The sequence below is a fragment of the Sarcophilus harrisii genome, chromosome 2 (genome assembly GCF_902635505.1).
Source record: "Sarcophilus harrisii chromosome 2, mSarHar1.11, whole genome shotgun sequence".
Classification (NCBI taxonomy): Eukaryota; Metazoa; Chordata; class Mammalia; order Dasyuromorphia; family Dasyuridae; genus Sarcophilus; species Sarcophilus harrisii.
In genome coordinates this window covers 466236240-466308328 of record NC_045427.1, presented here as the reverse complement: position 1 = coordinate 466308328, position 72089 = coordinate 466236240, and the positions used below count along the sequence as shown (strand labels likewise).

The following is a 72089-nucleotide window of genomic DNA, read 5'->3' as shown; positions in this document are numbered from 1 at the left end:
TCACAGCAATAATTTACTGCTGGAAAAACTGTAGCTTTGACTATATCTTTTGTTAGCAAGGTGATATCTCTGTTTTTTACTATGCTGTCCAGATTTGCCATAGCTTTCCTTCCAAGGAACAAGTATCTTTTAATTTCACGGCTGCAGTCATCATTTGCCCCCAAATTTTAAATCTGACACTGCTTCCATTTCTTCTATATTTGTTAGGAAATAATGGAATCAGTTGCCATGATTTTAGGGTTTTTTTTTGTTGTTGTTGTTGTTTTAATGTTAAGCTTTAAGCCAGTTTTTATACTTTCCTTTTTCATCCATATCAAAAGGCTTCTTAATTATTCTTCACTCTTTGCCATCAAAATGTTATCATGTACATTTCTGAGATTGTTGATTTTTCCCCAGCAATCTTAATTTCAAGCTTTTTATTTATTCATATTGACATTGCACATTATATACTCTGCATATAAATTAAATAAATAAGATAATTTCATCATACTCCTTTTCTAATCTTAAACTAATCAGTTGTTTCATGTTTGGTTCTAACTGTTATTTCTTGGTCCACATGCCAATTCCTTAGGAACCAAATAAGAATATCTAGTGCTCCCATCTCTTGGAACATGTGACACATTTTGTTATAATCCACAAAGGTTTTCAAGTAGTCAATGAAGCAGAAGTAGATGTTTTTCTGGAACTCCCCTGTTTTCTCCACAATCCATTGAATGTTGACAATTTGGTCTCTAGTTCCTCTCCTTTTTGAATGCCAACCTGCTCTTTTGGTAGTTCTGAATTTACATATTGCTGAAGCTTACCTTGCAGAATCATAAGCATAATCTTATTAGCACGTGAAATTGAATACAGTTTAGTAGTTTGAACATTCTTTGTATTTTTTTAGGATTTGGATATAAAATGATCTTTTCCAATTTAGTAGCTGCTTTTAAGTTTTCCAAATCTTGCAGTAAGAAAGTTGTGCCTTGACCCAGTCAGCTTCAGGTCTTATTTTAACTGACTGTATAGAGCTTCTCTATCTTTGGCTGCAAACTATATAACCAATCTGATTTCTATATTGACTATCTGGCGATGTCCAGTCACCTTTTGGGTTGTTGAAAAAGTGTTTGCTATAAGCAGAAAGTTATCCTGATAAAATTCTATTAGTCTCTGCCCCCCTTCATTTTATACTCCAAAGCCAAACATGCCTGTTATTCCAATTATCTTTTGATTTCCTGTTTTAGCATTCCAGTTCCCTATAAGGTGTTATCTCTAGAATATATTAAAGAACTGCTCAACTTTAGCCTCTTCAGTATCAGTGGTTGGAATCTAGATGTGTATTACTGTGATGCTGAATGGCCTTGTAATCAAACTAATATCATTCTGTCAGCTTTGAGATTATGCCTCAATACTGCTTTTCTTAACATTTTATTGACTATATGGGTTACTCCCTTTCTTCTAAGGTATTCTTACACCCAGTAAAATATGTAATGATTGTCTCAATTAAATTCATTCATTCTTATCCATTTAAATTCATTGACACCCAAAATTTTGGTATTTAATTTTTTTCACCTCCTGTTTGATGTTCATAGAGCTTATATTCTAGATTCCTGTGAAGTATTGACTTTTATAGCATTGGACTATTCTTTCATTACCAGACACATTCACAGCTGAGCTTCCTTTTGGTCCAACCTCTTCATTTTTTCTGGAGCTACTTGTAATTGTCCTTTGCTTTTCCCAGTAGTGTGTTAGGCACCTTCAGACCTGAGGGCTCATCTTCCAGTGTCATATCTTTTATCAATTTAATATGATTCATGGAGTTTTCTTGGCAAAGAACCTGGAATGGTTTGCCATTTCTTTCTCTGCTGGATCACCTTGCATCAGAACTCTCTACTATGACCTATCCATCTTGTGTTACAGTAACCCTGCATGACATAACTCACAATTTCATGAGTTACACAAGACCCTCTAGGCAAAGCAATGATCTAGAAGGGTTGTTTTGTACTTAGTTATTTGCATATTGTCTCCTCCATTGGACTAAAAGCACCTGAAAGCACAGACTGTTTTTTGTCTTTTTTTTTATAGTCCTAGTACTTAAAACAATGCCTGACACATGGTATTTATTTATTGACTGACCCTAAAATGGGGATTGTAACAACTATAATACATTATAGAATTATGAGAATCAGATGATATAATACACTCCTTTGTAATAATATAAAGCACGAATTAAATGTGAATTATTCTTGAAAATGTCTGAATTTTTTTACTAAATGACTTACTTTTCATTAATTATATAGACAGTTTGGGGTATTTTGATGTTCATTCTGAATTGAAAAAGACCAAATGGTCTTTTTCAATATATCATATCTGTGACTATCTCCCTTATTGCCCATTAGAATGAATATAAATTTCTTAGAGACATGAACCATAGCTAAATAAAACCTCCTAGTAACATTTTCTTGTTATATTCTTGAGGTTCTCAAGAATTAGTGCTGCTACTGCAGAATATAAAACTTGTCATTGATTAGGAAATAGCTAAACAAGCTGGGGTACATGAATATAATACAATATTACTCCACTCTAAGAAATAAAGGATAAATATAATGAATACAAAGGAATTTAGGAAAACACATGAACATATAGAAAAGTAAACAGAAACAGGAAAATAATATAGATAATTATAAGAATATAAATGCAAAGAAAAGAACAAAACAATCAAAAATGATTATTTTAAAATCATAATGAATAAGCTTGACCCTCTCTTCCCCACAAAAAAAGACACTTTACCCTGACTTATTACACAGGTGACTAAGATTGGGAAAACTGCAAATAATATGGGGACTTTTAAAATATCTCAATAATTTTGCTAAACTTTTACTATTTAAAAAATACTTTAATTTTTGTTATAAATTTTTTGTTACATAATGCTTCTTTAGAACAGGGAGTGGGAAAGGATACATTGAGAAACAAAGTCTTTCGGTAGAAATCTATTTTTTAAAGAAAAAAAAAGAAAATAGATACAAAATTTGTTGTAGATCAATGGATGCCCCTGTAGTCATCATTGATGTAGTTCTATTATTGATACAGACTCAAACTCACTACTGTGAAATATCCTTCAGATCAATTTCATAATAACTAAAAATTTTAGAAAATTTGATTTTAGTGGAAGTTAGGCACCCAGATTTTATTTTCATTACCATTATTTAGCCTTCAATTCCTTTTGCCAGATTACTATGAATTCACACCTACTGACCAAAAATGGGACACTATCAAAAACGACTTCAACTTACCTTCCTGTATCCATCTCTAGTCATTGCATCACATGAAGCATGGAAGAAGAAAAAGACAGTTGAATAAGAGCTACTCTGAAGCAGGATTCCCCATTCTCTTAAGATGTAATACCATTAATGTCAGTCTAACTAAGGGTCCAATAAGGATAGGAAAGAGATAAAGAATTATTCTTTGTTAGAATTCTCATCAGTCTGTACTTGCCAAAATACTCTGTCAGATGCAATTAGGTAGATGAACTTTAGGGGATTACTATTATTTGGTTGCCTTTTCAGATTCAAACATACTTTGACTGCTACTATGCCAAGGTACCATGGACTCTTGCTGAATTTGATGGCCTTTTGTCTACTGTCTACTATGATGGTCTCCCATCATATAGAGTGATGTCACAGTGACTTTCTGGATGGGGGTGACTTAATTCAGTGAATACACTATAACTTTCATGGATAAATGATAATGACTTTTATTTGACTTGAAAAAGTATTCAATTAAAGAAATATTTCTTAATAACCTATTATGTGCAAGGGATAGTATATTGAGGATTCAAAGATAAAAAAAAAAGGTCCCAAGGAATATGCAAATTAATGAAAAGGAAGATACAAAAAAATTACAATTTAATGAATACAAGGGTATACACATAAATAACTTATAAAAGGAAAAGTAGAGGAAGGTATAGAAGACATGACTACACATTTGCATGATGCAGAGTTATAAGAGAAAACTAATATGGTAGGTGCCAGGCTTGAAAAAAAGAATCTTTGCAAACTAGAACAATGGTCCAAATAAATATGATGCAATCCATCTGAAATAAACATTTGGTGACTTATACTTGGGCTCAAGAAATCAATTTCACAAGTAAAAGATGGAAAAAGAATAGTTGAACAGTAGTGTCATGTAAAAAAAGATTTGGGGATTTTAACAGACTACAAGCTCAATATGAGTCAATACTGCAACATAATAACCAAAAAAGCTAAAGTGATTTTATATTGCATTAAGAGAGGTAATGTGGCTGGCATTGGGGGAGGAGAGGAATGAAGAAAGAATATATTTCTGATAAATTAAAAAAATAAGAAACAGCAAGAAAGGAAAGAAGAGGAACAGAAAAACAGAAAGAAAGAAGGTGGAAGAGTGGAAGATAACAGGAAGTGTGTGTGTGTGTGTGTGTGTGTGTGTGTGTATGAGAGAGAGAGAGACAGAGACACAGAGCAGAGAGACAGACAGACAGACACATAGACAGAGGGACAGAGAGAGAGAAAGATTTAGTGTTCAAAAAGGAGGTAGTAGTCACACTGAGTCAGATGACATCTGAAGGACTATGTTCAAATCGAAAACTTGTATTTTAGAAAGACATTTATAAGCTGGAATACATCCAGAGGAAAGTGATCAGAAAGGTAAGAAGAAAAGAAACAATAAATATGAAGAGCTGTGTAGTATAGTGGAAAGAAAAAGTAAGAATTTCCCTAGTGCTTTTTATGTATCAGGCACTCTGAAATCCAAGGGTCATTCACTGCATCACCAATTGTCCTGATTTTTCTCTTGCCACTAGACTTTTAAAACTGTGCATACCCTTTGATCCAGCAGTGTTTCTACTGGCCTATATCCCAAAGAGATCTTAAAGAAGGGAGTGGGACCCACATGTGCAAAAATGCTTGTGGCAGCCCTTTTCATAGTAGCTAGAAACTGGAAATTGAGGGAATGTCCATCAGTTGAAAAATGGCTGAATAAAATATGGTATATGAATGTTAATGGAATATTATTGCTCTGTAAGAAATGATCAGCAGGATGATTTCAAAGAGGCCTGGAAAGACTTACATGAACTGATGCTAAATGAAATGAGCAGAACCAGGAGATCATTGTACACAGCAACAAGATTATGTGATGATTAATTCTGATGGATGTGGGCTCTTTTCAACAGTGAGGTGATGCAGGCCAGTTCCAATGATCTTATGATGAAGAGAGCCATCTATACCCACAGAGAGGACTGGGGAACTGAGTGTGGAATACAACATAGCCTTTTCACTCTTTTTGATGTTGTTTGCTTGCATTTTGTTTTCATTTTCTTTCCTTTTTGGTCTGATTTTTCTTGTGCAATAAGAGAATTATATAAATATATACATACTGGATTTAAAATATATTTTAACATGTTTAACATATATTGGATTGCTTGCTTTCTAGAGGAGGGGGTAGGGGAAAGGAAGGGAAAATATGAAACACAAGGCTATGCAAGAATCAATGTTGAAAAATTATCTGTGCATATATTTTGAAAATAAAAAGCTTTTTAAAATTTTAATTAATTAAAAATAATAAAACTGTGGGAGAGAGAATGAAGAGTTTGTACAGCTCTGACTCACTTAAATTCAATTCATACACAAGTTAAGACATCACCCATGATGTCATTGTCTTCTTCTAGAGCAAAGGGCCAGCAACAACATGATCTGGGATACAAAGGAACAGTCACTCAAGAAGTTTATAATTCCAAAGGGAGAGAAAACATACAAATAACCAGGTATATTTGATGGATGTTATTCCCAGAGAGGAAAGTGGTAGCATATTGGGGTTTCAGGAGAAGCTTCATGATAAAGAAGAGCTTTGAGATAAATTTTGAAGAAAGCCATGGAAGCTAAAAGGTCAAAGAAAGGAAGACTGTTCCACGCAGCCAATGTAAAGACATAGACAGAAGACAGTGTTAGATTCTAAGAATTGCAATTTGGCCATCAATGCAAAATAGCGAAGAGCTTGGAGGGGTGTTAAGTATAAAAAGATTTTTTAAAAGTAAGAAGAAGCTAAGTTATAGGAGATTTAAATACTTTTTATTTGATTCCAGGATAAAAAGTGACAAACTCATTGACAAGGTCAGTAACATTATAAGACCTATGCTGTAGACAGGTCATCTTGACAGCTAAGTACTGGATCTGCGTTCAGATTTTTCACTCTTCCAGTAACCAACTATGTGGCCTTGGATTAATCATAATTTTTTTGTTCCTCAGTTTCCTTACCTGTGAAATGAGAAGACTGAATTAGATAATCTTCATTAATTCTAAACCTATGCCATCATAATCTTAAAGTTTATTAAAGGAACTAGGATCTTTTCTCTGTAGAAGAGGAGACTTGGAGAGGAGGAAATGGGGGAAAGATTTCATGTTAGCTGATTTCAAATACTTAAAGGCCCATCTTGAGAAAGGAAAATCAAATTTGTTCTGTGGTTTCTGATGGCAGAAGTAGAAATAACGTGTGGAAGGTGCAAAAAGGCAACCTCTTTGAGGTAAGAAAACTACTTTAACAAAGAATTAAAAGTAAAGGAATAGACTGGGGGAATAGACTGGGGGAATGAGCAAATAACAGAAATAAAAATTCTGACCATAGAAAATCACTATGGTGACAAGGAAGATCAAAACAAAAACTGAGAAGATAATAAAATCAAAGCTCCTACATCCCAAGCCTCCAAGAAAAATATGAATTGTGTCTCAGGCTCAAAAAGAATTTTGAAAACCAAGTAAGAGAGGTAAAGGACAAATCTGGAATAGAAATTTGGAAGTTTTTCCATAAAACCAACTCAGTTTTATTTATTAGTTCGATAGTTTTCTTAGTTTCTATTTTTTAATCTCTCCTTTGAGTTTCAGAGTTTCTAATTTGGTATTTAATTGAGGGGTTTTAATTTGTTCTTTTTCTAGCTTTTTTAGTTGAATAACTAATTAATTTATCTCCTTTTTCTCTATTTTATTCATGTAGCTATTTAGAGATATAAAATTTCTCCTAAGAATTGCTTTGCCTACATCCCATAAGTTTTGGTATTGGATGGTCTTGGATGAAATTATGAATTATTTCGATGATTTGTTGTTTGACCCACTTATACTTTAGAATTAGATTATTTAATTTCCTATTGGTTTTTAGTCTATCTTTCCCTGACCCTTTATTGAATATAATTTTTTTCCCATTATGGTCTGAAAAAAAGGATTTATTATTTCTGCCTTTTTGCATTTGATTGTGAGACTTTTATGCCATAATACATGGTCAGTTTTGTGCAGGTGCCATGTACTGCTGAGAAAAAGGTGTATTCCTTTCTGTTGCTATTCAATTTTCTCCAGAGGGCTATCATATCTAGGTTTTCTAGGATCCTATTAACTTTCCTAGTTTCTTTCTTGTTTATTTTGTAGCTAGATTTGTCTGATTTGAGAGGAGAAGGTTGAAGTCTCCCACTGGAATAATGTTGCTATGTATTCCTTCCTGTAACTGGCTTAAAATCTTCTCTAGGAATTTGCTTGCTCTACTACTTGGTGCATATACATTTAGTAAGTATCATTACTACTTCATTATTTACAGTACCTTTTATCAAGATGTACTTTCCCTCTTTAGTTCTTTTAATAAAATCTATTTTTACTTTTGCTTTATCTGAGATCAGAATTGCTACCCCTGCTTTTTTTTACTTCAGCTGAAGTCTAATAAAATCTGTTCCAGCCTTTTACCTAAACTTTATATATATCTGTGTCAAATGTATTTGTTGTAAACAATGTATTGTGGGATTCTGTTTTTTAATCCACCCTGCTATTTGCTTCCATTTTATGGGAGAGTTCATACCATTCCCATTCCCAGTTATGATTACCAGCTCTGTATTTTCCTCCATCCTATTTTCTCCCCTGTATTTCTTCTGTTCTCTCTTTCCATCCTGTCCTTAAACTTGTGTTTTTTTTTTTTTACCCATCTTATACACTGCTTTATCTTCTATCATTCCTTCTGCTCTTCTCTTACCTTTTCCCTTAGTGTTTCTGCCCTCCCTTCTATCCTGTTCCTCCCTTTTCTTTTCTCTTTTTCCTCCTACTTCTTTATAGGGTTGGATAAATTTATATACCCAATTGAATGATTAAGTTATTCACTCTTAGAGCCAAAGCTGATGAGATCAAGCTTCAGACAATGCTCAATCCCCTTCCTTATGTCCTACCTCCATTGTAATAATAAGTCTTTTGCACCTCTTCATTATACCTCCCCTTTCTTCTTTTTCCAGTGCAGACTTTTCCCTCCCCTTAATGTCTTTTTCTTTGATGTAATCACATCAGCGTCCATTCAAACCACACCCTCAATTCATGTGATGCCCTCTTCTGTCTGCCCCAGTGACTGATACAGTTCTCAAGAGTTAGAGATATCATTTTCCCATCTAGGGATGTAAATAGTTTAACCTTTTAAACATATATTTTCCCCCTGTTTACCTTTCTATGGTTCTCTTGAGTCCTGTGTTTGTAAATTAAATTTTCTGTTTGGTTTTAATTTTTTTTCAATAGAAATCATTGAAAGTCTCTTCAATGAAGCTTCTTTTCCTCACCTGAAAGATGATGCTGAGTCTCACTGAGTAGTTAATTCTTGTAACTAGATTCTTTGCCTTCTGGAATATTGTATTTCAAGCCCTTCAATCCTTTATTGTAGAAGCTGCCAAGTGCTGGGTAATCCTGACTGTTGCTCCTTGATATTTGAATTGTTTCCATCTAGCAGCTTACAGTATTTTTTCCTTGAGATTTTAGTTTTGAAGTTTTACAACAATGTTCCTTGGATTTTTCTTTGTGGGATCTCTTTTCCAGAGGTGATAAATGGATTCTTTCAATGAATATTTCCCTCTCTGTTTCTATAATATTGGGGCAGTTTTCCTTAATGATCTCTTGTAGAATGCTATTCAGGCTCTTTTTTTGGTCATGGCCTTCATGTAGGCCAATAATTTTTAAATGATCTCTTCTGGATCTATTTTCCAAGTAGACTGTTTTTCCAATGAGGTATTTCTCATTTTCTTCCTTTTTTTTCATTTTTAGTTTGTTTGATAGATTCTTGTCTCATAAAGTCATTAGCTTCCATTTGCCCTGTCCTAGTTTTTAACGTGTGATTTTCTTCAGTTATCTTTTGTATCTTTTTCCATTTGGTTAATTCTACTGTTTAAAGAATTGTTTTCTGCTATTTTTTTCATTCCTTTTCCAAACTGTAGACTCTCTCACTCATCTCTCATTTCCTTTCTCATTTTTCCTTCTACTTTTCTTATTTGAAGTCTTTTATGAACATTTCCAAGAAGCCTCTTTGGGCTTGAGACGAATTCATATTTTTGAGATTTCTTCTGTGGATATTCTGTCCTCATCTGAATTTGTGTCTTGGTCTGCCCTGTCACCACTGTAGTTTTCTATGGTTCAAAGTTCTTTTCTGTTTCTTGTTCTTTTTCTTTCCTTTTCTTTTGGTATTTCCATTTTTTAAAATTGTTATGGTTGAGTTCTGCTCCTAGGGTAAAAGGAATGTTGTCCCAAGCTTCCTGTGCAACTGTGAGCCTTGGCTTTGAGCACAGGGGCTCCTTGTGTTTGCAGGGGATAACTTTGCCTGCTCTTTTTAGGAAACAACTTTGTTTCACAGAGTTTGCCTTTTTAGACATTGAGAAGAGTGATGCAAGAAAATCATGAAATATGAGTCAATAGCTTGGTAAAGGAGACACAAAAAATGCTGAAGAAAATAACACCTTAAAAAAAAAACTAGGCCAAATGGTAAAAGAAAAACAAAACAAACAAAGCAAACAAACAAATAACAACAACAACAACAAAAAACAACAACAACAATGAGAAGAGTGCCTTAAAATCAGAATTGGCCAAATGGAAAAAGAGGCACAAAAATTGACTAAGAAAAAACTCCTTTTTAAAAAGTAGAATTGGCTGAATGAAAAAGGAGTACAAAATCTCCTTGAAAAAAAAATGAAGTCCAGGTGCAGCTAGGTGGCACAGTGGCTAGAGCACCTGAGGGCTCTGAAAAGGACCTGAGTTCAAATTTGACTTCAGACACTTAACACTTCCTAGCTGTGTGACCCTGGGCAAGTCACTAAACCCCAATTGCCTCAGCAATAATAATAATAATAATAATTCCTTAAAAATTAGAATTGAGCAAATGGAAGCTAATGACTTTATGAGAAATCAAGAAACAATAAAACAAAACTAAAAGAATAAAAAAATAGAAGACAATGTGAAATCTCTCAATGGAAAAACAACTGACCTAGAAAATAGTTCTAGGAAAGATAATTTTAAAATTATTGAGCTACCTGAAAACCTGAAAACCAATATTTTAAAAAGAGGGCTTATACATTATCTTTCAAAAAATTATCAAGGAAATCTGCCCTGATATTCTAGAACCAGACTCTAAAATAGACATTGAAAGAATCCATAAATCACCTCTTCAGAGAGGTCCCCAAATGAAAACTGAAAGGTATATTATATTCAAATTCCGGAATTCCCAGGTTAAGGACAAAATCCTACAAGTAGCCAGAAAGAAACAATTCAAATATTATGGAACCAACATTAGGATAGCACAAGATTTAGCATCTTTTACATTAAAGGACTAGATGTCTTGGAATAAGGTATTCCAGAGGGAAAAGGAAGTAGGATTACAACCAAGAGTTACTTACCCGCAAAACTGACTATAATCCTTCAGAGGGAAAAGTGGATATTCAATGAAATAAAGAACTTTCTAGCCTTCTTGATGAAAAGACCAGTGTTAAATAAAAAATTTAATTTTCAAAGAAAAGGCTCAAGAAAAGCATAAAAGAGTAACCAGGAAAGGGAAATCATAAAGGACTTAATAAAGTTAAACTGTTGACCTTCCTACATGGAAAGATGATACTTGTAACTCAAAAGAAATTTCTCATTATTATGACAGCTAAAAGGAGTATATAGGAGTATATATAGACTGAGGGCAAAGGTATTAGTTGAAGGGATGATATCTTAAAAAATGCAGAAGTGAGAGAAGAATGTATTGGAAAAAAAAAAGGAAAAGATAGAATGGGGTATAATATCATAAAAGAGGTAATAAAAAGTTTTTTACAATGGCAGGCAAGAAAGAGGAGATAAGAAGGTAAGCAAGTGAACTTTACTTTCATCAGAATTGGCTTAGAGATGAAATAACTTACACACTCAAATGGATGCAGAAATCTCTTATCCCACAGAAGAATAGGAGAGGAAGGCAATGGGGGATGGTGATTGAAGGGAGGGCAGATTGGGGGAGGGTGTAGTCAGAAGCAAAACACTTTTGAGGAGGGACAAGATGAAAGGAGAGAGGGATTAGAATAAATGAGGAGGCATAATAAAGTTAGCAAGAGTAATTGTGGAGGGAAAAAACTTGAAGCATAGTTCTCTATTAAAGGCCTCATTTTTCAAACATACAGAGAACCAAGTCAAATTTATAAAATAAGACATATTACCAATTGATGAATGATCAAAAGATGTAAACAGTAAAATGTTCTAGCTCACTATTAATTGGAACAAATACAATTTTTTATAGTAAATTTTTTTATTATTATAGCTTTTTATTTACAAAACATATGCATGGGTAATTTTTCCAACACTGACCCTTGCAAAACCTTCTGTTCCAATTTTTCTCCTCCTTCCCCACACCCCCTCCCCTAGATGGCAGGTAGTCTAAAACATGTTAAATATGTTAAAGTATATGTTAAAAAATAATATATGTATACGTATTTATACAGTTATCTTGTTGCACAAAAAAAATCATATCTAGAAAGAAGGTTAAAAAAAAAAAAGGAAAACAAAAACGCAAGCAAACAATAACAGAGAAAGTGAGAATGCTATGTGTAGTCCACACTCATTTTCCATAGTTCTCTCTCTGGGTATAGATGGCTCTCTTCACTGAACAAGTGGAACTGGTTTGAATCATCTCGTTGTTGAAGAGAGCCTAGTCCATCATGATCATCATATAATATTGTTATTGAAGTATATAATGATCTCCTGGTTCTGCTCATTTCATTTAGCTTCAGTTCATGTAAGTCTTTCCAGGCCTTTCTGAAATCATCCTGTTGATCATTTCTTACAAAACAATAATATTCCATAACATTTATATACCACAATTTATTCAGCCATTCTCCAACTGATGGGCATCCACTCAGTTTCCAGTTTCTGGCCACTACAAACAAGGCTGCCATAAACACTTTGGCACATACTTTCCCTTCTTTAAGATCTCTTTCGGATATAAGCCCAGTAGTAACACTGCTAGATCAAAGGGTAGGCACAGTTTGATAACTTTTTGAGCATAGTTCCAAATTGCTCTTCAGAATGGTTGGATCTGTTCACAATTCCACCAACAATGCATTCCTCCAATAATAAATATATTGAAGGCATCTACATTTGCTTATTCTGTGTAACTCTTGTCCACGTCCTTTCTCCTAAAATTGAACAGGAATATTTAAATTATTTCAATTTTCAGGAGGCCTCTCTCTCCTTCCTTCCTTCTTTCCTTCCCTGTCTCCTTCTCTCCCTCTCTCTGTCTCTGTCTCTGTCTTTCTTTTTCTCCTTTCCCCTTGATATCATGAGGATACTAATGAAACACTCTGGATGTCCATCTGTCATTCCTCCTCATCACAAGGTCAGACCATCTTTTCTTCCTACTATACAATTCCTCACTTCTAATCTTCAGAGTTTCTCTTGATTATCTTGTAACCAGTTCACATATACTAACTATACTTTGCTCCATGGCCCTCCCAGTGAGATTAATCTTTAATTCCCTGGAGACTACAATATTCCATGCTTTTTGTGATACGGCAATGCTGGATGTTGGTGTTGAAAAGATGGATCTTTGTTACAATGGGAATTCTAGGCTCATTTAAGAATCTTTGCAGTACATGGGCCCACACTTAACACCATATACCAAGATAAGATCAAAATGGGTCCGTGATTTAGGCATAAAGAACGAGATCATCCTTACAACAACCTTGGCAAACTGGATGAACAAAAAGGTGACTCTTAGTTCCAGTCCCTGGAGTGACTGCTGTCTGATCTGAGGTATTCAATTAAATGTCGCACATATTCAAGTAGGTAAGCCAGAAAACATTTTTATCTGTTCTAACAGAAACCTTAGTGATTCTTTAGGCTGGAGAGAGAGAGAGAGAGAGAGAGAGAGAGAGAGAGAGAGAGAGAGAGAAATTGAGAATACATCAGACAGAAGGTAGTTAGGGAGGACCTGTATCTTGCAGGAAGAAATCCATTAGGCAAAAGTGAGGATAGAGTGTCAGCCAAAGGTACAGAGGCTGGAAATGAATTGTCAAGTGGGAGGAACAAAGGATCTTTTTGGCTAAATGACTGTTTCTTGTTCAGGATCCAAATTTGAGTGACAAGAGCTTGGACCCTTAAAAACTACAATGCAACAAAAGAACTTTAAGATTAAGTTCTGGTTTCTAGCAATAGGTAAAAGATCCCTCCAAACCTTCAAAACCAAGAGTATCGCCAACTTATTCTTGCTGGAAACTTTGACTAATGTACTTTGGATGGTCCTTGCATGTAGATTCTACAGGATGTGCAGCCTAAAGAATCACTAAGGTTTCTGTTAGAACAGATAAAAATGTTTTCTGGCTTACCTACTTGAATATGTACGACATTTAGTTGAATGCCTCAGATCAGACAGCAGTCACTCCAGGGACTGGAACTAAGAGTCACCTTTTTGTTCATCCAGTTTCCCAAGGTTGTTGTAAATATAAAAAGACATATTTGTAAAACGCTTCGCAAACTTTAAAATAAAGGCCTATATAAACGTTAACTATCATTATCTTTCTGTATAAAAACTTCCACAAGGTTCCTGTCTCCTGCAATCAATCCTGAACAAAAGCACTTCTGATAAATTGCTGGTTCTGTGAAAGGGGGCTTCAGGACAGACATTTGTATTTATCCATACATTGTGTGTGTGTGTGTGTGTTTTGGCGACTTGGAAGTATTTGACTTTCCAGCACAGTCTCTGATTTTTCTAAACCACCTCCAATCTTGGTTCTTCAATGTTTCTCTTCAGACATAGCTAATATCTATCCCCCATAACTGCAGGATTCCAAGATGGACCTGGTGAAATGTAAATAAATAAGGACATTTCACTAGATCATCATTCCCTTGCCCATGCTCTGCCTCTACTTAAGGTTCTTTGAGCAGAACCCAGGAAAGAAAAACAGCTACTCAGGGAAACCTTTCCAGTGGAGAAAAATGAGTACCAAAATGTCCCCTTCTGTTCCAAATTTTCTCTTCCTTCTTCAAGCATCCCACACCTTCTCTTCTTGAGGACCATGACTTTTTTCATTTATTTAGTATTTTATTTTTCCCCACTTCCATTTAAAAACAATTTAACATTTGTTTTAAAAACTTGAGTTTCAAATTCTCTCCTTCTTCCCTTCCCAACCCCACCCCTATTTTGAATGCAAGCAATTTGATATAGGTTACACATGCAAAACATTTCCATAATAGTCATGCTGTAAAAGAAAACATAGATTCCCCCTAAATCTGAAGAAAAATAAAGTAAAAAAAAAAAAAAGTTTGCTTCAATATGTATTCAGACATTCAGTTATTTTCTCTGAGTATGAATAGCATTTTTCATAAATCTTTCAGAGTTGTCTTGAGTCACTGTAATGCTGAGAATAACAAAGTCATTCATAGCTAATCATCTAACAATATTACTATTACTTTGTACACAGTACATTTCACTTTGCATCAGCTTATGAAAATCTTTCCAGGTTTTTCTTACTTATTTCTTATAGCACAATAGTTTTCTATCATAATCATATACCACAATTTGTTCAGCTATTTCCGAAATGACAAGCATCCTCTCAATTTCCAATTCTTTGCCCCCAGGGAAAAAAAACTGCTATAAATATTTTTGTATAGATAAGGACTTTGATTCTTAATTGAGAAACTATGGTCATTTAAAATGAGTTCCTTCCTATCTCTTCTAGCTAAAGATCCTTCAATATAATTTCCCACTCTTTCCACCAGTCTTTGACAGAAGTGGCCAATCTCTTTACTTCTCCACTTGACTCTATTCCCTCCCCTCTTCTCCAGAAAACTGCAATTTCCTTCATCAAGCCTATCATTCATTCACGCTTACTTTCTATTAGTTCTTTCCCTAAGCTTTCAAGCATGCCCCCATCTCATTCTTAAAAGAAAAACAAAACAAAAAACACAAAACCCTTCATTTGATCCTACAATCTCTTCAGGCTAATATCCTACATCATTTCTCTTAATCTTCTAGAAAAAGCAGTTTTATGTTTGCTTCATCCATGTCTTCTCATTTTTCTATTAAATTTTTTGCAATCTGGTTTCTAAAATCATCACTTAATTGAAATAGCTTTCATCTAGATGCTTTTTCATAGGCTTTCTGTACCCCATAATTGGAATCCCTAGTTTTTTTCATAACAAGTATTTATTATCTTCTACATAAAGGCTTTCCTGTTCTTCCCAGCTTTCCTGTTCTCCCTAAATTTTAGTGCTTTCCTCTCTCAAATTAACTTGTATTTTATATATACTTATATTTAAATTCATCATCTCACTCAATAGAAAGCTCAAGAGCAGGACTGTCTCATTTTTGTTTTTATTTTCCTAATGCCTAACACGTGTTACACATGGTGGAAGATGTATTGATTTTGTAAATTGAATGTTCATAGTTCTGGGATTATCAGTATTTGGGGGAAGTATATTTGTCTCAGTATTATCATCTGTATGCTTTCCTTCTTTTAATTAAAAGAAATTTTTATTAATGCCTAATTTTTACCTTCTTTCCATTTCTTCTTTCCCTATTCAATGAGCCTTTCTCCCTCTTACCAAAGATTTAAAAGGGGAGGGAAAATAATTTTTTTAAAATTAACCAACACACCAATACTGTATGAGGAGGCATGTACATTTTGTCCACTCTTTTCCAGTCAAAATTTATCTTTTTAATTTTACACAAATAACATTTTAGAAATTTTTTCTATTTACATATTTGTCATTGTGCATATATTTTCTTGGTTTTGCTTCTCATGCTTTTCACTTTCAATTTATTATTTCTTATAGTGTTATAAAATTCCATTATAATCTTGTGCCATAATTTATTTAGTCCTTACCCAATTGAAAGGCATCTACTTTATTTCCCATTCTTCACTGTCATAAAACATAAAATTTGTTATTATGAATAATTTGGCATATGTGGGTCATTTTATCCTGTCTTTGCCTTCCTTTGGGATACATAGTAATATATAAATCTCTGGATCAAAGATCATGAACATTTTGCTTAAAAAAAAAAAAAGCCATCAAACCATAATTCCAACTTGCTTTTGAATAAATTCACAACTTCAACAGTATTTTGGAATGCCTTTATTCCTCCATTTTCCATGTACTCTCATAGGGACTGAGGTTAACTTTAATTTTCATGATTACTAGATTTTATTTTAAAAGTCAATCAAAAATGATATTCTTCTCTCTTCCTAGAGGTCAAGAGCCCCTCTAGCTTATACTTCAAACTTAATTCCAAGTCCAACTCTCTTTCAAAAACATCTCCAGATTAGTAAAATAGAATAAGGCAGTATACAAAATATGCACTTATTTGCATATGTATACATATGTGTATCCCTGACTGCTCAAAAAAGGAGCGAAAACACCATAAAAAGAAGGTGGTCACGCCCTCCCTGACATCTCAGGAAGGCAGATGAAAACATCAAAGGAAATAGAAAATCAAATCAGATTAGCAGGTTTCTAAAGGGGCTCACTCTTAAAACAGGTATACATAAATCCATCAATATGGGAGGCATTACACATAATTACATAAGTTACATAAACACATAGTAACATGACACAGGCTAGTAGTGATGTAATAAATAACATGAATCAACATGAGGACTTATACATGTCCATAAATCCTAGAAATAGTCCAAAAGGAATCCATTGTCCATTAGTTCATGTGCCAGGAATCCAATGATTCCTGTAAGCTTTGAAGTAAACAATTTTTCATAACATGAATCAACATATAGAATTTATACATGTCCATAAGTCCTAAAAATAGTCCAAAAGGAATCCATTTGTCCATTAGATCATGTCCCAAGAATCCAATAATTCCTGTAAGCTCTGAAGTACTGCAATAGTCTCATCAACAATTTTTCATCTCAGCGAATATATGTATATGTTTACACATATGTATACATATGCAAATAAGTGCACATTTTGTATCCTGCCTTATTCTGTACGATACACGAATTTCTTTACAACTTAAGCTCTGAAAAAACCAAGGTAATATCCACACACTCCACAGAACTTAACATACTTTATGTCTCTTGTAAAGTGTCTAATGGGTTTGGAACTATACATTTTCTTGCTCAGTCATTCAATATTTGCTGCCTAGTTGAGAAATGGTGAAGACAGAGCTGGTTTGAGCCAATTATCTGAAAACAAAATTAAATGAATTCAGACTCTGACCTACATTCTCTGCATTTCCAACTGCCTACAGGATAGCTCCATATGAATATCCTATCATCACCTCAAAGTCAACATGTTCAACACTTATCTTCTCTCTCCCTCTAAGCCCCTCTTCCTTCCAATCCATTTTGTGTTTTCTATTCAAAAGCTTGAAGTTATTTTTGCCATTTATCTCTGCCTCACAGTTATCAAGACCTATTAATTCTACTTCCATATTTCTCAGATCTGGTTTCTTCTTTTCTATTGCAACACAGGCTCCTGTTACTATTTGACTGTAATAGCATCTTTTCATCTCCCCTCCACCCCCTTCCACCCTCCAAACAACTCTCGATATGACTGTCAGCATAATAATTCTTACATACAGCTTTGGTCCCACTAACCTACTCCTCAAATCATGATTAGCTCTTTAAGGGCAACCAAGTAAGTGAAAATTCCTTTAGGTTGCAAATTGAGGCCCTCCACAATTTAGCACTGCCCTACTTTTCTGACCATATCTCATCACCTCCATTTTACTCCGTAATCTAGCCAAATTGGACTATTTTATTCTATCACATCTTTCACTTTTTTATCTACATGTCCATCTGTGCTTTTCCTTATGCATAGAATATCTTGCTTCCACCTGTGGAATTCCTATCTATTCAAAGCCACCAGTTCCAAGAACTAAATATTTACACTTAGTGCTTTAATCCTGACCCATCCCAAGAAGAGATATCAATCTCCCTCTCAAGACTCCACACTTTCTCATTTTCTGATACATGCATGGAATACTGTCCTAGTTCTTGGTGTCTTATGCATACACTAGGATGTAAAGTCCGAGATGGCAAAGACTATGTAACATTGTGTTTTCACCAGCACCTAAAACAGTGTCCTCTTCCAGTAATTACTCTTACCAATGATCATTGAGTTTTAAAACTAAATCATGTTAAACTATATTATTTTTCCTAACATTCTTTTTATCTCACCTGTAAATAGAGACCTGTTCTGTTTGCCTCATTATTGTGAGGATTGGATGAATATTATAGATATAAAAATATTTTTCAATCTGGAAGACTATGGATATCTAAGTATTCTTGAGTCTGTAAAACACCATACATATGTAGGTAGCATTTGCACTAAAAGCACAGCAGGATCATAGGGACAACAGAGTATTAGCACTGGAACAAACCTTAAACAACATGTCAGAATAGGAAAGAACTTTGAGAATTTAGTACAGTCCCTTACTAAATAGATGAGAACATAGGCCCAAAATGGAGAATCAACCTGTCCAGGCTTAAATAATGGCAGACTTTGAATGACTTAGAAATTAATATTTTTAAGAAGATTCTTCTTTCTCTTTTTTAAACCATACTTGTCCCATTTAGTTCACAATATTCTTATTGCCACTAATTTTTTTGAAAGCATTTTTAGTTACTTCACACATAATAGGTTTCAATAAATAGGAACTGATGAATTCATAAGCTATTCTAAATCTACTACTTAGTATAGATTTGTGAAGAAATTAAGAAATCCAGCTTGGCAGTGCTGATAAATATTTCCTGATCTAAGTCATAATAAAAGTATACTTGAAGTAATAATGATTCTATTATAGAACTCCTTTTGAAATAAATTCAACAAGTTGCTTTAATCAGTTCTAAGGATATATACCTGCTTAAAATAGCGTGTGAATTATGAAATACATCTTTTATCACCTTTTTAAAAAACTTGTTTCAAGCAATTAGAAAGCCTATCTTAAACAGTCGTTATTATTATTAGTGTTTAGATACCAGGAACTGCTCTAGTTCCTAGGGATGTAGAAATAAAAACAAAGCAGTCCCTGCTCTCAGGCTTAAATTCCCTTAAAAGAAACAATATGAACCCAGATAAATACATAGAGGACATAGTAATTTTCAGGAAGTCACAAGTAACTGTAGGCATTAGGATAAAGCTCATATAAGACTGGTACTGAGTCTTAAAAAGTTAAGTAATCCATTAAGTAGGGCAAAGGAGGGCATGTGTTTCAAACTGCAGGAGATATGAAGATGATTGATAAAATATCACATGGGGAACAGGAGTTTGGATGTTGATTTGGAAGGACTGTACATTGCAGAAAGAAAAGTAATGTGCAATATATCTAGAAAAAGATGGAGAAACATTATGAAGAGTTGTAAATGTCAAACAACAGCTTTTATTTATTTATCCCAAAGATTGTTGGGAGCCTCATGTTGGAGCTTCATGAGTAAGGGCACTGATACGGTTAGTTTTGTGCTTTTGGCACAAATATCAATTTGGCAGCTATGTGAAGGGTAGAAGGAAGGGAGTTTTTAGAAAGAACAATTAGGAGGCTAGAATGAGTCGAAATTCTGCTAAGAGATGGTGAGGGTCTTAGAGAAAGGCTTTGTGAAGATAGGAAACAGATAAGAAATGTTAGGGAGGTAAAATTTAGAAGACTCGGCAACCAACTGGATATAAAGAGTGAAAGAAATGAGAGAATGATGAGTTTTAAAATCTGGGTAAGGGGCAGCTAGGTGGCACAGGGGATAGATAAAGCACTGGCCTTGGAGTCAGCAAGATCTAAGTTGAAGTTGAAATCCAGCTTTTACAGATGAGGTACCTAAAGCATAGAGTTTTAAGCGACATGTTTAAGATCACCAGTAGTAGAGCTAGGATTAAAAATCCAGGTTTATGAGACTCCAAATCCAGTACATCAACCTGTCTTATAGATCGTTTAATTTAAAAATTCAGGTAAACTGAAAACAGTAGTCAAGAAATCCCCAAATTTTTATTTATGTTAGTTCAGCATTTATGAGATTTATGGAACAGCAAATAATGAATTTTAATTACAAAATATTTGCAGGAAATTGACAGAACCAGTATTTTCAATGATACATTGAAGTGTTCTTATTTAGCACCATGATTTTATGCTTACATTTCAAGAGTACATTAATATTGTTAAAGTATATAAGAAGAATTAAAGGAAGGGAGATAACTTTAATGAGACAGATATTGTGAAATAGCACTATAGTGCTCTCTGGAATTATGAAGTACACTGGACCTTGTATCAGAAAACCTAAGTTCAAAACCTGGCTTTTATGTGTGTGGACTTGATTTAGTCCTTGATTCTATAACAATTTGTCTGCTATTAAAAAAAAAAAAAAAGGCTGAAATGGAAAATTAGGTAAATTTAGCAAATCTGTACTTTTTGAAAACAGAATTAAAAAAAAAAAAAAAAACCACTTTGTTTCAAGGAATGGTAAATGAAAATCATCCAGATCTATTGCTGCCATAGATCAAAGGGGAAAAAAAAAATCATGTCATGATCATGTCAAGAAAGAAATCCCCAAGGGAAAAGCCCCAGGAATATCGTAGCCAAAATCTAGATCTGAATCAAAGGGGAGGAAAAAAAAGAGACTGCACTCATCAGTCAGGACCATATAAAACCTGGCAGCTTGTATTTGTCTTCAAAAGGTAGTTTAGACTCAAAAGTTTGGAGGGCAATGTACCTTTTTGGACAAGGGTTACAAGATAGATGTTTTGCTTGATGACATTTGTAAAAGAACATTCTTTTTTTCCCCATTTCTAATCTGATATTGGGGGTTTTGAGGGAAGAGAAATGTATTAAAGAAAAAAAGAAAAAAGGCCATTGATTTTTAAAATGTGCACATAACAGCTCAGAAACAAAACAAGGATAGATTTGAGAATAAATTGGATTTATTATATATGTAAAAAAAAAAAGCAGGTGATATTTGTGGGTTTATGTAGTCCTTTTTATTTTTTTTTTACTTTGTGTAAAGAAATGCTTTTTTGTTTTGAGGTGGAATTTATTTAAAAAGATCACTGATTCAGACTAGATAACCTCTGTTTTATTCTTCCAATTCTATGATTCTTGTGTAATTTAACCTTTTGTAAATATTTTTTAAAATGATCTTCAAAATGAACTTTTTAAAAAAACCATTCCTTTCTGTGTCACTTTTATGTCCCATAAGCTGTTGGAATTCACAAGAGCTGTTGGAATACACGGGAGCCACCTGACAGTGGCTGCTGGAGATCTAACCCAGACCAGCAGAATGGGTCTCCTCTTGTAAGAGGATGATACAAGGAGACTAAGGCAGGCAGTGGCTGTTCTGACTGAGAAGCCGTTCCGTGTCTGACCTCTCCTCTTCCCTCTGCCTCCAATTTATCGCATCCCTAGTCCACAACACCTGTTTCAGCAAAGGCTGCCCTACAACTCCTTCAAATGCTGTGATCAACAGAGTGGAGGCTCTAGAACTGACCTGTCCCTTAAAAATTCCCCATTTTTTGCTGTTATTCCCCACCCCCACCCCCAGCATGGCCCACCCACTGAGGAATGCAAGCAGCACTATCACTTCTGGATGGTTGTAGCAGGTGTTGATCTTATCATAGAGGCAAACTTTCAAGGGAGGCCTGTAGTCAGAACAGGCATTGAAGTCTCTTATCAGTCTCCTGGCTGGGCCCTTTGATGTGTTGGCCCATTTAATGACCCTGACTAAGTCTTACTGGGGCTCTTCTTCCTTTCTTTCCCTGTAAGTTACCTAAGGAACTCGGAAGGATCCTTCTCACCAACAGCTCTGGTTCTTCTTGTAATTCTTACCCCACCTTCAGGCGCCATATGTTGGAATACACAGGAGCTGCCCGACAGTGACAGGCCGTTGCATTGTCTGACCTCACTTCCCTCTGCCTCCAATTTATCTTGTTCCCAGTCCGCAACCCCAGTGTCAGCAAAGGCTGCCCTGCAACAACTTCACATACTACGATTCACAGCTGTGGAGGCTCTCGGATAATTGACCGGTCCCTTAACAACAAGCAGCTCAATATATATATATATATATATATATATATATATATATATATATTTTTTTTTTTTTTTTGGAAAATTTCTTTCTTTTTGTACTCATAAAAAAATAAACTTAACAAGATTTTACTTATGAGAATCCTGTTCATATGCAGATTATAAAACTCTTTTATCAATAAACAAAGTCAATTAAAAGATAGGAAAAGACAGACCCATATTGTGGGCACACATATCAATTGATTCCATTTTGCAAAGCAATTTGGAATTATGACAAAATATAAACTAAAATGCTCAGATCTTTTGATCTACAGATACCACTGCTGCATATATAACCTCAAGGAAAAGATAGAAAGGTTTAATACATACCAAAATAATCAGAGTAGCACTTTTAAGCAGTGGCAAAGAACTAGAAATATCTCTAGCCAATCAATGTGAATCTAATGGAGTCTTAAAATGTACTGTAGGGAATAATACAGTGATAAGAAACATGGGAAAATTTATTAAATAGACTGTAATTTTAATGATCCAAGTTGACAACTTTTCTTTCTCCTTTGCATAAGTGGAGGAACAATAGGTATGGAACACAAAGCATACATTAAATTTAACAGATGTGCTGATTTTTGCTGGATTTCTTATCCCTCTCCACTCTTTTTTCTTGGGGTGGGTGCACCTTATAAGTAATGGCTCTCTGGATTTGGAAGGGGAGAGAAGGGTTATATTTGGAAATAAAAATGACATAAGAGCAAAAGATAAAAATTAAACTTATATGTGAATTATTTTAAAAGATAATTAACCTAGGAAATTAAGGTTGAAGGGATACATAACCAAACACTGAACTCTTTTGGTCTTATTTAAGCATAATTCCTACTTCTTTCATATTACTAAGTCAATTTCCCAAAATGAGTTGGTATTCAATATTATCTACTAGGGAAATAATAGAAATACCTATATGGTCTCACTTTATGTATTATTAGAAATTATATGAATAGAATTTCTTCTTGCTCTTGTAGCTGAATTTGTTCAAACTAGTGTTTTAAGTGTAACCCCAAAAAATTATTTTTAATTTTCACTAGAATCATTATGCAGTGCCTTCCTTTTAATGTGGATACAAATCATTTGCAAAATGTATATTAAGAAAAATGCAATTTTTTAATGCAATTCAGGAGAAGTGATTTTATAATTAACTGAGTCTGCAATAATTAGTAAAGTTACTTAAACTCTCTGGACCTTTAACTTACAAAATGTAAAATTTTCATCTACAAGTAGATGACTTCTAAGAATTCTTCTCATTTTAAATTTATGATTCTAACACTGATTTATAGTCATTGAAGTTTTAATTTTAATGATGAGCTAAGATAACTGCATCATAATTCTTTCCAGTCTTTCCTAAGGGTAAAATGACTCAAACCAATTGCGAAACACTTAAGTTAAAGAAAGTACTTTGAATAAAACGCCTACTTCCTAGTGGATCAGAATTTCACAAAACATAGTATTAGTCAAAATAATTCCTTGGTTACAAATGAATTTTTGGTTCAAATCTAGCAAGAAATGAGTTTTGATCCCAACATGTTGTTATATTCAGTCTGAAAGGTAGGATGGTATAGTAGATAGCTGGCCTAAAAACTAGGGAGGCCTGGATTCAATTTCTGTTTTTGATCCTAGACAAATTTAAAGTCTCAGGTTTCTAGGAAGCCAAGGCTTGGTGCCAATTTGTGTTGAAAAAGGGCATTTCCTTAGGGGACAGTTCACAGGTGTCTACCCTACATTCTATCTGTAAAAATAAGAGGTAGAAAAAGGTATAATTAGGACAAGACTTTTTTTTTGGAGGAAATAATTCCTATATAAAGAAGTTTTCTTTAATAGGTAGCTTCTCCTTCCCTTCAAGATAGAAATATGCTCTGAATTGACAATATATTCATTATATTTAATTGAACTTAAGAAAGGGATTGACTTATGACAAATTCCAAAATAAACCTTAAAGAATTAGGTTATATAAATATCTTTGAACTTGGTCCTCTTGTATTTATTCTTACATATGTCTACATTACAGAGAGCCCCATTTCAAATGGTTTGGGATTAGGTCCAATGGATTGAGCAACTCAATTGTTCAGATTGGTTAAGGAAAAAAAAATCAAGAGTTAACATTGCCATCTAAGAGAAAAAACCAAGAAGAATTTCTCCATTATAATAAGCAAAGCTTTATCCTTATACTTATTTGAATTATTTGAAAATCTACTTAAATAAATTCCCAACTTCAAAGAACAGCTCTGTTCTTTTATTGTTAACAACTGACAGCAATAAGCAGAGAGACTGAACCAAGAATTCCTTTTCTGATATAGCACATAAAGATCATAAGAAACATATAAAAAAAGAAACGTATTAGTTTAATTCTGAATGCTTTTACCACCAATTAAAATTTTTATTTCTCCATTTTCCTTAAGAAACCCAATAATTGGTTTTTTCTAATTGAGAGGTTGGTCAAAATAATTTGCAGTTAAAGGCAATGGCAAATTTTATTTATATGGAAATAAAATAAAGGAGGAATTAAAAGATTCTCTGAACAGGGCATAAGCCACATGCAGATTTAATGTGACAAAGCTAGGTGGTGCATTAGAGAAAGCACAAGGTCTGGAGGCAGGAAGATTCATCTTCCTAAATTAAAATCTGGCCTAAAATCTTAGCTGTGTGAGCCTGGGTAAGTCACCAACCCTTTTTGGCACAGTTTCTTCATCTGTAATAAGCTGGAGAAAAAAATTGGCAAACCACTCCAGTATTATTGCCAAGAAAACCCAAAATAAAGTCATGAAGAGTCAGATATTCTTGAAAAACCTGAACAAACAGATTTAATATAATCAGGTATTGACTGGATACACTTTAAAATGGGAATAATATATATCTGACAAGAGAAATGAACAGAAATATTCTACAGAAACAAACCTTTCTCATCTTTATAATGTATGAAATAACACTGAAAAGTTGAGGAAATTAAATCAACTATTTCAAAATCTTCATTCTATAAAAAAATTTCTCCCATTTCATCTTGAGTAAAAAAAAAAAAAAAAACCTCAAGGTTAAAAGCCACAGCACAGGATTTTTGTTCTGTTTTGGACTTCATAAAAAAAAAAAAAAAAAATACATCATTTTAGAAAATTCAGATATGGGGAACTTGTTTTCTTAAAATCATAGCTGGAAATCTCCTGAAATTCTATTTATCTATATCTATCTATAAATCTTTATTATTTCCTTGTAAGATCTTTGGTTTGTATGTCATACAGGCATAAAAGCATCAATTTTCCTCTTAATTTACAAATGAACAATGTTCATCTGCGTTGTCATATGCCCTCTTATACCAATAAAATTTTGCTCTTGTGAAAAGACATTGCATAAACATCTTCTGATATAAGATAGGTTTAAATATGTTCCTTTTCTATTTAGTTATGATGTCCTAAGTTAAAAGGCACAAAACCAAGTCAAAATAGTCATTGTTCACTCCTTGAAAATTTTTTAACCAATTTAACCTACTCAACCTCTTTCTTCCCTTTATAGCAAGTCAATTTCTGGTTCTAATGCTGTAACATTCTAGCAGGGCACTGTTTTTTACTGATTTTTCACACATTTTCACTGGTCACAAGTATGAAGAAATTCTGAAGACTACAATATAACACCATTACAAAATGAGCCAAATTAAAAGAAAAAGTTTTTCAAACATATTTTATGTCATACAATTTGTTTATTGAATATTCTCTATTTTCAATATCCAATTTAATTTCTTCATCTTATCAATAAGAAATTTGAATTATATATGTAAATACTATAAAAGACATGGTATAAATGAAAGATGGAAATCACCAGCAGCTTATTTTACAAAGCTATAAAACTAGCTAATAAAATACACTGTCCATTATCACTTCCCAATAGATTAACTGTGCTTGAACAGTTAAGATTTAAGATAGGCACATCTCCAACAGGGATATTGCTACCATGCATTTCTTTCCCCACCTGAGGGAAATGATAATGTTAGTAGCCAATCCTCTCTCTATACTTTTCACTCCCCAGAAACTGTAAATTCTCTATCTTCCTATCGTCTAGTCTCAAACTGGACCGTAGGAGAAAGTTGGTACTCTTCAGAAAAAAGGCTAGAAACCTCTAGTAAATGTCTTATGTATGTTAAAAATTCTATATACATTAGTGAGTAGATGTCCAAAGTCTGAATTATCCAAAATCTAAAATATCAAATTGTTAGACAACTAGAGAGTTTCAATATAAAGCTTCTCAAAAAACAAAACAAAATAAAAAAACCCAACAACCCAGAAACAAAACTCCTTCCCTCAACTCTTTATTTTCTAAGCACAGTGAATTGAAGGGGTGAATTACTTAATTTTGATTAGATTCTCTTCATCAAATTTTCAAAATTACTACATACTCTTATTAATCATAAATTTCAAATTGAATCACCTCACAAGGTTAGAAGAGGTAAACACAAAAGGAATGGCTCAGGTGATAATTTCCTCTTCTATGGGTTTTTACTTTTTAAATTTAGGAAATATTTACTTCCTATCATAAATACTGTTGTTGAGGGGATCCTTTTTATAAAATTCTTTTAAACATGATCATTTAGTGGTTTTTCCATTATTCACAGCTTAGTTCACAACTATCCAACTCTTTAAAATACTACTTTCTCTGTGAAATAATGACAGTCCACAACAAAATAATTTAAAACATAAATCAAACTGTGCAGAACTTTCCAAAGGCATTCAAGACATATTTCTACCACTTCAAAAAATATTTAAGAACTTTAAATATACAGTTAATTTTTTTCAATTGCACATATACTAAAATATGTGACATTAGAGACAAAATAAAGGCCAATTTTGCAAACATAAGATTTTGTGGCAGTTAAAATAAATGAAAAGAATCAGTTCTCTGATAATTCAAGAAGTTAGTCTTTTTTCTACAGTCTCCTGATAAGCAATAAATCTTCTCAAGTTCATTTTTACATTGTCAAGTACACAAAGTTGATCTGTACTGTATTTTCCTCTGCCTTCTTTTCGTAGCTGTAATTGGGAGGAAAAAAGGGAAAAAAAAGAAAATTTGTTATATATGACAATCATTTAACTTTTTAAAATATTGACTACTAAAAACATATTGAAGAAATCTTTGACATAACAGCTACTAGAATATGGGTATTTTCAGTTTCCTCCTCTGAACATGACATAGTACACCTGAGACATTTCAAGTTCAAAACTAATGCCTTCAAAATGATACCTGTAAAATCAAAGGTGCATTAGCAATGAACCAGACTGTTACATAACAAAAATAGCTTCATAACCATGAGAAGCAGAGCATCATGGACATCTGGCTAATACCACTGCCAGTATTCAATTTCAGTGTTTAACCTCCAGCATATACTAATCTCTAGAGAGTTCTTTGTTAGAAAGCAGTGTATTGTGTTTAATGCAGTTTGGGGCTAAAACATTTAAGAATGTTTAATGCAACTGTGGTTTCATTTTACATAGTGCCATTTCACAGAAATATGATCTTAGTGTAGTCAATAAAATACTCTAGAAGCAAAACTGTTTGCCTTTTTTTTTTCTGAGAAGAATGAATTTGGACACTGCTATTCAATAAATTGAGGTACAGGTTAACAGTTTAAATTAAGATTAACAATATGTTCCCCAAAACTTTTGCTGTATATGTAAAGCCTTAAAAATTTTTCCTCTCTTAAAACTGAAAATGTTTTGTGCTAAGAAAATTTACAATACTGGAAAAAAAATTAAAATACCTAACCTGCATAGTCTCAACATTAATAGAAAGGTTTTAATGTAAAATTATAAGCACCAGATGTTTAGAACTCTTGGTACCCTAGGGACAAGCAATAGAAATTATATCTCAAATGGAAGAGGAAGAAGCATTTCCATCCCAGATTTTGTAAAAAAAGAAAAAAAAAAGGGTATGTTTGAGGGCTCCCTCTCTTACCAACTTCTCTCTCTCTCCTCCTAATTGATTTGCTTTCCAAAGACTAGCAATATAGTAGAAACTGGCAGAATCATTTATTCACAAAAATTAGGCACAAGGAATTGCTATCCTGTTGGCTTAAAAGACTTTGGACAAAGTCTTTGATATACTACAAGTTTTAGAGGAAGAAGTTCAAAATTGGGTTATTTTTAATTGTGTAACTTAAAGAGTTACAAAGAAACTTTAAGTATATGTTCTTATAGAAAATTAAGAATTTGTAGGAGTCTGACTCAATTTGGTCAACTGTTTCCTAAAGGATATGACTGAAATAAAAGCTCTGATAACACCTTTCAAATTGGAAAGGCTTGAATTTTATACACCTGCTGACCAAACTTTTGAGAAAACTATTATCAGAAGCCTGGTCACAGCAAGTAACGAAATACTGTCTACTGTGCTGTAGTATGTTTACAAAACAAATAAATGAGGCAGCTGAGTAGCTCACTGTATAAAGTAGTGCCTGAACTCAGGAAGACCCCAGTTCAAATTTGGCTTCAGATACTCACTTGGCAGCTGTGAGCCTGCACAAGTCACTTAATCTCTATTTACCTTGATCTACTGGAGAAGGAAATGGCAAAAACACTCTAAGAACTTTGCCAAGAAAACTCTATATATGTTATTAGTGATATAGACTCCACATGGTCATTTAGAGCTAGACACTCTCTAAACGACTGAACAAAGTAACACATAAATCAAAGTCCTTGATCTCAAGGAATTGATGTTCTACTGGGAAAAAAACAATGTGTACAAAGAAAGTGAAGACAAAATATATGCAAAGTAGTTTCTAAAAGGATGGCACATGTAACAAATAGGATCAAAACTGGTTTCTTATATGAGTAGGTACTTCTGTTTAAAAGCTAGGGATTCTATGAACCAGAAGAGAACACTAGTACAAAAACCCAAAGAGGAAAAAGTGGCCAACAGTGTTAGATAATGCCAAGATGTCAAGAAGTAATATTGGGTATCCAATTCAACTTATATAGTTTGTGGTCAAAAAAAAAATATTCTATGACTTGTCTTGGCTTTGTGATATAGAAAAATTATTTATAATTAGTTTACAGGGTGTTTATGTGTTTTCAGGGAATCCCATTCTTTAATATATATACACTACTGATTAGTATTTTTCAACTCTCTTCTTCAAAGTTAAGAGTTAGATTAGACATTAGGATAATCCAACCATTCTGGAGAGCAATTTGGAAATATGCTCAAAAAGTTATCAAATCATGTATATCCTTTTGATCCAGCAGTGTATCTACTGGGCTTATATCCCAAAGAGATACTAAAGAAGGGAAAGGGACCCATATGTGCGAAAATATTTGTGGCAGCCCTCTTTGTAGTGCCCAGAAACTGGAAACTGAGTGGATGCCCATCAATTGGAGAATGGCTGTATAAATTGTGGTATATGAATGTTAATGGAATATTATTGTTCTGTAAGAAATGACCAGCAGGAAGACTTCAGAAAGGCCTGGAGAGACTTACATGAACTGATGCTGAGTGAAATGAGCAGGACCAGGAGATCATTATATACTTCAACAACAATACTATATGAGGATTAATTCTGATGGACATGGCCATCTTCAGTAATGAGATGAACCAAATCAATTCCAATGGAGCAGTAATGAATTGAACCAGCTACACCCAGTGAAAGAACTCTGGGAAATGAGTGTGAACCATTACAAAGAATTCCCAATCCCTATATTTTTGTCTACCTACATTTTTGATTTCCTTCACAGGCTAATTGTACAGTATTTCAGAATCTGATTCTTTTTGTACAGCAAAATAATGGTTTGGACATGTATACATATATTGTATTTAATTTATACTTTAACATATTTAACATGTATTGGTCAACCTGCCATCTGCGGGAGGGGATGGGAGGAAGGAAGGGAAAAATTGGAACAAGAGGTTTGACAATTGTCAATGCTGTAAAATTACCCATGTATATAACTTGTAAATAAAAAGATATAATAAAAAATAAAAATTAGGCATTAAGAAATCTGAGCTAGTAAAATGAGCTGCGTTGTTAAGCATGTCAATGAATTTTTCCTAAGCTTCAATTTCTATATCTGTAAAAGAAATGTAGGGATTCATCAAGTTGCCCTTCCATGATTCAAATTTTAAGCTTTTGAATACCTTGTCCGTCAACCAAAGTATTAACACATGAAAGCTATCTGTACTATATTTTTCTGGAAAAAAAATTTTTTTTTTTTTGTAAGAATGAGGCTTATTCATGACCTAGGCATAAAGAATGAAATTATTTTTTTTTAATTTTTTTTTTTTTTTTAAGAATGAAATTATTAATAAATTAAAGGGACATAGGATAGTTTACCTCTCAGACCTGTGGAAGGGGAAGGTCTTCATGACCAAAACAGAACTAGAGATCATTACTGATCACAAAATAGAAAATTTCGATTATACCAAACTGAAAAGTTTTTGTACAAACAAAACTAATGCAGACAAGATTAGAAGGGAAGCAATAAACTGGGAAAATATTTTTACAGTCAAAGGTTCTGATAAAGGCCTCATTTCCAAAATATATAGAGAATTAACTCTAATTTATAAAAAATCAAGCCATTCTCCAATTGAAAAATGGTCAAAGGATATGAACAGACAATTCTCAGATGAAGAAATTGAAATTATTTCTAGTCATATGAAAAGATGCTCCAAGTCATTATTAATCAGAGAAATGCAAATTAAGACAACTCTAAGATACCACTACACACCTGTCAGATTGGCTAAGATGACAGGAAAAAATAATGATGATTGTTGGAGGGGATGCAGGAAAACTGGGACATTGATGCATTGTTGGTGGAGTTGTGAACGGGTCCAACCATTTTGGAGAGTAGTTTGGAACTATGCTCAAAAAGTTATCAAACTGTGCATACCCTTTGATCCAGCAGTGTTACTACTGGGATTATATCCCAAAGAGATTATAAAGAAGGGAAAGGGACCTGTATGTGCACGAATGTTTGTGGCAGCCCTTTTTGTAGTGGCTAGAAACTGGAAACTGAATGGATGTCCATCAGTTGGAGAATGGCTGAATAAATTGTGGTATATGAATATTATGGAATATTACTGTTCTGTAAGAAATGACCAACAGGATGATTTCAGAAAGGCCTGGAGAGACTTACACGAACTGATGCTGAGTGAAATGAGCAGGACCAGGAGATCATTATATACTTCAACAACAATACTATATGATGACCAGTTCTGATGGACCAGGCCATCCTCAGCAACGAGATCAACCAAATCATTTCTAATGGAGCAGTAATGAACTGAACTAGCTATGCCCAGAAAAAGAACTCTGGGAGATGACTAAAAACCATTACATTGAATTCCCAATCCCTATATTTATGCACACCTGCATTTTTGATTTCCTTCACAAGCTAATTGTACAATATTTCAGAGTCTGATTCTTTTTGTACAGCAAAATAACGTTTTGGTCATGTATACTTATTGTGTATCTAATTTATATTTTAATATATTTAACATCTACTGGTCATCCTGCCATCTAGGGGAGGGGGTGGGAGTGGGGTAAGAGGTGAAAAATTGGAACAAGAGGTTTGGCAATTGTTAATGCTGTAAAGTTACCCATGTATATATCCTGTAAATAAAAGGCTATTAAAAAAAAAAAAAAAAAAAAAAGAATGAGGCTTATTACATAAGAGTTCCATTCAGCAAAAGTGATTCTTGGAGTTTTATCTTTTTTTCCTGTCAACTTCTTTTCTGAAAGTGAATGATTGGTATCTGAAGGGAAGGACATACAGCAAATATAATAATCATTTACAAAAAAATTAAACTGTTTGAAAAGTTAAGTTTTTGTTTCTATCTTAGAAAGTGGAAAAAAATAATATGCTAGAGTTTTTAAAGTTCAGTAGTTCATGTATTAGTAAGTGAAAATTAAAACATTTAAAATAAATTTCATTAATATTCAATATAGTTTAATATTAGATAGTTTGGACACGACATCTTAAAACAGTTCTCAATGAATCTATATACTGAAAAATTATGGTTAAAAATCAAAATTATTTTAAAATAACCTTACTTATTTACATGAATACTATGCTAGGTAATTCTATATTTAAAAGAATATTTGCATGAAACAAAAAATAGTTAATTTTATAAAATCCTTACTTTCCCTACTGTTTTCACCACAGCTTTTAAAGAAACAAAACTGTTCCACATTTAAGATTCGTTTATTTTCCAAATTACATCTTATTACAACTTTATTTTAAGCAAGAGAAAAAAATTAATTTTAATATCTGGAATACTCAAAGGATAAAAGGATTTCATATCAGTCTGAGTGGTTCTCACTAAACAATGCAAAAGACAACAGAATAAAATAGCACCACATTACTTAAGCTTTTCTTTAAATTTTCACTAGAAGACAAAATTAAGCTTCTAAATTAAGATGAACTTAGTTATAACCTAATAGCTATCAAACTATTTGAATTAAACTATTAAAATATATATTCCTAAGCTACTTTTCTATGATAACAAATTATGATTCAGAGTATCAACATAACTTAAGTTTGCTTCAATTTACTTCAATATTAGAAATGGCAAGATAATAACTTTCTCAATCATAATCTTTCCCAGCTTTTGGTAAAAAAAGATCTAATAAGTACTACATGGGATTTATATTATTATTCTATTAGTTGACAGAAATTTATTAATAAGCACATGTATGATCAACTAAGAATTAATCAATGACATACAAAGATACTATGTTCTAATTCAGCATACATACAGCCACTAAAATACGATTACAGCTCTCAAATCATATGTCCATTGTATGCTGAAACTCAATTGAGTATAAACCCAGGGTTATTACATACCTTCATTTTGAAAACTGGTTGGAATTCTTTTAGGGCAGATAATAATTTGATCTCAACTGCTGCTTTTTCAGCCTCTTTACCATCTGCAAAAACATCAAATATGGCATCCAGAGTTTCTCCAGTTACTACAAGAGAAGAATCTTTGGTAGCCACTTCAAGAAGAAATTTTCCAATAGTCTGAAACAAAACAGAATTGCCCAATATCCAAAGATCACACACAAAGGTTAAAACATTTTAAAAGTATACATAATAAGAATAATAGTTCATGTAAAATTGTTTCAAAACATTTAATACTCTTAAAAGAATCAGAGATGTAAAAGTCTAAGAGCTGTGGAGATATATATACATATATACATATACACACACACACATACATATGAGGAAGAATACTGAACTTGTAATTAGATGATGTGGTTTTGAGTTGTGGAGTTATCATCTTATTCATATCACCTCTCAGGACAGTCACTTTACCCTCTTTGGATTTATAACTTTTATAATTTTTATAACTTTTCATCTTGTAAATTATATGAAGTCCCTTTCAATTGTAACAATCTGTGACCCTTCTCCCCAGAGAAATAAAGACCACATTTTTACTAAAGCTTTATTTTCACATTCTTTTAGCCTCTCTTCATTTTAAAAGTTACATAAATAAAATCATTTCCTCATAGGATTTATCTCTCTAAACCAAGCATGATAGTATTAATTATACATAATACACTTTCTAAATTAGGATTATAGACTTTTAAACAGGGACTTGAAAATATATCAACTTATCTCACAATTATGCCAAAATGTTCTAAGGCTTCAAATTTCAAAAATAAAAAAACACTCTATATTAGACATTAAAGGATTATTCAAAAAACCAGCTTTTTCTTAAAATTTAAGTAAAAGAAATAATAGTCTTTTACAATTCTACATCTTCTCAAAGAGAAACAGCAGAGTGAATTGTGAAGATATATTTAAGGGATACAGCCCTGGTGGAATATAAGCTGTTCTTGGAGTTAAGAAGGCCAGAGTTTAAATCTCACCACTGATCTACCCCAACTGGGTGAGCTAATTCACAATTTCTCAGTGCTCTAGATAACCAATACTACAAATTTCAAAACTAGTATCTTAGTCCAGAAATATAGTTTACCTTCAGTGTTTCACATGTACCATTTTCTTTGGCTAGGACACAGCCTGTAATTCCTAGAATGCTAATGACATTTACTCTAACGCCAATATTACTACTATGAATGCCAGCTTCACATAATGACATCAGTTGCTCAGGAGTCATACACTGTTGAGAGATAATAGGGGAGATATCATTTTAGGGGAGATATCATTTTATATTAAGTTCAGTCAATTTCAACAGTTCAGGACAACACAGACTTTATATTAGGTTTCATAGGTACACTTCACAAGAAAGATAGGAATCACTTGCTACGAAGATACTGTCTGTATACCAAGAATCCAGAGAACCAAAAAAGCAGGTTCTTTATTAAGCAATATATTTTGATCATCTAGAACTTTGCAACTATTGTCAATATCAATGCTATTATAGCTGTAAACTTAAATTATCATCCCATATTATTCTTCATAAGAGCTGCTTTTCCATTGATTCTCAAATTATCTTAGATATATTAAGTATATTGTCAACACAGTCGATCAATTGCTGAGTTGGATTTGAAGACTATAAATCATAAACCATAAAGAAGCCATCTAACCTTTTTAAAAAAAAAAATAAATAAAAGTGAAGCACAAATAAAGTCAAATCTAAAAACTGGAAGGCTATCAAGAGCTTATGGGTAAGCTGAGCTATTATAAAAATGACAATTCTACCTAAATTAATCTACTTATTTAGTGTTACGCCAATCAAACTGCCAAGAAATTACTTTACAAAGCAAGAAAAAAATACTAACAAAATTCACTTGGAAGAACAAAAGGTTAAGAATTTCAAGAGAATTAAAAAAAAAAAACTGCAAAGGAAGGTAGCCTAGCCATACCAGACCTAAAACTATATTATAAAATTATATTATAAAGTGACAATCCATCAAAACTAATTGCTAAAATGTAAGAGTAGTAGGATCAATGCAAAAGTTAGGTTCACAAAACACAAAAGTCAATATCTATAGTAATCTAGTGTCTGATAAAGCCAAACACTTCAGCTTCTGAGATAAGAACTTTATTTGACAAAAACTGATGGGAAAATTGGAAAATAGTACGGCAGGAAGCAAGCATTGTCCAACATCTAAAACACCTTATACCAAGATAAGGTCAAAATGGATTCACGATTTAGACATGGAGGGTGTAAATATAAGCAAATTAGGAGAACAAGGGATAGTCTATCTGTCAGATCTGTGGAGAAGAGAGGAATTGATGGAAGAAACAAAGAACATTATGAAATGCAAAATGGATAAATTTGATTACAATTACATTACATTGATTAATTTGAAACTTTTTGCACAAATAAAACCAATGCAACCAAGATTAGAGGAAAAGTAGATAGCAGAAAAAAAATTTTTATATCCAGTGTCTCTGATAAAGACCTCATTTCTAAAATATATAGAAAATTGACTCAAAGAATATAAGTTATTCTCCAATTGGTAAGTGGTCAAAGGATATGAACAATTTTCAGTTAAAATTAAAGCCATTTCTAGTCATATGAAAAAATACTCCAAATCACTGCCATTTCGAGTCATATGAAAAAATACTCCAAATCACTGCTCATTAGAGAAAGGCAAATTAAGACTCTGAGATATCATTACATACCTCTCAGATTGGCTAAGATGACAGGAAAAGATAATGATGAATGCTGGAAGGGATGTGGGAAAAATGGGGCACTAATACATTGTTGGTGGAGTTATAAATTGATCCATTCTGGAGAGCAATTTGAAATTTATTCTAAAGGGCTGTCAAACTGTGCATACCCTTTGATCCAGCAATGTTTCTTTTGGGCTTACATCCCAATGAGATCTTAAAAGGAAGGAAAGGGACCCATAGTGCAAAAATGTTTGTGGCAGCCCTTTTTTTAGTGGCAAGAAACTGGAAACTGAATGGATGCCCATCAGCTGGAGAAACTGAATAAGTTATGGTATATGAATGCTATGGAATATTATTCTTCTGTAAAAAAATGACCATCAGGGTGATTTCTGAAAGGCCTGGAGAGACTTACGTGAACTGATGGTGAATGAAGTGAATAGAACCATGAGAACACTGTACATGGCAACAACAAGATTATACAATGATCAATTGTTTGTTGTTGTTGTTGTTTGTAAGATATGAACACAACATGTGTTGATTACATACAATCTCCATAATTCTTTTTCTGGATGCAAATGATGTTTTCTATCCAAAGTTTATTGGACCTGACTTGGATTACTAAAAGCATTGAAAAGAACTAAATTTTTCATAGTTCATCATGTGGTAACCCCAGGTAACTCCAATAGATAGAATTGTTATGGAAAAAACTTTCTGCATCTAGAGAGAAATGTGGAGCCTGAATGTGGATCAAAGCATAGTGTTTTCATTTTTTGTTGTTGTTGCTTGTTTTTTTTCCCTGTCACATTTTCCTCCCTTTTGAGCATGTTTCTTGTAGAGCATAATATAAAAATGTTTAGAAGAACTGCACATGTTTAATCTATATTGGGTTGTAAGCTGTCTACGGGAGGGGCAAGAAGAAGAGGAAGGAGGAAGAAAAATATGAAACACAAGGTTTTTCAAAGTTAAATGTTAAAAAGTTATATAAAATGGAAAAAAAAAAAAGAAAAGAAAATGAATTGCCAAATAAGAAGCACTTAATCAAATCAACTTCATTTCTAAGTCATTGAATGAGTTTTCCTCAAATTTAGACTTAAAAGTACAGATTCTGAGAGAAGACTTTAACCAATGAAAACTGAACATTTCCATACCAAATATTCTTATAAATAAGTAAAGCAATGTATATTATATAACAAATATAAATTTACTAATAAATATAGCAAAGCAAAGGCCAAAAAAATGTATTCTCTACTATCATCAGAAGGCCAAAATCTAAAAGGAGGTTCTTAACCTGGAGTCCATGAATTTGGGAATTTTAAAAAAACATATATTTTTATAACTATATCAACATTATTTGCTTTCTTTGTACTTCTATGTATTTTATTTTATGCATTTAGAAATAGAGGTAGGTGGTGTAATGGATACAGTACCAGCCCTGAAGTCAGGAGGACCTGAGTTCAAATCTGACCTCAGACACTTAACACTTCCTAGCTGTGTGACCCTGGGTGGTCACTCAACCCCAATTGCCTCAGCAAAAAAAAAAAAAAAAAAAAAAAAAAATCCAATAATTGCACAATATTGCCAAAAGGATCTATAAGTTAAAAAATGATTAAGAAGGTACTAATCACCCAAGTCTGCCAACTCAGAGTTAACCTCTGATTTTTCATCACTCTTTTAATCACTATGTCTCATCACTTCACCTCAATTCCTTTTCCCAAGTTCAGATCCTCATCAACTTGTGCCTGGACTGTTATCAACAAAAACCCAGGAAGAACTGAGAAATCCAATTCAAAATATATATATAATATATATAAAATATAGGATATATCCTACTAGGATACTAGGATATCCACAAGAACCATATTAAAACAATCATAAAATATTCTTTGCAGAAATAAAGATAGACTTAAATAATTAGGAAACATGACATACATGTCAAGCCAATATAAACAATTTAAATTAACTTACTCATTCAATGCTATATCAATCAAATTACTAAAGAAATGTTTTATAGAGCTAGAAAAATGCCAAAATTCATATGGAAAAACAAAAGGTCAAGAATCTTAATGTTAAAAATTAAAAATAGTGAGGAAGGAGGAGAGTCTTAACAACACCAGATCTCAAACTATCTTAAAAAGCATCAATCATTAATATGATTTGGTAAGCATCAATCATTAATATGATTTGGTACTGATTAAAAAACAAGAGGTTGACAGATTGAAGTAAACATACATAGTAGTATGCTTAATAAATCCAAAGACCTCATTTACTAGAGAAAAAGAATCTGACAAAAACTTCTAGGAAAATGGAATGGCAATCTGGTAGAAATTATGTTCACATCAATAACTCATATATGTATTTTTTAAAGTTCCAAATGGATACATGACCTATATATAAAAAAAGCACATCACATAAATAAAATCAGAGGAGCAAAGAAAAAATGATCTTTCAGCTGTACAGAAATAAAGAATTCATAACCTAGCAACAGAGAGACCACAAAATAAAATGGACAATTCTGGTATCAAGTTTAAAAGTGCCTGTACAATTATATTATAACTACATATAACTGTATTCTGTGATTATATAAGATATAAAAGTAACAAGAAAAATCTTTATATCAAGTTTTTCTAAATAAGATTTTATATTCAAGATATATAAAGAATTAATTTAAAATTATAGGTCTAAGAGCCACTTCCCAATAGATAAAATGGTTAAAGGATATGAATAGTATCCTGAAAACAGGCTGTCCTCAAAGAAAGAAATCCAAGCTATCAATAAGTATATGGAAAAAATGTTTTAAATCACTAATAATCCAAGAAATGTCAAAATCACAACCATCAGATTAGTAAAGATAGCAAAAGAGGAAAAAAGACAAATATTGGAAAGGCTGTAGAGCTGAAGAGCTATGAATTGGTTCAGTCAATTAGGAAAACAATTTGGAACTATGCCCAGAAGTTACCAAAACTGTACATAGTCTTTGATCCAGCTACACCATTACTAAATTACTAAACCTGGACTCCAAAGAAATCAAAGAGGAAAAAGGAAATAAATATACAAAATTATTTATAGCAATTCTTTTTGCAGTGGCCAAAACTTAGAAACTAGAGGGTATCCTATTGGAAAATGTTTAAACAAATTGTGGCCTATGAATTTAATGAAATGTGACTGTGCCATTAAGATGAGATCAACTGCATAATGTCTGAGGAAACTAGGAAGACTCGTGAAATGATACAGAGCATCACTAGTATGTAGCACTAAGAGAAAAATGTATGAAAACCTTATAATAGAGAAAAAGAACTCTGAAATCAAAGTTTAGAATTCTGAGCAGTGCAATGACAAACCAAAAGACTGAGTGAAGATAAAACAAACCAATCATCTCTTGCCAGAGAGGTAAACTTAAGATGCTGAAAAGATATACAATTTTGGGTGTAGTGAATGTGGGAATTTGTTTTGCTCGAACACACATGTTCATAATGGGGACTTTTTGTTGTTGTACAATCAAGGGAAAGTGGGGACAGATAAGAAATGCATATAAAAATTAATTAATTTTAAATATGAACCTCAAGCAAGAAACATGGGACTAACAAATTCACAAGTCTTAACTCTCAGCAAAATATTTTCTTTAAAAAGTAATAGTTACCAAAATCATATTCAATTAGTCCCGAGTCACTTTAGTTAGTGTCCATTGAGTTTATAAACCGCGCTTATAATTCGTGCTTTTTCTTCCGTCCAAAGTAAAAATGTACCAATGAATTTATTCATTTTAGAGAAGATTAAAACAAATGGTTCTTTAAATAGTCATTGCCTATGATCCTCTCCAAGCTAAAACCTGATTAAAATTCCAAGAATAGTCATGTTTTAGAACTCGAATTTTTAAAATTCTCCATTTTAAAATTCTCAAATATGCAACTAAAAATGATTTAAATAAATACCACCCACACCCATTCATCTATACACCCTTTATTTCAATAACAAAACACAGTTCCCCTTCAAAAAACAAGTCAACAGAAAAATTCACCTAATTCAACTACTGCAACACAACTTCCACCAAATAAATGATTGATTATAGATGCCTTAAAAAAAGATTCTGATGACTATATGTAAAGCCAGAAGCTAAGTGACACAGTAAATATAGAGCACTAGAACAGAAATCAAGAAGATCGGTATTTAAATCTTGCCTCCAACTCTTACAAGCTGTATGATCTCGGGCTTTTCAAAATCTCAATGTGTTATAAATGCTAGCTTTTGTTCCTAAAAGTTTTCTACTTCAAAGAATTTGCTAGCAAGAACATTAAAAGTACAAAAATAAACTTTGCTTATATAGGTAACAAATACCTTGTAATCACACCAAATTTTATAAAGAAAATCTCACCTGGGAAATGTTCTTGGATGCCATTATCTGCAAGAGAGTCCTTAACGCACTACTTATGGCTTCTAGGAATTCAGTGTGTTTGGCAAAATCTAAATATCAAAAGACACAAAAACAAAATATAAGAAACTTCACTTTATAAGCATTTTAGTTAAGTGATTGTATAAGAAACAGTGGGAATATAAATAATACTATAATACCAATACTCAACTAGTAGAACAAAACATATCTGATATCCAAGTTGTCCTATAATTTATGGTAGCTAATTATTTTGACATGCATTTCTTTCTTCACATATACAGTGATTCCTTGTGAATATAAATTATAGCAATTAAAAATCCATAAAGGGAACGTATTTTTGTACTTATATCAAAATACAACTATATCTAATGTTCTGGTATTTGCAATCGAACTACACTAAGTATAAAGGACATTAAAATTTGGAAAATATTTTGGATTTCTCAATCTGCCCCAGGATAAATTACATTCTGTTCTCCATTCATTGCTGGGTAAAAACAGCAGTACTTCTTTGATTCAAAGTATTAGCTTAAACCAAATCTTGCCTTTTCACTTTTCTTGCTATCTTGATTCACACTATTCTTTTTATTGAAGAAATATTCAAAATCTTTTTTGGTAAATCTATTTCCAATCTGAAGATAAACAATCCAAAGTAGATAATCTACCCAATAATAGTCATCAATATAAATGAATGACTTTATTTTACAGTTGAATTTTGCCTTTAACTTTTAGATTAATAAAGAGTGATACTGTCATTACAAAAATGGACAATATAGCACCATTTTTCCCCCAATACTTTTTAAAATTTAATCTGAACACTTCATTTTTTTAAGTCTATATAATCAAGAAAGAAAAATTAAAGTCTTGATATATAGCACTTGCTGATTTCTAAGGCGAAAATCCTTACACTGACAATTTAGCAACCTGCTATTGAGAGTTCTATGAAGCTGGCTCTAGCACACCCCTGCCCCAAATAATTCCTAAAATCTATCTCTTTGCACTGAATGGAGCCAGGAGAAAAAAAAAAAAAGACAAAATAATGCTGCATAGGTCCATTAGTTATTTTGTTACATTAATAGGTCTTCACTATGGCAAAGCAGTTCTTTTATACCTCATTCCTTGATTCACTATCTCACTTACTACACTAGTTTTTTCTAAACCATTTCATCCCTCCTAAAACCTCACACAGATTTCATTATGAGAATCCTATATATTTTGCTTTAAATAACTGAGGCTAAACAAGATCTTTCTTTTAATCTCTCTTCATCTCACATATCTAACATGTCTTTTACTACTATCTTCACTTGAAATTTACCTATCTCCCTGCAAAGTCAACTCAAGTTATATATAAGCAACCCTATTCCATTTTATATTTTCCTATTTTCCAGTAAAGTCGCCTCTATTACTCCTTTTTTGTTGTTGTTGTTCATTTTTTTAAAGTCATTTCTGAATATCACCCTATTTGGAATTTTCTCGGCAAAGAAAAGTAGTTTCTCATTTCCTTCCCACTCATTTTACAGATGAGGAAACAGACAAACAGGACTAAGTGACTTGCCCCAAGTTACATAGCTAGTAAGTATCTGAGGTTGGATTTGAGCCCATATCTTCCTGACTGCAGATCCAGCACTCTCTACATTGCAACACCTAGCTGCTCTGTATCATTATTATTCTCTCACTAATCATTCTCTGGCTTAGAATAGGCTTTCTATCATTTTGAGGAATAATTAAAATATATATATATGTGTATATATATATATATATATATATATATACCATCCTTTAAATTTATGAAAAGATCTCAAGAGGAAAAAACAATAAGGCCTAAATGAAGAAACGAAGATATTACTTTTTCTTTATTTTTCGGGTTTTTTTTGTTTTTTTTTGGTCTTTGTTTTCTTTCACAGCATGACCTATTTGGAAAAGCAGTTTGCATGACTACCCATATAGTCTACTCTACACCATGTCAAAGTATATGCCTTGTCAATGAGAAAGGGAGAGAATTTGGAACTAAAATTTGAAAGGGAAAGTTAAAATTGTTTTTATAATTGGGGAAGAAAGGAAAAATATATGTAAGAAAAAAAATAGCTGGAAAGATGAAAACCATCTAAGAAAATTTATTATTTCTGAAAAATGTGTAGCGAGCATATGGATTCTCTATTATGTTTAACAATTACTAAAAGGAAATGAGCAAATAGCCCTAAAGTTTTAAGATATTTCTCTTAGAAACTAAAATTTTTAACAAAATGGATGAAACAACAACTTAGGATCACATTATATTTTTCTTTTCACTATCAAATATATATTGAATATATTCAATCTTAAAAGTACAAACTTAAGCTAGAAATTTTAGGGGTCAGATGGGGTAGACCAAAAAGAGCAAACTATTGTAATATTATTATTACACAACCCAAACAATACTTCTGACCCATATACTGTGTGATTTCTCTACCTAATCCATTCTAATTTCTATAATTTATTCAAAGGATAAGTTATTAGAGCCAGAACAGCAAAAAGAAAGCCACAGTGAAGATTATAGGATGTATAAGCCTATAATTATAGGAAGTATCTTTAATTGCAAAAATCTGGGCAACTTTTTAACAATAATTAAAATGGGGTGTAGGGGTGTGTGCGGAGGAAGAGCAGCAAGGATTAAAGATAGCGGTACAAGGGGCAACTTTTTAATCAATGAATAACATTAAGTTTACATGACATCACAATTAGTTTTTTGAAAAGAGACTATATTATATGATATTAGAGTCTTTGTGTAAAGATTATATTGAGAACCATAAGTCAAATAAGTACATCTACAATTTAAACAATTCTTAAATCATTTGGTTTTTTCCCCAAAACAAAAAAAATATTAACTGTAATACCGCTGATTAAGTTCTCTGGCCCATAATTATATGAGTTAAGTTCCATGAAGAACTAACTTTTCTTCTTCATAATGCAATAGCTAGCATACAGTGTTCATTTATAAATCCTTGTTAAATTGAATCTACATGGTTTGTTCTGTCTGCATGCCTGTATGTTCTATCATACTGATGAAAATTCATGTCAATTAGACTATAAAATACAATATAGAATAAATTCTCAAAATGCTATGTTAGGACTGGTAGTACCTACTAAAATGTTAAGAGAAGACAGCATTTACGTAGAGCTGTCAGTCCAAGCTACACACGAATTTGAAGATAATAGGATTTTTGAATCAGAAGAACCTTAAAAATCACCTAATCTAATCCCTTCATTTTAAAGATGAGGTTAACAGAAGACTTTCATCAAGGTCATGCAGTTTTAAATGGCAGAAGAGGGATTTAAACCCAGGCATTCTAGTGTTTCTTCATTCTAGAGCATAGCATAACATTTATTTTACAATCCACTGATTGATTTCTCCTTAAAAAAAAACATCCCTACTACAGTCATCCTCCAAAAGATGTGTCCCAAGGATATACACCACCAATTCCCAGAAAAATTGCAAATTTTAACCATCTGAAAGAACTGCAAATCAAACAACTCTAAGGTTTTACCTCAACCCCTGCAAACCCACAAAAATGTCCAAAGATGGATATAGTTATGTTGAGGAAGTTGTAGGAAAATAGGCACATAAGTGCATTGTTGATGGAACTGTGAATCAGTACATCCTTCTGAAAAATTATTTAAAATCATGCAATTAAAGTGTTTAAAATGTTCATACCCTTTAATCTAGAATCAAAGTCATACCATAAAGGCATTAATAGCCTAATACCCCAACTAGGTCACCGAAAAGAAGAAAAGTCTTCATTCATATATCCCAAAATCTGTATAATAGGACTTTTTGAGAATGCCAAGAATTGGAAACAAAATAAATGCCCATTAATTAGGAAATAGCTAAACAAACTGTGGTCCATAAATGTAATAGATTATGAAAAGCGAAGTAAACAGAGCCAAAAATAAAAATAAACAGCAACTTACAACAATGTGAATTGTTATACTCGCACAAAAACATACAAATTTTTTCCTTAAAAAGCCCCTATCACTGATGGTGAGTAAAATGAGCAGAACCAGGAGATCATTATATACCTCAACAATGATACTGTATGAGATGTATTCTGATGGAAGTGGATTTCTTTGACAAAGAGAAAATCTAACTCGGTTTCCATTGATCAAGGATGGACAGAAGCAGGTACACCCAAAGAAAGAACACTGGGAAATGAATGTAAACTGTTTGCATTTTTGTTTCTCTTCCCAGCCTATTTATAACTTCTGAATCCAATTCTCCCTGAGCAACAAGAGAACTGTTCGGTTCTGCACACATATATTGTATCTAGGATATACTGTGACATATTTAACATGTATATGACTGCTTGCCATCTGGGAGAGGGGGTGGAGGAAGGGAGGGGAAAAATCGGAATAGAAGTGAGTGCAAGGGATAATGCTGTAAAAAATTACCCTGGCATGGGTTCTGTCAATAAAAAGTTATTAAAAAAAAAAAAAAGAAAGAAAAAGAAAAGAAAAAGGAAAAAAAAAAAGCCCCTACCAATAAAAGAGCCACAAAACTGGAATTTAATTCCCCTTGCCATTAAGATAAGTATAAAAGTTAGATCACCCTTCCTCCCCCAACTCTGGAAATACACATACATTATGTCAAAATTAAGTTTGCTTATATAATTAAGAGGGGAAAGTTTACTATTATATATGGGAAAAGGCTAGAAATGGGGACAATGAAATTGAAAATAAATAAAAATTTCCTTAAGTTGATTTTTAAGAAAATAAAAATGGATAAAAATAACCTACAGATAAGCTATTTTTTCCCTGACTACTGATGTCAATAGCATTACACACATAACGGCTGTTTGGCTACTCCTTTCACTATGTTCCTTGCAATTCCTGTTTCATTCTGAACAAACCTCCTTTTGTCATAGATCTCCATCCCATTCCTCTCTATTAGCCCTCATTGTGAGGCAGCCTCGTACTGATTATGCTAGGTCAGCCCTTTTATTGACACCATCCAACAATCTAGTCTGAAAGAGTAGGTTGGAATACTTCTTGCTCCCCACTGCCACTTCTAGATTATCCTTTTACCACATGGATTCTTAGCCTAGAATCCATGAATTTATTTTAATAACTATTTCGATATATTTGATTTCTTTTTGTTAACTGTTTATGAATTCAAAAACATTTTCAGAAAGGGTTTGTAGGATCCATCAGATTCTCAACAGGATTCACGACACCAAAAAAGTTAACAAATATTGATTTGCCGCCACCACTCAGGAACCACTCTTCCTCTGAATCTCAGAGTATTAAAATATTCTACCTAATCCAGACCATGATGGCTGCTATATACTGATCCCTAGGTCATGATATCAACTCCCGGCTCACCATCTTCCTCTTCTCCCCAACTTGTTCTTATACTAGAGAACTTCAAACCCATGTTTACTTAACTTTCCAACTCCCGCCTCCCAAATCCTCAGTCTCCTTAAGGCCCATGACCTACTCCTTCAGTCACACATAAGAATAGTCTTACACTGCATCAAACTATTACCCAGAAATGGTCCAGTTTTCTAGGAGATATTCCTTTATCCAATTCTTGCTCATTCTTCACACAAGAGACCCTCACTAACTCTCACCTAAATGATCATAACAACTTTCTACACTGTTTAATAAATTCCACTGGCTCCTGGTGTTGGCTCCTGTTTTAACTTTTAAAGTTTTTTTATAATCTAGCCCTAACCTATTTTCTCTGCCTCAATGGACAATACTTCTCATCCCAAACTGTGACCCTGCCACACTGGCCTTGTCTCGGCTCCTCATACATTAATACTCCATCTTCCACTTCTGTGTCTTTGAACTGACTATTCTGTACTCCTGGAATGCATATCTTTCCTTCGAGATGCAGCTCAAATCTAGCTTCTACATGAAGCTTTTACTAATTTTCTTAATCACATGACTTCTTCTCAAATGACTTTGTATTTCTTCAGATATATACATATCTTTGTTATTTCCCCCACTGGCATATAAGCTCCTCATGAAAAAGTTTCAATTATGATATTTGTATTACTAGCACTTAGCACAGGGAGTGGCACATAGTAGGTACTTAATAAATACTTGTTTGCTAATTAAGTTTACAAGTTGGTTTATCAACAATTCTCTCTCTCTTTGACTCTGGAAAATTCATATTAGGGGTAACTTTCACAATGAAGCTTAAACATTTACCTGGCTGAGAAAAAACAAGTTGTGACAGGTGCTGCGCCAGTGTCTGAAGTGCTGGAGCTCCTCCAAGAGAATCTACATCCAAAACAGACAAGATACTGTGGAGGCACACAAGCGCTCTACATTGTATAGTGTTCATCCTGAAAAAAAAGTACACAATGATATAGTTGTGTTCAGTTCAATGATCTATCATAAATTTTTAGTTTTTCTAAGGTGACAAGATAATGGAGTTGAATATTAACATTTAATGTAGGTCCCAGAATAATTCATTCTTGAAGCAAGAGATACAATACATGCTTATAAATGGAAAATGATTGATAATTTCCTCTATGATGAAAATGTGCAAAAACTGTAAAAATTCTTACTTTCTAATTAATGGCTTCCAAGTAGGATTTCTGGAACAGATGTCAACTGCCATGCTGTTTGGAAAGGTAATTTTCTCAAAAATCTAGGGTTTATAAAAAAGGACAGTTAGGTCATAAATTACTACACTGTAGTAAAATTTTATAAATTTTTACTTCACTATCCATACTCAAAATGGGCAGAGTCTCATAGATAAGGATTGGTCTAGGCTCACACTGTTTTTTAAAAGGATTTATTAAGTAATTTATATTACTCATCTCCCAAATGAAGAAATCTAGGTTTATCACATTTGATAAGGTTATAAGTATTTTATATAAGCATTTTATAACGTTATAAGTATACCACTATTTATTTCTCAAATTGTTCCCATTATACTCAAAAAACTAAAAGCAAATAGTTTACCTTCTTGGGAATGAGGTAGTTTGTAAGAGCAGCATGAACCTCAGCAGAAAGGCAGAGTGGGGACATTAGCTGTCCATTGAGTTCATTAAAGGAATTATCCATAAATGCATCACTTTCATCACTACTAGAAAACTCATCCCATTCATCATCAGAAGGATCTGGGCATGAACAATAACAAACCACAAACAAATATAAAAAACAAGAAAGTGAAAACATTGCCCAACCTTCTGCCTCATCATTGCATGGCCAAAAAGCTTAGAGCTAAAATATGAATCTAAAAAGAGTTAAACATACCATCACTGCAGCACATGTTGACAATAATCTCTAGGGCAATCTGTTGAGCTGTGAGTAAGGCTACTGTCTCTTTCAATTCTTTTTCAGTTGGCTACAAAAGGAACAACAAATTTTCAATTTTTGAAAAATAATTTCTTGACATTCTTTGGCTGAAGTCAGAAAGACTACTTTCTCATTTGGAACTAGGCATTGCAGAAAAAAAATATAGTAGAAAGACTCAAAGAGCCAAAGCTGCAAAAGACTAGTAATTATAAATTGTATTTTTATCTTGAAATTAAGATTGTGTTAAGATGAAATTATTGATAAAAAGACAAGTTAGTTCATTTCAAATACACTTTCTATTAAGATCTTTTTGGAAAGAGCCCACCACACGCGTTCCTAACAAGACTTAAATTATGACTTTCTTAGGACTAAAGAATAAAATCTATACTTTAGAAAAACAAAATGTACAGAATAACAGAATAAAATCCCACATGAGCTATGTCCAAAAAAAGATATATTTCATTCTGCATTCTTGTGATCAGAATGTTGTGCATTTTGAATTATGATAGATTAATTATGACAAGCATAATTTCTAGGTCTTTCAAAGCTGTTAATCTTTATAATAAGGCTGCCAGTGTATAAACTCTTCTGGTTTTGCTCATTTCACTTTGTATCAGTTCACTTAAATTTTCCCAGCTTTCTCTGAAACCATCTTCTTTCTTTCTTACAGTAAATAGCATTCCATCAATTTTTTTTTTTTTTGCTATACCTTGTTCAGCCATTCTCCCAACTGATGAAGAGCCCTTCAGTTTGATTGTTTGCCATCTCAAAAGAAGCTACAAATTTTTTTATAGCCTTAGGATTTCTTTTGCTCATGAATAATTCTTCCTATCATCTACCCTAATTCTCAATCTCCCTTCTCCTGTCCTCTTTTTATTTTTCTATTGAGTAAAATGTATTTCTGCATCCATCTGCCTTCTTCCTTCCATTGACCAATTCAAATAAGAATGAGTTCAATCCCTCCCATCAGCTTTTCTTTCTTGTTCATATAGATTTCTACTTGAATACATGGATTATGAGAGAAAATTTTACCTAACCTTCCTCTCCTTTTCTCCCCTAGTATATTCCTCTTTCACTTTTTTTTAAAAATCAAGACATAACAAAGCCCTTTTCAAATGCTAATTAGAATCCTTAGATGACTCCTAAAAATAGGATTTAAAGAAGATACATTTATCATTTCCCCATAATAGAATGCCAAGTTTATTCTTGCTTCATCTCTTAATATTATTCACTCATTTTTTTATGCTTCCTTTGACTCCAATATTTGACATTAAAATTTTTAATAAAACTGTTTTCCTGAGGAATTTTATTTCATAAAATATCTATTTATTCCCCAATAGGATTCTATTCCATTTTTTTTTCTTCAGTAAATTGTTTTTGGTTGGAGGGCCACACTTTTACTTTCTGAAAAAGAGTTCCAAGATCTCTGCTTCTGCATAGGGATGGCTACTTAATCTTGTATGATCACGACAGTGGCTGAATTCTTTCTCGTCTTATGGCATTTTTTATTTTACAGGAAAACACTGGATTTTGACTATAATATTCTTAAGAGTTTTCATGTTTCTTTCAAGAAGTGGACAGTCGATTCTATTTTACTTTGCCTTCTGATTCTAAGAGAATTTTTCTCTTGGGATCATACTGGATTAATACTGATTTCTTTCATGATTTCTTAAAATGATGTCTAGAATATTTGATCATTTTTTGTAATTGTTTTGGCTTTTAGGTAGCCTAATGATTCCTAAATCATCTCTCTTCAATACATTTTCTGTTTGTGCTATACCTTGTAATGTCTATTTTTGTCTTTTGACCTTAATATTTCTTGTTGTCTAATAGCATCATTAGCTTCTATTTGGTCTATTCTGATTTTCAAGGAGTTTGTTGGAAGGAAGGTTATAAGTTGTAAAAATACACATATGTGTCCTAAAAGAAATGACAAGCAAGATGATTTCAGAAAAACCTGGAAAAACTTACATGAATTGATGCAAAGTAAAGAGAGCAAAAAATAGAAAAATGTATACAGTAACAGCAATATTGTATGATGAACTATGAATGGCTTAGCTATTTCTCAATAACATAATGATCCAAGACATTGAAAAACCTAATGAAGTATGCCATTCACCTCCATAAAAAAACAATTAATACTGTCTGAATACAGAAGGAAGGATGCCATTTTTCACTTTCTTTCTTTATTCTTTTTTTTTTAATCTTCTTGTATAAAATGACTGATATAGAAATGTTTTACATGATTATGATATATAATTCAAATACTGCTTATCATTTCAGGGAGGGGGGAATTTGGGACTCAAAGCTTTAAAAAAAACTAAACTAAAAAGATTTAAAAATTCTTTTACAACAGGTTTTGCAAGAGTTAATGCTGAAAAATTATCCATTGTATGTTTTGAAAATAAAAAGCTTCAATAAAAAAATTATTTAATTGTTTAATTTGGGGGAAAAAATATTATCTCTTCCTAAGAAGAGATTTTCTTAAAAGAAAAAACAGATATACGTATAAGGGGAGATAATGAAGGATTTTAACTAACAGAGGATTTTCTATTTTATCCTGGAAATTTACTAGAGTTTACTGAGTATGGGGGTAACATGGTTACCCTGCTGCAGGCTATAGATTAGGCTGGAGACTGGAAATGAGACTCTATTCAGTTCCTAGGATCCAAACTACTTTCTCCTTGCTCAGGCCTATAGCCTATTTCCTCCTCATCTTGAAAAATCACCTTTAGGCACTAGTCATTTTCTCACTCTGTCCTGGACTTATGAGCAGTAAACAATACAACTGCCAGATGGTTTCTATACTGGGCCTAAGATCTCTTCTTGCCCCAGTACATAACTTTTTTCTGCTCTGGAATGCTCTGTGCCACATATTACTAGACATGCTCTGTCCTTACAATCTGGATACCTCTGTCTCCCTAATGGACAAATGACTCACTGATTTCTTCCTTCAATTTCCTGATCAAAATTCAGTCCAGCATATTTTGCTTTAAATATCTTTATAAAATGCAAAGTTAAAAGAAAAAAAATTCTAAGTTAGATTTTTTTTCTTAATACTGTACAGTATTGTGGAAAAAAATTACAGCCCTTCAATTTGTAACTATGCCCAAAGGGCTAACAAACTGCATACCTTTTGATCCAGCAGTGTTTCTACTGGGCTTATATCCCAAGGAGATCATAAAAAGGGCAAAAGACTCCCAGGTGCAGAAATGTTTGTAGAAGCCTTTTTTGTACTGGAAAGAAACTGGAAGTTGTGGATGCCCATCAGGTGGAGAATGGCTAGATAAGTTATGGTATATGAATGTTATGGAACATTACTATACTATAAGAAACGATCAGCAGGAAGATTTCAGAGGCCTAGAGAGATATACACAAACTGATGCTGAGTGAAATGAGTACAACCAAGAGTCCATTATACATAGCAACAAGATTAAATGATGATCAACTCTGACGGACTTGACTCTTGTCTGCATTTGGAGAATGAATTTTGGAGACTGAAATGAGGATCAAAACATAGTATTTTCATTTTGTTCTTTGATTTCTCATTTTTTTATTCTTTCACCTTTTGATATGATTTTTCTTGTGCAGCATGATGAATATGGAAATATATTAAGAAGAACTGGCCATGATTGCTTTGCTGTCTTGGGGGGAGGGAGGGGGAATTTGGAACACAAGATTTTGCAAAGGTGAATGTTAAAAAATATCTTTGCATGTATTTGGGAAAATAAAAAGCCATAAAATGAACTATAGCTATTCTGTAAAGGTGATTAAGAGTTTACTCAAAGATTTTTTGGATTCCTACCAAGACAGAATTAATAACTAATATGTCAACCATAGCTTCAGAGAGATGTTATGTTTTCTCATTAATGGTATTCAACTAGTTACAGATCAGTATAATGGATGCATTGCTTTTAGAATATAGGAACATAAAACAAATATTTTGGAATCATTAATTTTAAGTAAATGAAATCGAAAAAATCTAAATTAAAGAACTGATTCTTTAAATGGAGCTACTGATCAATTTAACAAACTTGCAGTGCATGAGATTTTTAGGTTTAAACACAGCACCTCACAGAGTGACACATAAGACAAATATTTTTAAGTTGACATAAGATTACATCGGTGGTAGAGAGATTTATATGAACTAATGCTAAGTGAGAAGGATGAAGAGAACTTGTACAGAGTAACAATTATCATAATCAAGTGTGGTGGACCTATCTCCTCAACAAAGCAGTGATTCAATGCATTCCCAATAGGCTCAGGATGGAAAATGCTACCCATATCCAGGGAACTATAAAGTCTGAATATAGATCAAATTTTCACTTTTTTTTTCTTTCTTGTGGTTTATTTTTTCCCTTTTGGTCTGATTTTTCTTGGACAACATTACAAATATGAAAATGTTTGAAAGAATTGCACATATTTAACTTTTATCAGATTGCTTGATGTCTTGGGCAGGGTGGAGGCAAGAGAAAGAAAGAAAAATATCTGGAACACAAAAATGAAATGTTGAAAACTATCTATACATATAGCTGGAAAATAAAATACTATTAAAAAAGATTATAGTTTTTCTTGTATAACATGATAAATGTGAAAATGTTTAGAAGAATTGCACGAGTTTAACCTACACTGGATAGGGGAGGAGAAAAGTAAGGGAGAAAAATATGGAACACAAGATTTTCCAAGGATGAATGTGGAAAACTATCTTTGCATGATAAAAATACTTTGAAAATAAAAAAGCAATTATTATTTAAAAAAAGTTTGCTTTGGTGGCACATTAACCAAAAATGGTAACTGATCTTTATGCCATTTTAAGATCCATAAAATACTATACACATAGACATACATGTGTGTATATGTGTATAAATATATATCCATGTATGTATGTGTGTACAATGTAAAAATTAATCTAAATCTCATTACAGTAAATATAGATGATTATGTTTAAGGAGTCCATCTTCTTGTTCTGAGCAGTCTATTCTTCCCCTAGGACCCCAAGACTCAAGAATACTGACAGAAGAATATCTCTCTGATCATTCTATTAATAGGCTAAGCTAGGCAAGCAAATAAATATATGGCTTCCATTACTCCAGTTTCTACTCTGTCACCAAGAATTATACTGCCTTTATGATAACAAAAATTGAAAATAAAGTCATTCCTTACTGACTGGAAAATGATTGAACAAATTGTGGTATATGAATGTAATGGATTACAGATAGGCCAAACACGCAAATTCACAGAAAAATGACCATATCTATATGAAGTGATAAAGTATAAAATAAGCAGAATGAGAATATTGTACTCTATATTTATAGAATTGTAAACAAAACACCAAAGAGCAAAAGAATTTTTGATTAGATATAATGACTAATCTTGGTCCTGGACAACAGCTGATTAAACACATTTCCATACTATTGATAGAGTGGTGAAACACAGATGCAGAATGATGCAAATATCATTAGATGAGAGGATTCAAGTCAATTTTTCTCAACTGCTTTTCTTTCTTATAAATGAGGGTTCAATGTGCAGGTTATATCAGGATAGAATAAGGTACAAAATAGGTGTCAATAAAACAATGAAAGGTGATGGAAAGCTAGGAAATGGCAAAGAAAGAGAGATGATTCACGGCTACAAATATAGTTTAAAGACGTTACCCTATATTTTTATTGTACAAAGACAAATAACTGTTAAAAAAAATCATGCAAAAGAAAATAAGATTACTTTGATGATCAAACAAAAAATCTTTTGCACACACAAAAAATTTCTACACTAATAGAAAAAGAAAAACTATGGGACAGCTAGGTGGCACATTGGATAGAGCACCAGCCCTTAAGTCAGGAGGACCCGAGTTCAAATCTAACCTCAGACACTTAACAATTTCTGGATATGGGACCCTGGGCAAGTCACTTAACCTCAATTACTTCAGGGGGAAAAAAAAAGAAAAAGAAAAACTACCATTTGGGGGGGAAAGTCACTGCTTCAATTATCTCTAATAAGTCTTATTTATATATATACACAAATTATATATATACATATAATAATTTAGAGGGGGGGAGAATATGAATACATAACATTAAGAATGAAAAAATATAAAACAAACAACTCTCCAAAGAATGACAGTAGGAACCACAGGAAAGATGGCTTCAAATGCTTAGTTATAAGAGAACTACCAATCAAAAATTCTCTTAAGTGGAAACTGAAGTAATGTCCATTAACTGGGAATGGTTACAAATTATGAAATGTGAATGAGATATACTACCATTCTGTAAGAAATGAAAAAGAAGACTATTTCAGAAAAACTTGGGAAGACTATTAGGAAAACATCTGAAGTGAAGTGAGCATAAACAAGTGATTGTAAGATGGTATATATTAACAAAGGGTAATAATAATGAAATCAATGCTAGAAGACATTGTAGATAGTGATATATAAGAAGAAATGATAAGTTCTGGGAGATGCAAAAGAATAATCAGCCATTAATTCCTATCATTTGAAGTAAGACTGAGAAATAATTTATGATGGTAGAGGGGAAAAGTCTGAGAATTTAAAAAGGATTACAAAAAAAAAATTAATTATAAATCCAAATGTTTAAGAACATTTGGCAATTAAGTTTATTGAGATTTTTGATGCTTCTCTGAATTCTTGATATTATTTCTTATTATCAAGGCAGTAGCTAAAAGAACACAAAAAAATATATATCATTCCTCCAAACCCAGCACTTCCATGTAGCAAAAAAAAAAATCCAGGATGAAATAATAGGTGGTGAAAAAAGATTCAATGTAATAAGAAAATGCATATCATAACAAGAGCTAATATTTATATAGTACTTACAATGTGCTAGGCACCATGCTAAGCACTTTTAAATTATTACCTCATTTGATCCTCATAACACAGGGAAGTAGGTACTATTATTACAAATACAAGTTTAAGTAAGCATTTGAAGCCAAATTCGAACTGAGGTCATTCTGACCCTCAGGCCCATGGCCCCATCCACTGACTGATCTAGAAAAAGACTGCAGACATCAAGATTATATGATAATCAACTCTGATGGCTCTTGACAAGTGAGATGATTCAGGCCAATTCCAATAGACTTGTGATAGGAAGCCAGAGAGAGGACTGTGGAAACTGAATGTGGACCACAATATAGTATTTTACTCTTTTTTGTTATGTACTAGCATTTAGTTTTCTCTCATTTTTTTTTCCTTTTTGATCTTATCTTTCTTGTGTAGCATGATAATTGTGGAAATATGTATAAAAGAATTACACATATTTAACATATATTAGATCACCTGCCTGCTAGGGGAGGGTGAAGGGAAGGAAAAAATTTACAACACAAGGTTTTGTAAGGGTGAATGGTGAAAACTATCCATGAATATTTTGAAAATAAAAATCTTTAATTTAAAAAATTAGAAAGATTTTGAAAATGAAAAAGATTCCGAACTCTATGTTAGAAAGTATTTCAGTAAAATATCAAGCAACACTTGAGCCTGATAATATATTATCCCACCAAATGTTTTCCAATTCATACCTTATGGGATTTTCATGGAAATATGAGAGAGATGATTTTAGAAGTTAATTTCATTGGAAAATCAGTGAAGGAAAATCAAAGGAAAGGGATGGATTAATTAAAGTTGGCACCCACTTAACTTACTGGAAGTAGATCTGAAATGAAAGTTTTCCTTCTGACTTTTCTTTTGTGGGGAACGTCTTCCATTTCATCATCTTCATTCAAATTATCACCATTCATTTCTTCTGTTTGCTCCGTCTCAGTCTCTGCAGCAGCATTTAACCTTTGAGTTTCAGCTTCCTTCATCTGAATAACAACTTCCCCAACATCTATTTCTAAAACATCAGAGAAAATCTTCAGGAGTGCATTTATGGTATCTGCTTGACTCTTGGAGGGAAGAATATCCTTTAGGTTCCATACTGTCCCTAAGACAAAAAAATCATGAGCATAAAAACAATGAATCATCATATGTCACTCCTCTGCCTAATAAACTCCACTAGCTTTAATTTATTTCTAAGATCAAACAAAACCCCTCTGGTTATTATCTAAAGCCTTTCACAATCTGGCTTTCCTACTTTATTAGATATTACTTTCATTCAAACTCTATTAGGGGAGAGCAAAATTGGCTTTCTTGCTAATTCTTACACAGAACATTCCATTTATTCCTTCTAGTAGTCTCCACTATGCCCTCTAATTGCCCTCAATATGACATCTAAGTATCAGTATTGTGTCAACTGGTGGCCCCATTGTGTCAAGTATCTGCCCCCTTCTGTGCCATCTAGTTATCCCCGTTTTATCTAGCTTCCTTCACTATACCATCTAATTGTCCCCCCACTGTGTCTATTAGCTGCCTCCACTGTCATATCTAGCTGCCCCCTCTACCCATCATGGTGCTATCAAGCTGTCTCCCCGTGCCATCTAGCTATGTCTCATTGTGCCATCTAACTCCTTCCTACTGTACTTCCTCTGAGCTGTCCCCCACTGTGGAATCTTGCTACACCCACTGTGACATCTACTCTGATATACAGCTATCCACCACTTTGGCCATCTAGTTGCCACGGGTACCATCTGATTGTCCCCAACTGAGCCATGTAGATGCCCTCAGTGTGGCATGTACCTGCTCCAATCGGTGCCACCTATCTATTCTCCAACTATTTTAACTAGCTTTCTGTATTATCTAGTTGCCCCAAATGGACCATCTAATTGCCCAATATGACATCTAAATGGCTAGCCAACTGCTAGTCCAATAGTGCAAACTCCCTACCTCCACTGTACCAGCTAGCTGCCCTCCATGTGGTCTCTAGCAGCTGCTACTCTGCCATTTATTTCCCCCTGGTGTGCCATCAAGCTTATCCCTTCTAATGGGTTGCCCCAACTGTGCCATCTATCAGCCCCCATTGTACTATCTGCACCACACAGTACCATCTAGTTGTACCCAATGTGACATTTAGGTGCTAGCACTGTGCCAACTATCTGACCTAATTGTACCAAAACTAGCTACGCCCCCCACTATGCCATCTAGCTCTCCTCACTGTGCCATATAGTTACCCTTAATGTGACATTTAGGTACCAAGCATTGTGTCAACTGCTGGTTGCATTGTGCCAAATAAATGTCCCCTCTGTGCCATCTAGCAGTGCCCCCACAGATTTATTTAACTTCCTTCATTATGCCATCTAACTATACTCCCACTGTGTCTATTAGCTACCCCACACTTTGTCATCCACCTGTCCCCCTCACTGGCTTGCCCACAGTAACCCATGCCTAGAATGAATTCTTCTCTTCACCTGTCTTTAAGAGTCCTTAGTTTCTTTCAGAGTGTAACTTTAGTGCCATATCATTATAGGATCTCCTAGGTTCTTACCAAACTATTTTCTATTTATTTTATATTATCACATATTATCTACCGTGATAGAAAATAAATTCCTTAAAGAGAAGGACTTTCATCTGTGTATCACTAGTGCCCGATATAAGGCCTAGTATAGAGAAGGCACTTATTGCTTGTTGACTGAGATCTGTAAGCAGTGCCATTTCCATAAGACATTGGATACTTTAAAACGAGGTGTAATTTCAGTACTCAGTCTCATTACATGTCATGCTTACATTAAATATCAATAAACTTCAAGTCAATGGCAGCTTCCTCTATCTCAAGGCTTTCCTTCTCTTGATAAAATATAATTCTTCTCTTGATGTGCTTATATTAGATAAGTACACAATGAAAACAGTAGTTATGTGACCTTGACAAGTGACTTAACCCTAACTACCTCAAAAAAAACCAAAACAAAACAACAAAAAAAATTAATCCAAAAAGAAACAAAGGACATACTATTATTCCCTTATACTAAAATTATACCTGCCACTAATGTTTTCAGAAGAGTGTGTTTCATAGAAGTGATGGGTGACAACATTGCTGATTCCAGAACCTGCAGAGCTGGAGCAGTAAAAGATTTTAAGAGTTCTGGGTTATCCTCTGTCACCGCTTGTAAACAAAATGCTGTAGAGACAAAAAATGAACAAATGAAAAAAATAAAATCTGCTTTAATATATAACAACTGGACAACTTAAAAAAAAATCAAGAACACCTTTTATTTTTTCTATTCATGTTTAGCTTGATTTTTTTGGTACAATTCTAGCTACAAAATAGCAATATTAACAGGTGCTTTTAAGAAAGTACGTATTAGGTTTCAAAGGTTTCTGAATTGCGGTATGATTTTATTAAAGCTAAAACTTCATTAAAAATAGCTTATATGAATGACATAAACTCATGTAAAAATATGATCACATTTACAAATAGCTGAGATTTTAATTTAGTGAAATCATTATAATTCCTTTAGTGCTTCTACTCCAGGCTGCCCAAAAGAAAGGAATCAAACCACATTCTTATCACTTAACACTAATTCACTACCGGGGTATTTTTGGTATTCTCAGCCTTTGAGAACTTAAGACCACTTTTATTCAACAGAAAAAAAGGGTAAATTTGTTTGTTTCTTGAAAATCTCCAGTAGTGCAAATACCAAACTAAATCTAATCAATTTTTTTTTAATTTTCTAAAAGTCTCCACAGATCAATAAGGAAACAATTTTTTTATGTGATCTGGCTCTAATCTACTGTTTCCCAAAATAAGTTCTGAGATTTGTAATGTTTTACTCCTTCAAATTTAATTAAATTAACCTTTCTGAAGAAGTAAAAATCACAAGCTCGAGGAGAATCATACCACATTGCAATATAAGGAATGTTATATTAAAATAGGCCTTATGGTCCAGTAGATTTCTTAACTAATTTTATATTAGCCTTATTTTTTCAAAACAAGAGCTTTAAGATTAAATGAACATCTAATTCACTGAACAGCAAAATGAAAATAATTAAAAATTGGTGACTTTATATAACTCATTAAGGTCTTCAAGGTGTTTTATTTTCATTATATCATTTAAAACTCACAAAAAGATTCCAAGGTAGATACACCAGAAGTATCAATATCTCCATTTTACAGATAAGGAAATGACAACAAAAACATTAAGTGACTGACCCCAGATCAGATAGTGAACTAAATGTCAGAAGCAGGACTTAAATACAGACTCCAAGTCCAAAACTTTTATCAAACACCACAATGAAGCACTTGAAATTGCATCAAAGGACTTCAGTTGGGAAAAAGACTTAAAGAGATATGATATAATTGTTTATTGTTAATTAAAGAGATCTGTTGTCAACAAAGGACAAAAGCGAAGATGTGAAAAGCTAGATTTTAATTTTATAAAGCTGACAACTTTTATTAAAATTCCTTAAATTCACTTTTAAAAATTAGTTGTTATATGGTTTCTTTTAAAGCCTAATAACTGCTAGTATAACTTTACCTTACTTAAAAAACACCCTTAATGGCATCCTGGAGGAAGAAAGACATGTGGTGATACAGAAATAACCCTATCAATGAAAATTTATTTTGAAGCATTTAAAATTAAAAAATACCTCACCAATAGTATTTTTCCCTTAAATAATTCTCCTATATTATCTCCATTTTGAAGAAAATTCATAACTTTTCCCAGTATGATTTGTTCCACAAACTTCTTGTCCTCCCATAAAAAAAAACATTCCTTCTTGCCAAACAGGACCTAAGCAGAATGTACCTTGACCTTGTCAGGGAAAACAAACAGCTGAATCAAGGAGCAGCTAAATGCTACCACTCTTTTAGGATAAAGGGTAAGTACATACTCATTCTATTCCCAATTAGAATATTTCTAACTCTTCTCACCCTCATATTTTTCTTTCTCTCACCTCTTCTAGATTGGGAGAGGAAAAATAGGTTTCAGTTTCTCTTCTCAGTGATCTTTGTGGAACATAGACATTCCTTTGTAATAGGAATACAAATATCAGGAGAAACTGAGTATATCAGAGAGTGGTAGAAAACAAGAACTCAAATGTTCAAATGATTCCATAACTCCTAAAGTGAGAGTGGTGGTGATTCATATATATGCAAATACAAAAGAATAAACTAAAAACTTTTGCTTTTTATACATTAAAAAATATAATAAACATATAACTATGAAAACTTTTTTTTCCTCCCAGACTATACTGTAAATACTTAATAAACCATCACTTTTTCTTCACTTACCTACTGAAATAGCCAGGTCAACATTGGTGGAAAACCTACTTAAATACTTTAATACAATCTCCAAGCACCCTTCTTTGTTGAATATAGATACTGCTCTACTACTGCATTCACTAAATTGAAGGGGGGGAAAAAAAGTTTTACTATTCACATTTTAACATGGAAAAAACAAACACATATAATCCCATGAACTAACAAATTTTAGTGAATAAAAAACCATGACATTTGCCAAACTTCAAGTAGACTGAATATTAGGTAATAAGTTTAAAATTCTAAAATTATCACATGGATTTATCACAAGAAAATTAAAAAGTAAAAAAAGGCAAACAGAAATAACTTTGAATAATGTATACAAGTTCAATTATAGTTTAAAATGCAGGCAGAATCTATGGTCGGAAACAGTGTCTTTAAAAATAATAATGGTTTAAAGTTTCTATCCTTGACAAAGATGACTAAAATTTTCACTAATAAAACATAGCTCCTCCATTCAACTATCCATCCAGTATGGATATCTATATCACAATTATCCTTTTATAAATATGTCTATACACAGAGAGAAAACGATTATGTTCTTCAACAAAAATGCTAGAGTTGGAATTCTGCCACTTTAAGGTTTCCACTGAATTCCTATGGCTATATCTTACTGTGACAAGGACTTGGCCTTTGGTTCATATTATACTATTAGTATAAACTTAGGCATTTAAGAAACAGCCAGGTTCAAAGCCTCCTAATAAGGAGTCCTCTCACCAAGAGGACAGTAAATTTTGTCTACAGATACTCATAAAAATATCCAATAAGGTGTGGAAGGATTACAAACCCTGTCAAAAAAGAGCACCAATGCTGATGAAACTAGAGCCACTGAAATATTTTTACAATTTCAATTTCATAAAAATATAACAAGTGTTTTATTATATACAAATTATTGTGCTAGGTGGCACAGGTTCAAAGAAAATGAAATCTTTCAAATAGTCAAACTGCAGGATCACAACATATAGACAAAGAAATATATACAAAGTTACTTAAGAGGGAAAAAGAATATATTAACCATAGAAATCAGGAAAAGCTTCTTAGTCTATGGCACAGTAGTTGAGTGTTAAATATATATATAAAGATTTTGAGGTAGATTGAGGAAAAACTGTGTTCCAGGAATGAGGGAGAAATGTCTGGGTTGAATGCACTGAGGCAGAAGATGATATGCTAAAAGGAATATTTAGTAGTCCACAGTGCCTAGAAGATGAATATGTAAAACAATGTGAAAAGAGAAGGTCTAAAATGCCAGGCTGGGAAGTTTCTGAGTAGGGGAGTAATACCCATTAGATCTATGGTTTTGGAAATTGTTATGGCAATAATAGAGAATAAACTAGAAAACACAAACACTAAAAAGCAGGGAAATAAATTAGGCTATTGTAATAATCTACGTGAGAGGTGAAAGGACCTGAAGAAGAGGGGTTTGGGAGTGGATAAAAAGAAGAGGGGTTTGGGAGTGGATAAATGAGAAATTATGTTGAGGTAGAATTGATGCAAAGTGGCAAAAATTAGTAGATGACACTTTCAAATGAATCTTACTTCATATTTCAAAAAAGATCCACTAAGTTCATCATACAATCTATTTGTATATATGTATATAAAAATGATAACTTTTTCATAATCAGGACTTGGTTATCATAAATTGGTACAGCCAAAATAAAAAAAATAAAAAACCAGACAATTTTCTGGCGATAGGCTACTACTCTGTATGCACTTAGCTAGGTTTACATGACATCTATTACAAAATGATAAAACCTGCCAGAGCTTGCTCTTTACTGGCATAAATTTTGAGAACTGAGGGCCACTTCCATGTCATAATTAGCTGCTAGGTGCTGAAAGGATATAAACATAGTAGCAGAATAGCTAAGTGGCACAATGGATGAAGCACCAGCCCTGAAGTTAGGAGGGGCCAAGTTCAAATCTGATCTCAGACACTTAGCACTTCTTGGCTGCGTGACCCTACGCAAGTCACTTAACACCAATTGCAAGAAAGGAAAGGAAAGAAGAGAGAAAGGAAGAAAGGAAGTCATTTCCCAATCGATAAATGTTCAAAAGATATGAAGACAACTTTTAAACAATGAAATTAATCTTTAATTATATGAAAAAAAAACTAAATCACTATTGATTAGAGAAATGCAAATTAAAACAAGTCTGAGGTACCACTTCACATCTCTCAGATTGGCCAAGATGACGGGAAAAGATAATGAGAAATGTTGGAGGGGATGTGGGAAAACTAGGACACTAATGCATTGGTGATAGAGTTGTGAGCTGATCCAACCAGTCTGAGCAATTTGGAACTATGCTCCAAGAGTTATCAAACTGCAGACACCCTTTGATCCAACAGAGGCTTTGTGGGGTCTATAGCTCAAAAAGATCATAAAAAAGGGAGAAAGAAAAATTTAGAATACAAGGTATTGCAAAGGTGAATGTTGAAAACTGCATGTATTTGGAAAAATTAAAAGCTATTAAGGGAAATATTTAAAAGATGTTTTCTTCATTTGTTTTTTGATTTGTTACAATAAAGAACAAATATATGTGGTTTTAGTTTTATGTTCAGACAGAAAGCCTTCCTATATTCATTAAATGCAGATCTTTAATATTTAATAAAGCATTCATTATTTGATTAAATAAAAGAAATGCTTTCAATTATTTTTTGCTACCTTCCAAAGTTATTCTTATTATCAGTTTGTTAGATCTAAAACTCTTTCTTAATATGAAAGGAATGAGGTCAGCAGAAGAAGCAGTGGAACACTGCATTCAGTTCCCATCTTTAAATATCATTTTTTTAAAAATTTATTTTAGATTTAAATACAAAATAGAAAAAGAAAAGAAACACGGCCCTGTGTACATAAGAACAAGAGAGGATTCAAACTACAAAGCAATAAATTTCCATTTTCTATGTAATAAATATTACACATTGTATTCAGAGCTGTTCATTTTAGATATCATTCTATCTAGCTTCCTCCAATTTTTTCCCCCGGGAATAAATGAATTTACAACTTTTATAATGAATTAAGGAGGACTACAGTTTGTTAATAAAGATTTTTTGACTTATAGGAAGATTTCTAGATTTCTTTTCAACAGAAAAAAAATATTACTCTTCAGAGTCAGAAGATATAAATGAAAAAACTGTTTACCTATTATACCAACACTCAAATGGAGGGGAAAAAAAAATGAAGTGGGGGGAAAAAACAGTTAATGCATGTTTCCAATGGTATATCCATTATCATTTCTACTGGCTACAACTTCCATAGATATGAAATGAAAGATCAAACACATGGTTTTCTGGTTACTGGGAATACTGGTTACTGAATAGCAGAGAAGCAATTCTGAGAATACTCTTAGTCTCTTTTTCTTTCTACTCATATTTACTTTGCCCTGCCTGACATGTCAGACAAGTAATTTGAGTCTGCAAAAGATTTGGCGCAGAAGCACTACTGTCTGAAGAGGTGTCATGTGGAAAAGGAATTTTCTATCACATTCTACTTGGCCCTCAGGAGAGAATTAGGACCAAGCAGAACATTTCATGATCAAATTCCTTAAAATTACTGCTATACCCCCCCCCCCCCAAAAAAAAAGTAATGAGCAATGAGATGACAAGCTGGGGGATGAGGGCAAAAAAACCAAGGGAGGGCCAAGTGTCATTATAATGGTGTATTTTCCTGGCAATGACAATAACCAGCTCCAGGGCAAGAGAAGTAGGGAAGTGGAAATGAAAGAAGTTGCTGTTATGAACAAAGAGATAGGGGTTGAACCATATATAAGACCACAGTAAATTCCACCAAGGGGTCAGTTTCCCAAAAAAAAAAAAAAAAAAGTGGTAAACGAGGTAATTGTAGGAAGTCTACTAAATGGAAAGAATACTCTTACCATATATTCCATAGTACATTCACAGCCTCATTAGCTATGTCTTCAACATAATTTTTATTCAGTTCTTTGTTCTTCAAAGAGACTTCAGGAGAATCTAATCCAACACTACACTGTAACCAAATGTTACAATTAGTTCCTTGTTTCATAAAAATTTGAACAAAAAAGCTAGTATAAAACAGGAATGGATCAAAAATAGTGATATGGGTGATTAAGAAAGCCAAATTATCTTGTGTTAGTTTCACCACATCTATTTCCCTTTTTAGGATAAACAAATGAAAATGAAATATCTACAAGCCACAATAGAATATGGATATAAACATGTTTAATTTCAAAGAAAATTTAAAACTAAGAAAACTGACCTATATAACAAAGATGGCAAAATAATTTTACTGATAAAAAAACTTATGACTTTTTTCCATATATCTTATCCTATTTCTTTTTATAATATTTGAGTAGCTTACAATGGCTAGAGATATAATCAATGAAGTTGAATGACTTGTGAAAACTTTGGGTAAAATTTGTTGGGAGGGGAAGGGAATAGGGAAGGTCAAATGGTTTTTGTCTTTTGATTTACTTTGTTTTCCCCTTTTTGAAACCCAATAAAGGTATATGCAAAGACGGAAAATTTTACTGGTAACACAATATACTCTTTAAAAGGGAATATAAATAGCATGTACTATCAGAAGTTTATTTTTAAATACAAATCATGAAATGATATAAAAGTAGCACTTCAGAGGCAATTCAAAAAATTATTTAAAAAAAGAAAATTAGATGACTGCTGAATTATCAAATGAAGTTAGATCAGTCATATAAATTCAGAGAACTGCCTGAAGAAATTTCACTTTTTCCAGGTCACTATGAGAATCAATTTTTCTAAGACAACAATTACATAAAGGTTTTATGTCAGGATGATAAATCATGGAGGAAAGCAGTCTTTTATCTTTTCAGTAACATTTACTAGAAGTTAAGAGTTCTAAAAAACAAAACATTCTAATTTTTTTTTTTTTTTGGGGGGGGGGGTGTAAATCATCAAGCTATCTCCAAAAGAGGAAAATAGGGACTATTAAAAATAGGGTGAAAGGAAAGGAAGTAGGATAATAAATATTCCTTCACTTATGTTAGTTCTTTACTAGAAAGGTACCAAAAGTCCCACAGAACACTGTACAAGAGAACCAAGAATCTTGTTTGAAATACTGAATAACTTTTTTTATTTCACAATGACAAAATTACTTAAGTTTATATTTTCAAAAACTTTATAATTTTAGAATGCCATCCATAATCATTAACATGTATTTTTAAAAATACATACCTCTTTTAATAGCGCAACAAGTGGTGTCATGATGTCCTTGGTAACCATGTCATCACAAACTTCAAAACCTCCACAAGCACTGAGATTTCTAAACAAGGAGTTAAAATGACCATTCCATTCTTGAATCAAGTGTTACATAATATTGTTTACCTACTTCTGAAACATTCCTATTTTAAACAGTTCTAAATTATTTCCTTAGCTACATTGTAGGTGGGACAAAGACATGCTAAAGAGAATGAAGAGGACTAGAATGGTGAGGGAACTAGAAATTTTGTCCCAAGAGGTCGAGTTTAAGAGAAGAGGCAAGTTTAGTTTGGAGAAGAAAAGATCTGAAGGGGAACTGCGGAGACATGCAAATTATCACTAAAAGAATTTGTCAGATGGAAGAATTATCAATAATTAAAAAATGAAAATTAAATCAATTCTGAAGTTCTATCTCACACTCAGACTGGCAAAGTTGATGTAAATAGAAAATAACACACTCAGACTGGCAAAGTTGATGTAAATAGAAAATAACAAATACTGTAAAGAGGCTTGTAGGAAAACAGGCACATTTATGCACTGTTAGTGGAGCTGTGAACTGGTCTAGTTATTCTGGAAAGCAATTCAGAACTATACTCCCAAAGTTACTAAACTATGTATATGTCCAAATCCAGCTACATCGTGTAATAAGCCAAGAAGTCAAAAGGATCAAAGAAAAAGGAAAAAAGGATCCATACATGAGAAAATATTTACAGCAGATTTTGGTGTAGAGCAAGGTGTAGGCAAAGAATTGGAAACTAAGGGGATGTTGATCAATTGAAAAATGGCCTAAGAAATTACTTTATATAAATAAGGGAATACTATTGTGCTAGAATGAAGGGATGATTTCGGAAAAACCTGAGAAGATTCATATAAGGGAAGTGAGCAAAACCAGGATAACAATGTACTTGTCAATAATGACAAGGTAAGGATAAACAACTCTGAAAGATTTAGTAACTTAGATCAACACAGTTACAAATTTAGAGAACTGACAATGAAGGATGCTATTCACTAATTTGATGGACTCAGGATGTATAATAAAATATATTTTTTGGACATGGCTAATGCAGGGATATTTTGCCTGATTATGCATATTTTCTTAAAGAATCTGTTGTGTTGTGATGAAATTGGCTCTTTTCAACAATGAGGTGATTAATGCCAATTCCAATAGACTTATAATGGAAAGAGCATCTGCATTCAAAGGGAGCCTGAATATGGATCACAACATTTTCACTTTTTTTTGGTGTTTGCTTGATTTTTTTCTTTCTCACTTTTTTCCTTTTTGGTTTTTCTTCTGCAGCATGATAAATGTGGAAATATGTTTAGAAGAATTGTACATGTTTAACTATATAGTAGTTACTTGCTATCTAAGGGAAGGGAGAGGTAGGGAAAAAAATTTGGAACAAGATTTTGCAAGGGAAAATGTTGAAAGCTATCTTTGCATTTACTTTGAAAATTAAAAAAAAACTATTATAAAAAAAAATGTTTTTTCCCAGTGGGAGGAAGGTGTGGAACAGGGTTAACTGAAAAAAAATAATAACATTTAAATTTTACAAAGTTATATTTTGAGAGGATACAAGAAGTAGTTGGGTGACCACCTGTCCATAATGAGGATGTTAAGTTTCAGAACCTTGGTGTCCTCAGACTTCTTTAAACTCTTAAGATTCTAACACTACAGGAAATCATCATAGTGTAGTAGATAAAGGACCATTCTTTAGTCTGTAAAACCTATGTTCAAGTTGCTCCTCTTAACCATCCGTACTAGCCTTAGAAAAGCATTTAACTTTTCTGTGCCACTGGCAACTTTCAAAGATTGTAAATTACATAAAGACAGCAATGGGATGTAATTAACTGAAATTAGGAAGTTAAATGATTGCCCGAGATCACCTAACTCTTGTCTGAAGTAGCAGTGAGACTCAAAGTCCAGCACTTTATCCACTACACCATCTTGCTGCCTCCTGCTAAATATAAAGTACAAGAGTAGGTATATGAAAAAAGTGTTCCAAATCATTATTAATCAGAGAAATGCAAATTAAGACAACACTGAGATACCACTACACACCTGTCAGATTGGCTAAGATGACAGGAAAAAATAATGATGATTGTTGGAGGGGATGCGGGAAAACTGGGACACTGATGCACTGATGGTGGAGTGTGAACGAATCCAACCATTCTGGAGAATGATTTGGAACTATGCTCAAAAAGTTATCAAACTGCGCATACCCTTTGACCCAGCAGTGTTACTACTGGGCTTATGCCCCAAAGAGATACTAAAGAAGGGAAAGGGACCTGTATGTGCCAAAATGTTTGTGGCAGCCCTGTTTGTAGTGGCTAGAAACTGGAAACTGAGTGGATGCCCATCAATTGGAGAATGGTTGGATAAATTGTGGTATATGAATGTTATGGAATATTATTGTTCTGTAAGAAATGACCAGCAGGATGAATACAGAGAGGCCTGGAGAGACTTACATTAACTGATGCTGAGTGAAATGAGCAGAACCAGGAGATCATTTTATACTTTAACAACGATACTGTATGAAGATGTATTCTGATGGAAGTGGATTTCTTTGACAAAGAGAAGATCTAACTCAGTTTCAATTGATCAATGATGGACAGAAGCAGCTACACCCAAAGAAAGAACACTGGGAAATGAATGTAAACTGTTTGCATTTTTGTTCTTCCAGGGTTATTTTTACCTTCTGAATCCAATTCTTCCTGTGCAACAAGAGAACTGTTTGGTTCTGCACACACATATTGTATCTAGGATATACAGTAACCTATTTAACATGTATGGGACTGCTTGCCATCTGGGGAAGGGGGTGGAGGGAGGGAGGGGAAAAGTCGGAACAGAAGTGAGTGCAAGGGATAATGTTGTAAAAAATTACCCTGGCAGGGGTTCTGTCAATAAAAAGTTATTAAAAATAAATAATCTAAAAAAAAAAAAAAAAAAGAGTACGTAACAGGCATTACAAACCAAATACTGGATAACGTTAGTGGGGCGAAAGGTCCTAGCAGATAGAGGGTGAAACTGGTAAGCCAAAATCTTGAGAGAAACGGGGGAGCTTTGCCCACCCCTAGGGGCAGCTGGTTCAGTTACCCCCCCTCCAAAGGGAACGAAGGTCCCTAAAATCCGTGCTCTCCTCGGGCTCAGCTGAGGAGACTGTGAGGAGGAACGCTGAGCCCCACGCTCACCTGGTTCATCCCAGGGGCAGAGGCTTCCCACAATCCTCCCCGCTCGCAACTTGGCCCGGCCTCCCCCAGGAAGCCGACAATGCCTCCTCGCCCGGCCCCCGCCTCCTCCCCTCTGAGCTACCACGACTGCCTCACCTGAGGGGGGGAGGTGAGGGCAGCCCAGCCCCCCCCCCCCATCCCCCCGCGGGCCGTCCCACTCACCGCAGCGCGCCGGCCGCGGTCTCCCGCACCGCCAGGCTGGCGTCCAGCAGCAGCGGCCCGAGCTGCCGAACCGCATCCCTCCGAGTGAGGGCCGAGATGGCGGGCTGCTGCTGCGCTAGCCGCGCCAACCCCGCACAAGCGCACTCGCGGACCTCGGCGGTCGGGTGCTGGAGCTGCGGGAACAAGGGCACGGGGTGTTCAGCGTCCAGGGAAAACGCAAAGGAGGAGGGGACAGACGGTGGGGAGGACGTCCGGAAAGGAGGGAGGGGAAGACAGCAGAGAGCGGGGGGCGGGGGCGCAGAAGCTGGGGAAGAACGTGTCAGTCTTAGCCTCTCCACGCGCCCCCGTGCGGCAAGGAGCGGGGAGGGAAAGGAAAGGAAGCGGAGAGAAAGGGGGCTATCAAATTAGGCTGTTTTTTTCACCTTCTCAAGGAGCTCCACTGCCGGCGAGTCGTCCATTCCGGGCTCCTCGTTCTCCGCTGCTTCACACTCACCGGTGGGAGAGAACGGGGGCCGTTTGAAACGCTTGTTCTTGCTCTTGCCCATGACTGCGGCGCCAGCTGCGAGACTCGGAAGTCTGCGTACAGAGCAGCCGAGAAGGCTCGGACACCAAAGTTGCAGATCTCCGGGAGCTCAGCGGCACCCGCACACAACACCCAGAGAGCACACGTGGGGGAAGCACTGCGCAAGCGCGGCGTGGCGTGAGGGCGGGGGAGGAGGCGGAGGCGCGAGGTGCGCAGGCGCAGAAGAGAGGCCGGGGTGCGCTTTTCGGCCGCAAAACGACTTTTTAGGTGGGAGACGCTGCTAGTCTAGGGCGATAGAATCTCTCTTGCTGTCGGGTTGCGGACACCAGCAAATTTGAATCCCGCACAGGTTGTCCACTCAGTGGCGGGATTGGGGTTTGAACGTGGGCCCTCTGCTTGGATAAACGGTGCCTTTTCTATGGCTCGGAACCGCTGTGGGAAGCTGCAGGGATGTGGATTAAATCCTGTCAGAGAGCGATCGGCCCCGCCCAGCCCGTCTTTTGGCCAGGGAGGGCGCCCGAGGAAGTGAGCGGCAGTCAGAGCACGGAGCCCTCGGATTCTAACTCGGGTGGGCTTTCTGCGGGACAAAGCTGATTCTTGTCAAAGATAACAGCTGGCGGCTACCAAAGAGAACGGTGCAGTGGCTCTCACCGCCGAAGATAAAGGAACGTAGCGTCAGCCTCTCGGTGCTTGAAGGTGATGGAACAGCTGCTGAAAGACATGAGTGGCGAGCCTTCCTCGACCCAGACCTCTGCAGTCCAGCAGAATATTGAATCAACAGCTCTCTGGGAACTAGGAGGAGTTACTTTAGCTTTCTGGAAAGTGGACAGCAAGTTTCGTTCTCTCTGAATCTTTAATCAAAGCCATAAGCTGCTTTCAGACAAAACCATCTTCCCCTGCCACCTCTCTGTTCTCTCTTCTCCGCCTTCTATCTGCACATTAAGAATTTTGCCCATCTTTTCGTTATCAGTATGCGTCACCCGTGAAAAGCAAAATTAAGGTTAAATGTTGGAAAAGCAAAAAAGTTCTGATCTAAATAGGTAAAATTCTCAATAGCAAATATTGCTAGCGCTGGCTTTGCAATATGCAATTGGCAAAATATATAAAAAGATGATGAAAATTTTCATGCTGTCTTAGGCAAATAGAACTACTTATTTGGAACAAATCACTTGGGAACATTGTCATGCGATAAGCAAAAAGGATAGCGAACTACTTTGTTAGGGAGAAGTTTTTTGAGGGCTCTGCTATAACTATAAACACCTTAATCATTTGAAAAGTTATTTTTGTATTTTATTGGAAATAAACTAATTGGAGGAATTCTATTATTGTGCGTCAAAAAAAAAAAAGTAGCACTAATGCTTTTTATGTGCAAAATACTAGAAAATTTAGAAATCAGCCTTGTGACCAAACTCAGTCTAAAATCAAAGGGATGGATTTTATCAGTGCTATTCAAAAATTCTGATTATAGACATTCTAGACTACAGATTTGTTGTTAACAAATCCCTTTAAGAAATATCCAATAGTTGACTAACATGATTTAGAGACAAATGTAACAAAAAAAGATAAACAGGACAAAAATTTTAAATCCTAAATTTAAAATGTCCTAAAAACAGGACAAAAAAAAAAGGAAAATTAAAATATTTGAGGATAATGGAATGTAAATACAGAGTAATATACATGTTCTCAGCTGTGCACTATATTTTTAAAAAACTCATTGTACTGTGGCATAAAAACCTAATAAACTCAGAAAAACAGTAATACTAGCCATATCCATCACTGACCAAAATGCAAAAAAAAAAAAAAAAAAAAAAAAAAAAAAAAAAAAAGGGGTGGGGTGGGGGGAGCTTTCAGAGAAAGAATTTAAAGTTGCATAGAAAGCATAATAATTTAATGCCAATCTAGGGGAGGGGGTGGGGGAGGGGTAAGAGGTGAAAAATTGGAACAAGAGGTTTGGCAGTTGTTAATGCTGTAAAGTTACCCATGTATATATCCTGTAAATAAAAGGCTATTAAATAAAAAAATAATAATAATAATAATAATTTAATGCCAAAAGAGTGATTTAAAAAAAAACAACAACATAGAAACAATAGATAATTTCATCAAAGAAAGTGACAAGAATGAAACAAGATCCAAAACTTTTGGGGATTGATCTATGGCTTTTAAAGGGGTGATTTTTTTTTTTTATTATTATAGCTTTTTATTTACAAGATATATGCATGGGTATTTTTTTCAGCATTGAACCTTGCAAAACCCTCTTTTTCAACTTTTCCCCCTTCCTCCCACACCCTCCCCTAGATGGCAGGCAGACCCATGTATGTTAAATATGTTAAAGTATATGTTACATACAATATATATATACATATTCATACAGTTATTTTGCTGCACAAGAAAAATCGGACTTAGACATAAGGTAAAAATAACCTGAGAAGGAAATCAAAAATGCAAGCAGGCAAAAACAGAGGGAGTGGAAATTCTATGTTGTGGTTCATATTCATTTCCCATAGTTCTTTCTCTGGGTGTAGCTGGTTTTCTTCATTGTTGAACAAATGGAACTGATTTGGTTCATCTCATTATTGAAGAGAGTCATGTCCATCAGAATTGATCATCATATAGTATTATTGTTGAAATATATAATGATCTCCTGATTCTGTTCCTTTCACTCAGCATCAGTTCATGTAAGTCTCTCCAGGCCTTTCTGAAATCATCCTGCTGGTCATTTCTTACAGAACAATAATATTCATATACTACAACTTATTCAGCCATTCTCCAATTGATGGGCATCCATTCAATTTCCAATTTCTAGCCACTACAAAAAGGGCTGCCACAAACATTTTTGCACATACAGGTCCCTTTCCCTTCTTTAAGATCTCTTTGAGATATAAGCCCAGTAGTAACACTGCTGGATCAAAAAGTATGCACAGTTTGATAACTTTTTGGGCATAATTCCAAATTGCTTTCCAGAATGGCTTGGATGTATTCACAGTTCCACCAACAATGCATCAGTCTCCCAGTTTTCCCACATCCCCTCCCAACATTCAGCATTATCTTTTCCTGTCATCTTAGCCAATCTGACAGGTGTGTAGTAGTATCTCAGAGTTGTCTTAATTTGTGTTTCTCTGATTAATAATGATTTGGAGCATCTTTTCATATGGCTAGAACTAGTTTCCATTCCTTCATCCAAAAATTGTCTTCATATTCTTTGACTATCAATTGGAGAATGGCTTGATTTCTTATAAATTAGAGTCAATTCTCTATATATTTTAGAAATGAGGCCTTTATCAGAATCTTTGACTGTAAAAATGTTTTC

General features: G+C 33.8%; 1 protein-coding gene across 2 annotated transcripts; it reads right to left on the bottom strand.

Annotated features, from left to right (window-relative positions):
* Positions 1 to 25988: 25988 nt before the first annotated feature.
* HEATR3 (HEAT repeat containing 3) lies at positions 25989 to 68973 on the bottom strand. 2 transcript variants are annotated; one of them, XM_031954457.1, is made up of 15 exons: positions 68682 to 68973; positions 68260 to 68432; positions 64846 to 64933; positions 63537 to 63646; positions 59643 to 59752; positions 57390 to 57530; positions 55183 to 55463; positions 47491 to 47581; positions 47197 to 47354; positions 46797 to 46879; positions 46435 to 46571; positions 40231 to 40319; positions 34255 to 34398; positions 33120 to 33296; positions 25989 to 27323 (listed from the first exon to the last, which is right to left on the bottom strand). In XM_031954457.1, exons 1-15 carry the CDS (start codon positions 68802 to 68804, stop codon positions 27201 to 27203), a joined length of 2028 nt encoding a protein of 675 aa, XP_031810317.1. In that variant the 5' UTR covers positions 68805 to 68973; the 3' UTR covers positions 25989 to 27200. The 2 variants fall into 2 exon arrangements, with proteins under 2 accessions (XP_031810317.1, XP_031810318.1); XM_031954458.1 differs by lacking the exons at positions 59643 to 59752; positions 68260 to 68432; positions 68682 to 68973.
* Positions 68974 to 72089: the final 3116 nt, after the last annotated feature.

Excerpts from the sequence above, each read along its gene's own strand:
- HEATR3 (XM_031954457.1), bottom strand. The coding sequence starts at position 68,804 with ATGGGCAAGAGCAAGAACAAGCGTTTCAAACGGCCCCCGTTCTCTCCC. Across the intron at positions 68,433-68,681 it reads CAGTGGAGCTCCTTGAGAAG|CTCCAGCACCCGACCGCCGA; the intron begins GTGAAAAAAACA and ends TTGTTCCCGCAG. Across the intron at positions 27,324-33,119 it reads AACCAGTTTTCAAAATGAAG|CTACGAAAAGAAGGCAGAGG; the intron begins GTATGTAATAAC and ends TCCCAATTACAG.